Below are 72,089 nucleotides of genomic sequence, written 5' to 3' on the forward strand. Positions count from 1 at the left end.
TTCCTCTTCATCTCGACAATCACTCTCTGTAGAGACAGTAGCAGCATTGCCTGATCGGGTTCAGTCATTCTCTCCATGGTTCTGATTTAGACCGTCTACTTTCTTTCTTCAACTAATTTCTTTCGGCCCCACAGTGGGCGCCAATTGTTCCTGCTAGGGAGATGAGACCTAGAGAACTATTGAAGACTTCGTCTTCTTCCTTCCTTCGAGCAGGTTGCTAGAGCCTTACTGTGATCCTTCTAGCCTTCGCGCTATTTCTTCGGCTCTCGATCCTTCAGTCTCGGGTGAATGCCAAATAGGGCAGGTACCTGCAGAAGGCACTCCGACGCTCAAGTTAGTAAAGAAGGTATTCGTCACTCGGGTGTATACAGTAATAATGACGTACCTTTCTTCTTGGAATGTGCACTATTTATATTATTTTAATGGGCTTACCTAATTGAGCCCGATTAGTGGAATGAATCGCACTTATGGTTGTATTACCTAATTCTTAATGGTAGTTTAGCTTCACTGACCTTGGTTTGAGTGTTAATGGTTAAATGTGTCGGTCAGCCTGGCCGTCCGTGGGGGTGTCGGGCGGCTCGGTCTCGGTCCATACTAGTACAGATACATTCTACACCAACTGAATCCTCGCAATAATATCCAAAATTCAAGTATATATATATATATATATATATATATATATATAAAGTCATTGGTGACTCTTTTTTACGGCAAGTGTACCGAGTCAGAAGTAATAATTTGTCCCTAAGGACGAATATTGAACCCAAAAGAAACATTTGTTTAAAATCCTAATAGTAGCATTCACTAAGTATAAGAATAAGGACAATAATTTGATTGATTTGAAAGATATTGACTTAAGTTTGCATGAAAATTAAATGAAAACAAAATAAATAAGTAAAATAATTTAATTAAGAAAATTGGGAATGAGGTTAATCCTTCTCACTCATCTATAGTTTTAAACATATAACATTCCATCTAGATTGACATTGATGCACATATAAAAATCATTCGTATCGATTCCCCGCATACAAAATTATTAAAAGAGTATCCTAAATATCGATTCCTCTTATGTTTATAAAAGTTTTTATCATTACAAATAGATGTTATAAAGTAGTTAACATTTCAAATTTATTCTTAGCATTCAAATATGTTAAGCATTATCATTTATGTCAGATGCTTAAAAGTACTTTCCAGTCAAATCTAATTATCAAAATCATGAATAGTTTCAAGCTTTGAGAATAAAATGATAATACCAATCATCAACCAAGAACTTAATATTATAGATAAATATCACTTCAATACATAGGAGTTTGAACAAATTACTCCCAATCCTAAAGAAAAGAATTAGTCACTCATGATGGCTATTATAAGCATGGGCAACAAGAAAAGAAGATCCAGAGCGTTTTTTCTTGACGACTGTCTTCTTTAGGGTTTCCTTCCTTTGGTTCTTCCCAATGATGTCTAGGGTTATGCCTCACATCTTCTATTTAACCTAATTGGGCTTCTGTTAAGTGAATTTTTTTTTATAATATAATCTTTTGCTTAATCTCTCCTTAAATTCATGAAAATAACACAAAATTGGAAATAAATCATTCTTATTCATCTTATAATCCTAAAATATGTAAAAATGTTCAAATTCCTAAATTTGAAGTTGAATTATAATTATTTTATCAATTAAAGTTTATAAATGTCTATCTTTTTGTATAAAATATTTCTGAATTATGACATTTATTAGTCACATACACCAAAACATCAAGTGGTGAAAAGCCGAAGAGAGGTTTGTTGTACATTTAACATGTCTTGAGTTTTGGATTTTGGATACCTTAAACTTACGCTAAATCCATGGATCTCAAGTATGCTTGAATGGTAAAGATCTTGCTCTGGACTTGCTTAATGCATATCTTTTTGAAAGTATTTCTTTTTTATATTTTTTAATAAATATCTTTTATATATGGATTAATGTGTGATTCATATGTATAAGTTAAAATCAACTTATTCAAATTAATTTGTAAAAGCTTTTTTTATATATACTTTTTCAAAATTTATACTTTTTACTTGCACATAAATTCACTTTAATTTATAGAAAATTATAATTTTATTTTTAGTTAAATATTTATTTGAATAAATATTTATGTAAAATTTCTTTTATAATGGAAGAGAAAATAAAATTAAGGATATGTTTGGATGAGTTTCTCAAGTATTCCTAGAAAAAGAAAATTATTAAAAAAAAATTCTATATATTAAAATTAGTGTATATAAATTTAAAAATTTCCTATTTATTTTTTGTCGATAAAAAATAGTGTATTTAAGAGAGAAAAATAAATGTTTAGAAAAATTATATAAGAAAATCCATCAAATAAACTCTTATTTATATTATAAATTGACTTTTACACAAACATCATAAATATTATTCAATAAGTACTCAATTAAGTTATTTATCCGATTATTATTGGAGATCCCACATCGACTAGAGATTAGAGCCTTTCATTGTATATAAGTGGGTGCAAACCTCAACCCTATGAGCCGGTTTTATGGGGTTGAGTTAGGCTTAAAGTCCACTTCGTAATATGGTATCAGAGCTGCACCCACAACTCATCATCAACAAGCTGTCTCCCGTCTTTTGCCTTACCTCAAGGGCACCCCTGGTGAAGGACTATATTTTTCTCACACTAGTTCACTTCACCTTTGTAGTTTTAGTGACTCTGACTGGACAACATGCCCTACCACACGCACGAGCTTCATCTATCCGTCTCGGCGTGAGGGGGGTGTGTTGGGCTTATCAGGCCACCCGCTATCGGGCCGCTATCGGACCACCCAAAATATATAGTCCCACGCACGAGTTGGCAGTCTCGGCGTGAGGGGGGTGTGTTGGAGATCCCACATCGACTAGAGATTAGAGCCTTTCATTGTATATAAGTGGGTGCAAACCTCACTCCATTGAGGTCGCGTTTTGGTTTAAGTAAATGAGACGTCCAAGGAGTCTTCTGTATTGGGAAGTGGCATCAGCATCGAGAGGTGAGCCTTGGTCGGGAGAGAGACGGGAGGTGTGAGTCATAGGAGTGGCCACAGGTGCAGAGTCAAGCATGCCAGTTTCTTGAAGGAGATCAAGAGTATACTTGCGTTGACTTACTTGAAGACCAAGTCATCAACATAAACAAGAATAACAGTGATTTTATCATTATTATATTTAAGAAAAAGAGAGTGGTCAGCAACAGAGATAGAGTAATTATTTGATAAAAGAAAAGTAGAAAGTTTTGCGTACCATTGACGACCAGAAGAGAGAGACCAGGAGGGGGGGTCATGTATACCTCTTCATGGAGATCACCGTGAAGAAAGGCATTATTGACATCAAGTTGTTTTAAAACCCAATTTTTGGTAGTGGCAACAACAAGGAGAAGGCGGACGGTAGTGAGTTTAGCAACAGGTGCAAAAGTGTCTAAGAAATCAAGTCCTTCAAGTTGGGTGAACCCTTTGGCAACAACTCTAGCTTTGTGGCGCTCAACAGTGCCATCAGAATGATATTTAATTTTATATACCCATTTACAACCAATAGTTTTCTTTCCTGGAGGGAGAGGGGTAAGTTGCCAAGTATTGTTAGCAGCAAGAGCTTGAAGCTCAGCTTGCAAGGCAGATTGCCAAGAAGCATGTTTGGAGGCTTCGGTATAGGTGCGAGGTTCAGGATGAGAATTGATAGAGGAAATAATATTTCTAAAATTAGAAGATAAGGACATTTCATTGTATATAAGTGGGTGCAAACCTCACCCCATTGAGCTGGTTTTATGGGGTTGAGTTAGGCTTAAAGTCCACTTTCGTAATATGGTATCAGAGCCATTTCGAGCCTATCCTAGCGAGTATTTGTTGGGCCTATCGTGCCACCCGCTATCGGACCACCCATAATATATAGTCCCACGCACGAGTTGGTAGTCTCGGCGTGAGGGGGGTATATTGGAGATCCCACATCGACTAGAGATTAGAGCCTTTCATTGTATATAAGTGGGTGCAAACCTCAATCCTATGAACCGGTTTTATGGGGTTGAGTTAGACTTAAAGTCCACTTCGTAATAATTATAGAAGTTTAATTCACTTTGCCTCTCCAAATTAACTCTAAAACCCTTATTTTAATATATTTTTAGTATTGGTAACATCTACTGAAACTAAAATTTGCATTTTGTATGAAATTATAGTTTGTTATAATACGTGTCCTTATCTTAAAAACGAGTAGTTTAATCGTTTGTTAAAGATCCTGCAAATATATTTAAAAAAATATTTTTTTTTCTCAAGTTAATTATATTTTTTACTCTTAATTCATTCTAAGAAATATGTTTTCCATGAAGTTGTTAGATGATTACATATCACGAAAGCGATCTTACAATCATTTAACATATTGATATAAAAATTTCACATAATATTTTTATAAATTTAATTTATGTAGAAAATAGTTTAATAATATTGTAGAATTTTTTTAAGTTTTAATAAAGATTTTTCTCCAAATATATGCTAAATTATTAATGGTGGCAGAAAAATGGAACTGTAATGATTAGATTCGAAGCTGAATAAAAATAAATAGTGCTACACATTAAATAAGTTATTTGGAGTAGATTTTAGTCAACTAGTTTTTCTTCTTAAAAATTAAGTGACTTATTTTTTAAGAGTTTCTACGTTTGACCTAATTTTAAAGAGAAACATAATTTAAAAAGTTGGGTTTTTCGCATATATTTTTTTTCATCAGCAATAAAAAAATTAAATTAAAAGAAGTATTTATAGTCAATCAATATATAGGATATAAAATAATAAGAAAATTTGAAATATATACATACTATTTTTAATTAAAATTAGAATTTGATCCCACTAATTCGTACAAGAAATGATTTAAATATTAGCATAATGGGAATTGGAAAAGTGATGACAAAAGAAGTTAGTATCTGTCTCAAAGTTTGATTTTAAAAGAACATACTTAGGCATAAATTGTTGTTGGAAATCAGTTAATAGATGAAATGGTTGTTTGGTGGTGTGGTAATGGTAAATAGAAGGAGAAGGATGGGAAATGGTTGTGGATTTGAACTAAGGTAGCTGAGTAGATTTTGACTGTTTGTTTGTAGTAAGTGGGGAGTGATTGAAACAGGAAGAAAGAGAGAAACATAAATGAAGGGAAGGCAGGGTGGGTTGGGGGCATTTAACAGAAGAAAACTGTCTGTTGATAATGAAGAAGAAAGATGACCAAGAAAACACAGTTGTTTTAATTTGGTCGCTGTTGAAGTCTGCATTTAAGTGAATTCAAGGAGGTTTAATGAAGGCAGGTGAACTTACTTCAAATTGAACACTCCATCTATCTCTCAATGCCTTTAATGGCTTGGTAGTTGGCACCCTTTTCTCTTTCCATCTAGTACTACCTATGTCTTTATATCACAAATAACGCCAACCATTTTTCTTCTTAATTATCAGAACAAACTTTTAAGTACACTAATTAAGGATTCAATAACTATTTTTTCAACTTGGGATTTAATTCAAAATCATCACGGAATCCACTTCAATTCTAATGGAATTTCAACTATTTCACCTCCAAATTTTAGGTTAGTCTTTCATTTTTTGCATGGACATTATCCCTTGCTATTCAAAGCTAACAATTAAGTTATAATACATGTGTGGGGTGTGGTTTTTGCTTACCAAAAAATATTTTAACATTGTAATAACCTATCATGAAAGTATCAAATGGACCCAGTCCAACGACAAGTCTTACCACATCCATCAACATTTGATATAAATATGTGTTATGCAAATTATCGGGAAACTTCAATTCTAACGGAAATCAAGAATTGTAAATAAATTTTGTCCATTATTAAATGCAGATTCACTTGCAGTATGACAATCACTTTTTCACAACTCGAAAACTAAGTATATCTAATTGATTTGAGTTATACTAGCACGAACACTCATTAATTTTGATAGGTAGTTCATTTCATTCTTTAATAATGTTTGTTGTGTACTTATCATCTCAGTACACATTTTGTTGATCCAGTGTCTAAAAATCTCAACAAATAAGCGCTTGAGTATCTTCTATAGGGTAATGCACAGTTAAATTTGAGTTACCAATTCGTCTATTTTATATTTATATTTATTTATTGTTTCCTGATTTAAAAAAAAACAATTCGTCTATTTAGGGCACCACAGCAAATTTCGTTGTAATTAGTGACGTTAGCAAATGAACAGCCCTCGGAACCTAAGAGGTCAAGCCTATATTCTTCCGTGTTCCATGCAAAGAAATACAACCCAAAATCCCCTCAAAAGACAAACACATGTATTACAGATGTTTTGTCACACCTACATTTGCCTTTCTTGAATCAATAATTTGATTTTGTGATCTGAATCGAATCATTTATCAAAACAGCAGGAAAAGAAAATAGGAAAAAGTATGAAGATTTCAGGTTTTTAAGATGGTCCAATTACCTCAATGAATGGTCTCCGAGATAGTCTGAATCAAAGTATTCTGTCGTGATTTTTGTGTGGATAACGTACGTGAAGATAGACATGCATTACACAGAGTGAAGCCATCTTTGCGCTCTGTCATGTAACACGTTGACCCACCTAGCTATTTATCGGGTATGGACTAGAATATCATTTCAGGAATACAACAATTAAACCATGTTTAGTTACTTTCTTACAAACCCCATTCAACGTGTATGAAGAAAGAGATAGACATAAATAAGATTTGAAAAAATGTTTTATTAAATTAAATTTGATGAGGTATACGTAGTTTGAGTTGTATTGTAGCATCTGGTTGTGTGAAGTTCTTAGGAGGAAGAGGGAGCATATACAACTACATGGATGAGTGTGAAGAGTGGGGGAGAGGTTGTTTGGAAGATTTATTAAAGAGAGAGAGAGAAGGGAAAGAACATTAAATTGGGTATTATTTATTTGGTAACTCATAGGACTTGGTTGGTTTAATGGGGGAGGGTGTTGAGAGGCTTTAAAGCCTTGTTCTTGGGTGTTTAATAGCATAGGTCATCTAAGGTGTGGTTCGTTTTAATGGGTGAAGAGGGTGTTGAGAGCTTTAAAGATATTAGTTTTGTGAGTGACCCAATTGGGGAAGTTGGAGTTATTATTTACATTAAAGAACCATTGGTAATGGCAATGGCAATGGCAATGGCATTGAAGACCCTCCTTTCAACTGCACACACTAACAACATTAATGACCATGCCATACCTCTCCATCTATAGTGTTCCACTTCTCACCGCCTTTCATAACTGCCAAACCTTCCTCTCTCGCCTTTTCCCTCCCCTTTATAGTAGTACGTCATGTCAACATGCACCCCAATTAATTTTTTCGTATTTTATTCATACTACTTCGTATACCACTACTAAGTTATGGTTGTAACTAAATATAACCATTGCTTTCATTTTTAAAAATTAAAACATGTTTCTTCATCTCAAAACATTTTTCATTTACTCTAAATTAAATTAATATCAATATATATACCACACTTTGTCATACTTTTTTCATGCTAAAATTTTATATTCTCACTTTTTCTTTTAATTTGCCACAGTGTGTAAAAAAAATGCGAGAATAACATTCTCATTAGTATATTGAATTCATACAATATGACACATCAATTTAAGGATTTATTTCGTTCAGAATTAAAGATATCATTTAATTCTGTTGAAATTGAAGGTATCACATCTTATTATTAAAGTTTATTACTAGTAGTACTTTATATTTGCATGCATACTTCTTTGTAAGAAAAAAAAAATACATTAGATGAAATATATATAAAAAAAATTAACTATGGTTATCGGGATTTAATGATATTATTTTTAAAAAACCTGTTAATTGAGATTTTTTTTAATTAATTTTAATTTTAAAAATCAAACTTCAATGACTTTAGAAAAAAAAATATTTTTAAATGTAATTTACAGAATTAAATCTAAATAATTTTTTAATCATTGTAATTAGAGTGATTACTTTTTTTTATATTTGAGTCTAGAAAAAGCGGATATTAGTGTAAAATATTTTTATATGCACTTTTAGAAGAAAAAAAAGTAATCAATTTATATAGTATCTCGTCATAATTTCCGATAAAAAAAATCTCATTCATAATTAAATCATATTTGACCTACGTTGTTTATAAATTAAATGCTGTAAGGACTGATGTGATCACCTAAAATTTCTTCATAGACTTTTTAGAGTAATTATAAATGTTCATTTAAAAAGGAGAGGAAAGGGGAATAGAAAGAAAAGAGAAGTTTTAGGTAAAAAAAAATCATGAAATGGTAATTAGTATCTGATTAAAAGGACTTCTAATAATATTTTATGCGTAAAAATAAGTGTTTTTTTTTTCTAAATTTCTTTTATAAGAATTTTGGATGTGAAGTCCTTCAAATTTCCAAGTTTTCTCAAAAACGTGCTTACCAAGTTTTTTCTAAATTTCTTTTATAAGAAATGGTAAATAGAGTAAGTGAATGTTTGCAATTTTTCCTTTTCATTTTTTTACATAACATCAAAGACGTTACGCACAATTAGTTTGAAGGTTTGCATTTATTAAGAAGGCAACTTGGTAAGCACGTTTGCATAAGCAACGTCCTTCAAATTTTGACCCCTTTGCAGTTATAACCCGGAAGTCGAAAAGGCAACTCGTCCTATATAAAGACCTCAGTCGTATACTACATTTGATCACAAAAAAACCAACCATTTGAAGGTGAAACCACTCTTTGAAACTATGGTCTCCTTTCACAAAGCGCTGGCCGAGAGTCCAAGGCCTGAAATTCATGCAGAATTTGAAGCATCATCAAAGAAGAGAAAATGGGAAGAGCCATTTGCCGAAGATTTCTTCAAGGATCAAACAACTATAGAAAAAAAGAAATCTATCTTTGATATAGAGATTCACCCTGAGGCCCCTTTTTCTTCAGATAAATGGCGTCAATACCTCACTATCCAGGTATGTATATATTTAAGTATACTGTCAAAACATATGTTCCAAAGCCACAACTCTGGAATGATCTTCTTGTTGATCTTTGATCGTTTTTTGCATGTGTAGTCAGGGCAGATACAGTTGTGTAACACACGAACAACATCAGAGGACCACAAAAGAAGTCCCGAACCACCTCCTTCTCATCACATGAGTTTAGACCTTGAGCTGAATTTGACATGCGAATCACTGAGGAAAAGAGAAGACAGTTACTATATGAATGAGAAGCAGACTTCTGGTTCCCCAGGAGGTTTGAGTGAACGTGATCAGGATCTGTTCAATGAACCGAGCAAGTGTAAGAAAGATTCAGAAGGTATAAATATTCGTTCTCCCTCGTGGCTGTCATCAACTGAGGATGATAGCAATGAGATGGTTGCAACAGTTTGCATGCGGTGCCACATGTTGGTAATGCTATGCAAGTCATCTCCTTCCTGTCCTAACTGCAAATTCATGCACCCACCAGATCAGAACCCTTCAAAATTCTTGAAGAGAAGGTGCAGTCTTTTGTGCTAGTTATTTATTAGGAACGTCAAGAGATACGTATAAACTTTCAACTTTGACCTTACGTTTATCTTTTTATTTCTCCCTTTGAAAAGCCTAAGTTCCTATTTATATATATAGCTCAAGTGTATGTTCAGAAACAGTGCGGTGATGATAAACTCTAGCTCTGCTAATACGGTACTTAATCTGGTTGTGAGAACGAATGCCATTAAGTGAGTACCGTAGAAACTAACCTGGTATCATCATCATCATCATATTTCTATGTACAGACTATTCTCGAATATTGATTATCCATCTCGCCAGAACAATTCGGAAGATTCTTTACGGATTTGAAACCAAGCCCCATTTGCTATAGTGATTCTTAATTTGTGAATATGTTTTCTTCAGATTGCAACAAATGTTCAATTTGACTCTCTTTTTTTTCCAACAACTAATACTGAGTTTCCTAAGAGGTTCATCACTTTTAACATGTTGCTGGGTAACCAGTCTTCAAACAAGTAAACCTGGGTTGTTTTCTACGTGGGTTGTTAATTTGATGGTATAGTAATGTTCCTAATCAACACTAATATTTTTTACATCTTATCATCCCATTATATCATAACACATAAAATTTATATATTTTTCTCTAAATGTAATTAAGTGTCATTTTATTGTTTTGAGTTTACGCCTATATAATTTTTCTATAATAAATTAGTTCAACTATTTTTTTCATATTCAAAAGAAAGCACTTTTAAGATGTGATTTCATTCTTTTTGCTCCCTCAAAAGCCAAAAATCTACGACATGTAATAACTAACAACGCAAATTTGAACTCTAAAATTATCGAAGGATGTGCAGACTACAAATAAAACACGAAGATCTGTTTATCTACAACGATGGAACAGTAGGTTTGAAAAAGAAATATAACTTACAGCCAGAAGTTGGTTATCATAATTAATATTTTGATAGATAAGTAGTCCCCGAGCTATAACCTATCTAAAATTCACATAAATTTTAACAAATTCTATTCCATAATTTACTCAAATTATCTAGAAGCGTGGCATTTCAAAATACCCTAATCTTTAATAACCAGTATCCAAAATTGAATGGCTAAATAATAAACATTGAATAGTCCATGGAATTTTCTTTCTCTAAGGTTAGAAAATGCATAAAGTAGATATATAAGGATGCATTTATCTCTAGTTTAAAGCGATGAGTCAAGGTTCTTTAATTGAAATCAAGGGTGGTAGATGCACTCTTAGTTTGAGGAACCAATCCCATTGAATGCACATTAACGTTCCTGTAGTCTCATGCACATTTACGTTCTATGCTCATAAATGCAAAAGAAAAGAGACGGAGAGATAGATACATACATACATCATTAGTCCTTGCATAATCCACATGAAGAAAAAGAGAAAAAAACTGATATATATATAGAACACGAACTCCTGGATTTTGGAACTACCATGTCAGCTGCATTTATGAAATGTTTCATCGTAAGAGGCGATCTGCGAAGAGTAGAGATAAGTTTGGGGATGTGAAGTTAGGATATTCCTTTGACCTAAGGTAATTCGACACAAATGTGGCTTGGAACCAATGGTGGAATACGTGTCCTCCGGCTAACGCTATTCCTAAAGGTACTTAAATATTTATGTGTCGGTTATATATACCATATCTCTTACTTCGGGGACAGTTCTTATCTCGATTTACATTAATTATTTCTGTGCATGCTTTCAAACGATTCTATCCATTACTATCTTTGATATTCAACTGTTTTTTTTTTCTCTTTCCTTCTCATTTAATCTCTCAATTGTGATATATTTTCTGTTTGACCCTTACAAATATTACCGGTATGAAATTTGTTTGGATAAATATTACGCATTTCTCATTATGTTCTTTAAAACAAATCAAATGAAGAACTCGTAATATTTAGACGAAGTAAATAAAAAAAAATGAGAGAATTATTTTTGGCGACAAAAGATATTTTATGGAAGACTTATTAAAGAAAAAAAAGAAAAAGAAAAACTTCGTCATACCTTTTACTTGAGTTCAAATTAGCAAAGCATATGATGCAGTTATAGTAATTTTTGGTGCACCTCTTGAGCACAATGTCATTTTTACTTTATGTATATTCAAAGTAAAATTTATATATCAACTTTTTTTATCGCCAATAAATATATATTAATGAAAGCATACAGGATACTTAAACCTTTGTATTAGGGTGGCAATGCGGGCTCATCCGGTTTTGCATCGTTATGCGTTTGGTTCGCTAAATATGGATTGGGTTGGCCCGTCTCGCACAAGTAGTGCAAACTCATTTCATTTACCCGTCCTAAGAGGTAACCCACAGGCTTGTGAGACAGCCTGCATAAAAAAAATATTTTTTTAAATTAAAATTTCATTAATTATAAAAAGGATTTATTCCTATTACAGAAAAATTAAACTTTTATCCCTGTTTCAATCCATTTAATTAAAATATAAATATAAATTCGGCTTCATTAAAAATAATTAAAGTTTTGCTTTGCATTTATTTTCCATATATATATGTAATGTATAAGAATATCTTATCAAAGTTTTGCTACAACATATTTTAATAAAAATGACTAAATTTTTAACTATCATATTGAAATTTCTTCTTTATATTATTGTTTTTATTAATAAATTTTAAATATAAGACTTTACTTAAAATTAAATCCACTATTACTCTTCATACTAACTCCATGACTCAACTAAATGTTTGGTCCTGAGTAATCAACTAAATGTTTGGTCCTGAGTAACCTTTAAAGTCTTTTCTTCTTGTTTATTCTTTTCTGACTGGTGTCCGGATCCTCTAGTTTGTATGTATTCGATTAAACATAAGTGTTTTATTTAGGTTGATCAGACTGTATTTGTTCTAGTAGAAAGTTAGTGACAAACTTTTCGGAGGAAGGGTTGTTCGTTTTTGTGTGATTTTGTACATAGGTTGGATGACCCATAAAGTGGTTCTTATTTTTATTTTTTTTATTGTTGATAAAAAAACTAACTCTTTAAATGATTAAAACAAAAATTCTTTTTTTAGTACATTAAATTCATTTTTTAAATAAAATAAAATAAATGTCACAATACAATAATGGATGAATGGGGTATATTGTTTTTTACAAAATAAATAAATGATTTTTTTATTTATGCGAGTCAGCAGTTCACTGTTGGCCTGCACATGCTGCGAGTTATGCGGGGCGGGCCTAAGCGAGTTATCGGGCTAGATTAATGAGTCTGCCCCGCGTTTTTTGGTAGCGGGTTGCGAACCGACCCGCATTACTATCCCTACTTTATATAGAAGTAATCATTGTGGCACATGTATTTAAAGAATCATATACATCATCTTTAAGTGAGTAATTAATCTAAAAAGCATGAAGCCCAAAAATAAGTGACAACATAACAAAATAACTCATACTCATTAATTAAGTTCATATAATGTCAACACATAAGGTCATCTCAAATTTATGACATTGATCTTGAAACATATACAAGCCAAAAAAAGTATACCTTTGGTTCGTAAATTAGTATACATTTACTCTTCATTTGGAGGTGCAACAATATTACATATTTGTGCAAAAACTTTATAAAAGGCCTCAAAATCCAACAATGTGTTATAAACACTTTATTGGCTTCTACAACAATAGGTGATTGCAGCCAAAATATTTCCCTTTTGTACCCCATAAAGACACCACTGGCCCCCAACCTCTACACCCTTAACTTCATTCCTAAGTCTTCTCCATCTTAGCATGAAGTGAAAAAATCTTGAACACGAGTCCTCATGCTTGCTCCAGTTTTCTCTAGCCTTATAACAAATGAGAGATTCAATTTTTTTATTCATCACTGACAACAGACTAACCAGATCCATTCTTTTCAGCCTTGCTTCTCCTTCAAGGCCTCCATTAGCATCTTGGCAATCAAGTACCTCTATTTCCTTCGGGATCCTTTTTTTTGTTCGTGTCCAGATGACCAAACACTTCATGGTTCCATACTTTTAAGTCAACCTTGAGCATTTTAAACTTATCTTTGAGTTTCGAAATGTCATTCCCTTGTACCTCATACGTCATCCACTTATGTTTCACCAGCTCTTTAAAGCCCCTATCCATATACCAAGCATCGTTAGATCTGAAAGGCTTTGGATCCCAATCCTTCACCAGAGATTTCATCACTATAACACAATGGTCTGAAAACTCCCTAGCCTGGACATATTGTTTGCTCGTAGGCCACTTTTGTAGTCACTCCTCAGACACAAGTACTATGTCTAACCTGCATTTAGCTGAACCATTTGACTTCAACCACATATATTTCTTCCCTACAACCGACAATTCCATCAAGAAGTTATTGTCAATGAAGCTATTGAAACCATTTATTTCCCTTGATTGTTCTCCCATTTCTTTACGCCTCTCATTTCTTTTGCACTTCTTACATCATTAAAATCATCATAAAAGCACCAAGCAAGGTCTTGATGTGCTGACTTGATATTAGATAACTTCTCCCATAGAATAACCTTGACACTCATATTGCATGCAACATACACATTAACCACATTTAGCATTACATTTGTCATTTCCGCACCGTGACTAGCTCCTCTCCCTGCTTTCCCCACAAGTTGACGCTCCTCCCCTTCCCCTTGCCGAAGCTTTTCTACATAGTTACTCACAGACACCACAATTTTTTCCACAAAGGAATCTGAAGATGTGTCACTACCAGAAGAGGCATAATGGTTATAGGGGCAATTTCAATGACCTCTATTTGCACTTGGGTACTCCTCTTCAATGAAGATACTATACACTTGACCATTGATCATCATTCCCTTCGCCAGTCTAGAATTACGGTTCTTGAGAATTCAGAATTGCAATCTTGCATATTCAAGATTCTCCCAAGACACCGTAGACTTGTCGACAGTCACCAGTGTAGCCACTTCACCTATCACTTTGGAGAAGCAATCCTTGTTCCAAAGTGATACTCCAAAGTGATAAAGGGAGGTCATAGAACCTTACCCAAACCAATTTGTGGCCAACTACATATGATTCTGACCAAGGGTCAATAACATTAAACACACTCTCAAACTACTCTTTGTTAAGCTTGATTAATTCCTCCATGCACTCCCCTTCTTTTGGCGTTAGTAAAGCGAGATTATCCCCCATGTACCTCACTCTAATCATATTCATTCCCCCTTTAATAAATTTTTCACCCAGTTGTGTGAAGTCCAGCTCTGTTGAGAACTAGCCTTTAACGTTGTTCTGCATTCATGGCATAGAATGTTGCTTAGTCGTGATGATGGAGCCTTTCCATTTGTCTTGTGAAGAACCTCTTACGGAATCAACAAAATATTTTTTTCCCTTTCTTTTCCACCCATACCTCCTTGCCTCTCATCTTCCTATTCACTACATGTACATCCACGCACTGTTTTCTGGTCTTCCAAGACTCTTCCCAGCTCGTATTCCTCCATTCCCTTCTTCTATCTATGTTTACTTCATGTTTTGCTCTCCGATATCTGGGGATGTTAACATACAATTTTATATTACCTAAATAGATTTGATCAAGCTCCTTTCCCATATGTCCCACATTTTCCATTTCAAAGAACCTGACAAACCCGAATCTTCTCCCCCACTTATTCAACCTACATGAAATGAATACCTCTTTCACTCTTAGCCATTTTTGAAACACCTTGAATATGTCCATTTCCCCATAGTTTATCGGGAAATTCAAGAAGAAGAAATTGATGTGATTATTTATAGATTTTTGCAGTTTACGTCCATGGCTTTGGTGGACGTTTGATTACAATTTTACAATAAAAGATGGAGAAAAGCACATAAAGGATTATTATGGACATATTTAATAATATATGCAAAACAACGTTTGCTACTTTTACTTTTAGCATGAATATTCATTTTGTATATGGAGATGTAATAGTGTAAGAGGAAGCCATGGAGATTTTCTAAAAATTAGGTTCTCCTAAGCTATAATGTGTTGGAGAGGTGTTTTTGGTTTAAATCTTCGAAAGCTTGGTTTTTTTTGGGTTGAAATATCAAAATACTTTGTGTTTTATAGAAATTGTATATGATATATAATTTTTCATCTTTGTAATAAGGTTGCAACATTTCACTACAAGAAAAGTAACAATTAGCTTCCAAAATCTTGCGTGGGCCAGTAGCGGACGCTACTCTCGTCGGCCAAAATGGGTAAAAGCCCACACAAGAATCACATTGGACGCAAAATGAAGAATTAGCTTCCAAATTCTTGCGTGAGCCACTTGTAGACACTACTCTCATCGGCCAAAATGACTAAAAGCCCATGCAAGAATGACCTTGGACGCAAAAATGGATTTAATTTATTTTTTTAAGAAAAAATCAGTTTGCGTCGGCCGCGGCCCACGCATATGCGTCGGCCACAAAGCCCACGCATATGTGTCCGCAATGGCCCACGCATTTTTAGGATTTTAAAATTTAAATTTATTTAATGTATAATAAATATTTTAATATTTAATTCTTTATTATATTTATTTTAAAATTATTTCTTTAATATTATAATAAATTATTTAATTTATCAATTTTGAATATAAATTAGTTAAATTAAATTTATTAATTTAAATAAGTGTTTGATTTAAAATTAATTGAGTAAAAGAAAATATATATTTAAATTATTTAAATGTTATATAAAATATTTTATTATTTAAAAAATTATTTATTTTAAATTTATTTTATTTATATATTGTTATAACTATTTTATTTTTGAAATTATGATATAAATTAGTTAAATTACATTGAGGAAGTGTTTAATTTTGAAATTATTTAAATGAAGTTATCTTAAAAAGTTTATAAAGATTTGAAAACATGTAGAAAAATAATAATTAATTAAAAAATAGTAAAAGAAAAGTAAAAAAAAATGCGTATTTAAATTTTGTAAATATTATATAAAATATACATAAATTTAAGAATATAAATTCAAGATGAAGTAATTAATTAGTGCAAATGGTAATGGATGTATTTAAAAATAGAGAATAAATTTTATCTAAATTTTTTTTATTTGGTTTAAGAAAAAAAAAGTTAAATAAAACTTTTAATTAGTAACTTAAATAAATTTAAATGTTATATGTGTGCAATGGCTGAATGAACTAGGATTTTTGTTTTGATATCCATTATAATTTTAAAGATGTTATTTCTCACAAAAGAAGCATAAGATCATCTTAAAGAATTAGCGAAAATGTATATGATACAAACATATTAAGACTAAGTGTGTGAGTAAGTAACTTATTCTTAAATTAATACAATATCCAAAGAGTTTCAAAGTTGACTACATGCTCTATAGATGTCATAGTTATAGTTACTGAATATGATCTCTAAAAGAAATTAATGTTTTCCAACTGAAGCACATAATAATGTAGTAAGTTGTAAGTAACGAGATGACACATATGCAATATTCTTTATAAGTGTGTTAATATAGTTTTCCAATGTTTGCCTGATAGCGAGAGCCGAGGGAGAAACACGAAGACGAGAAGTACCCCAGTCAAGCACCCAACAACCTGCCCGACCGACGGAAAAAGACGAAAACTTCAATAGTTCTCAAGGTCCCATCTCCCCAGCAGGAACAAGTTAATAACCCTAGTCCATTGTCAAGGTAAGAGTTGAACTAAGAAGTGCATTGTAAAGGCTGAAAGAGAGTATCATAAGCAATTTGAGAAATATGAGTCATTTCGTGATAGTTATAGAATTAACTTAGAATCATGGAATATAGTTGATTATTAGATTTTGGATTATAAGTTAGAAGAGATTATAAGTTAGATTTAACCACTACATCAAACAAATTCTTTAGTATTATTATGATTTTAATTATACTTAACAATATTAATAATATTAACAATATTAATTTTAATAATACGAATATAATATTAATAATATTTATAATAATATTAATAGTAATGTTAATAATAATATTAATAGTAATGTTAATAATAATATTAATAATAATGTTAATAATAATATTAATAATAATGTTAATAATAATAATATTATTATTAATAATAATAGTAATAATATGAGTAATTTATTTTATTATTAATAATAATAATTATATTAATATTTATAAATTATATTAATAATAATAAGTATAATAAAAATGATATTATGATCAAAGAACTTGTATGATGTAGTGGATAATGTTTTCTTAGTCATTGAAAAGACTTGAGTTTGAATCTTGCCTGCTACATCAATTTCCTTGAAATATTAATTCTGAAAGCGTTAAAGTTTGTATGCAAGGGCGATTGAGGATTTTTGGGCCAAGAATACGATGGTGAGCCATTCAGAAAATGAAACGAATTGAGCCGAAACCCATTTGTTTTAATTTACCCACACAAAAATTATAATAAAAGCATGACATGAGTAATTTAATATAAAGGATAAGTTTAGGTATTTTTTTTCATTCTCTCTTTGACAACCATCGATGAAGGGTAAAAGGAATTAATATATTTTTTTATTTATTTTATTTATATTTTTGTTTTCGTACGAACTTCATGAATAGACAAATTTGTGTCATTTGCTCACAACTAAGAAGAAAAGCACAAGAGGTAAGTCTCCTTCTTATTTTTCTTTTTCCATTCTAGGGTTAAGTTAATAGGTTTTCTTAGTTTTAAATTTTGCTTTACTCCCTTATTCTTGTTTCCTACTCTACTATTTCTCTTTAGTAATTTCAATTCTTCTTGGAAGTACTTTGAGCTTTCTTTTACATCCTTGAACAATTACAAGACTCTTTTTTTTTTAAAGTAAGGAGAATCATCTCTCATAATCTAAACACTAATATGATTAATTTTCATGTTATGCTCTATTTTGTACGTATAGAGTTTGGAAATTTTGGATTAAAAAATGACTTTTTGGATATGAAAACCAAGGATTAAATTCAAAAATCACCTTAATCAAAGTTATAAATAATTTATTTGTTTTATTTTTAGTATAAAACTGATAGACAAGATTTTTGTTTCCTGTTATGTTGTTCTATTTTAACTTATTATTTTCTATTTTGTTTCTAATTTTATTATAATTTTTCTGATTTAACGATCACTCGTTTTTTTGTATTTAATTTTATAATATAAGGGTGATGAGTGTTCAAAATATAGGATAGGTAACTTACATTTGACAAATTATGCTTAATAAATGTTTGAATTTCAAGTGAGTTTGGGATTGGTCTATGAATGTATGTTGATTATATAATTTTTTGTGATAATTTGTTGGTTGTGTTTAATTCTGAAATACTAAATTTTTGTTGTGAAAAGTTGGTAAGTTGTATGATTGATATTATAATAACATTGATGTAGTTGAGATATGATTATATGCATGTGGATGTGGGTGTGATTTTTGTGACTATATATGCATGTGATTGAGATTGGGATGACACAAATAAAAGGTTTGGGCTCTATGTGGTGATTGTGGAGTATGAGTGAGTTATAGAATCTAGAGAAGGTTCAACTTAGAGAATAGAGAGTAAAATATTTGTAGGCATTATATATATGGGTGCATAGGCCAATTGACAACTATTCATTCTAGTGTAAGAACTTCACGATCCAGAGTCACATGTTGGTAATGTCCTAGATTTGTAAGGTAAGTAAAGTACTAAAATTGTTAAGAATATTTTTTATATAATGAAAATATTAATTATATTTCCTAATATATATATATATATATGCTGTAAAAAAATAATAAATAATGAAATTATTAATATTACAAAATTGTCTTTTGAAATATTTACCATAGTTATATATTTAGAACTCAAATTTTTAATCAAGTAAATAAAAAAATGGTTACGTGTTACTTTTATCTATAATTTTGATAGTATAAATATTTATTTTTATACTATTTAATATATTTAATAAAATTATATAAAATTATTAAAAAATAAGTAAATTTAAAATTACATAAAATATATTATCATATAATACGCGTCTTCTAACATAAAATTCATAATAAATTGTTAAATAATAATACTCTATATAGGGATTTATATATGGCTTTTTTATTTAAAAATGACAAAAAAGTTAAAAAAATAACTAAAGGCCACATTTTTTATGACGGGGTGAAACTAATTTATTATACAGAGAATTACTCAAATTTTACTAGTTTTAGTCAAAAATTGAACTTTTGTTTTAGTTTTGTGACAACTTTTTTTTATATAATATAGAACACTGTATATGAATATATCTTTATAAAAAAAATGTAAATCGGTCGCCACAAAATATTGTAAGAAAATTCAACTTTATTATTCTTTACTTCTTTGGTTTTCTAGTGTCTTGGAAGTTGCAATTAGTTAAATTGACAGATTCCCACACTCAACTAACTGAATATATACATTTAATGTGATTTGAATAACTATGCCCATTTATCTTGAAAACTGTATGCCCATTTATGTCACAATTTGCCAAATATTGATGGTAACTTACTTAAACAAATTTTTTTTTTCCTTTGCAGCAACTTAGTACAACAATTCAAATTTTATATAAATGAAATTAAGAAGAATCTATTTGGCAAAACTAAAATTTTTAATAAAATAAAATAAGATAAAACATTATTATATAATTATAATTTTATATTTAAGATAATAATAATAAAATAAATAAATAAGTTATTAGTTAAAAAATTAATAAAATAATTTATAAATTAGAAGTTTTTAAAATAAATTTAACAAATATTTTTATATTAATCATATTAACTTATAAACCAATTAAATAAATTTTTAATTTATTAACTTTATCAAACACTTTTATGAGAAAAAAAGAGGAAAATAAACTGATAAAGAGATAATGTTAGTTAGGAAGGAAGAGATAACTGTTGTATTGTAGTAGTATTTGAAACTCAGAGGGAAAAAGAAGGTAAAAAAAAAATAGTTGTTATTTGTTTTGGAACTGTATTCACTCTATCTTTCTCTGTGTGATTAATTTGAGATCTCTCATAAATAAGCAAATCATGATGTAAGAAAGGGCACACACCCTTCTTTCTGAGAATGACAAAGCAGGAAGGGGACCTCTGCCAGCAACAAAGTACACATTCTCCCCTCACTTTCTTCAATTCATTTTCCGATTATGGTTCCTTCACCGGAGGGTTGTTTCTTGAGCCCAAAATTCCCGATTCTTTTCTGCGTTCGGTTTCTTTAAAGATTCACGCCGCCACTTCTTCCGAATCCAACCCTCGCCGCCAACGGAGGAGGTTTCCGGCCGGGTGTTTCTTATCAGTGAGCTTGCCGACTGCAAAACTCGTCACCGAACCCAAACTGCCAAATGGCGAACAGGTGTCCCTCCAGGGCACCACCTCCAACGGCGTCGTCCAGCAAAGAAAGGTTAAGGTGCGTGGAGGCAATGCCGTCAACACCACCAAGCATCTCTGGGCTGGTGCTATTGCGGCTATGGTGTCTAGGTATATTTAATTTCACAGATTCACGTTACTGTTATTATTTTCCATAAAAGAAAAAAAGAAAAGAGAAAGATTTTGCATAATAATTAATATTTGTGTGACATTTATCTTTTCTTTTTGTTTTCTTTTATAAGAACTTGTGTTGCTCCACTTGAAAGACTGAAGTTGGAATACATAGTTCGGGGTGAGAAGAGGAATATATTCGAGCTTATTAGCAAAATTGCCGCTTCTCAAGGGTTGAGAGGCTTTTGGAAAGGGAACCTTGTAAATATTCTGCGAACAGCTCCATTCAAAGCGGTTAATTTTTGTGCCTACGATACTTATAGAAAGCAGTTGCTGAGGTTTTCTGGGAATGAGGAAACTACCAATTTTGAGAGGTTTATTGCTGGTGCTGCTGCTGGGATTACTGCTACCATTATTTGCCTTCCACTTGACACTGTATGTAGCATTTTGAATTATGATTTCGTAGTTTGCTTTCTCTGTTGCATCCCAACTGAATAAAATTGCATACATGTGAAAAGGAAGCATATACAGCTACAAAATTTATGCATTAACAATGATGAAGATGTCTTTGAATTATTAGTTTTGTATTTGCTCAACCTCTCCCAGTAAGCTTTCAACAACTACAATTAATATTGTGGTTTTTAACTGTTTATCATTTTCAAATGACTTAATAGCAACCTTCCTGTTATCTTATTTAACAACGGTTTGTCTTCAAGCAAACATTTTAAGCTCTTAACTTTTCTTTTTCAGTTCATTTAGTTCAGGAAATATTTGGACTGGATATGGCATCATTACGAATGAATTATATGGAGGGGAAAAAAATTATTTTAGTAATTTATTGCTATGCTGATGTAACCGTTGATCCCCAGCCCCCCACCATCAGTCAATTTTAGTCATTCAGAAAAGTCTGATTTTTTTTTCTTCCTGGTTAGCTAGTTGTGTGCCTGAATATTTTTCTGTTATGTGTGAAGTTAAATTAAAAGTAAGAGTTTTATTGGCATAAGATGTTTTCTTTTCGACATGGATCCTATCAGATTAACTCCAAAGTCATAACAGGGACATATCATTTGGGCATAATATAAATAATACAACGTGGGTTACTATCCCAAATACAAGGCCATGTTAGAAGCTGAAATGAAAGGATCAAATTAATCTCATGTCTCCTTCCAAGTAATTATATAATGCCCATGTTCTATTTCTAACTAGGACTTGTAGGAAAATGGTGCAACGTGTGGTAAATGTTGTGAATTTTGTGTATTACAAAAGGCATATAGTCCCACATTGCCAAGATTACACACTCTCAAAGCGTTTATAATTCCCTTTATAATGACCATGTTCTATTTCTAACTAGGACTTGTAGGAAAATGGTGCAACATGTGGTAAATTAGTCTATTTATTTAGCAATCAGTATGAATGAGCACCTGAAGCATATATTAAAGATAATTAGGTTTTGTAGTTAGTGAAAACTAAAGCATTACTATTTAGCTATTTTTCTAGTATTCACTGGGAAAAAATTACTATGGGGTTCCTTACAGATCCGAACCAAGTTGGTGGCACCTGGAGGAGAAGCTTTGGGTGGTGTAATTGATGCTTTCCAATACATGATTCGAACTGAAGGATTCTTTTCCCTGTACAAGGGTTTAGTACCATCAATTATAAGTATGGCTCCGTCTGGTGCAGTTTTTTATGGTGTATATGATATACTCAAATCAGCTTATCTGCATTCACCGGAAGGAAAGAAGAGAATAAAGAATATGCATAAACAGGGTAAGGAATTGAGTGCCTTTGATCAGCTTGAGTTGGGTCCAGTAAGAACATTGTTGAATGGGGCTATAGCTGGTGCATGTGCAGAAGCTGCTACGTACCCATTTGAAGTGGTGAGGAGGCGACTTCAATTGCAAGTCCAGGCTACCAAATTAAGTTCTTTTGCAACGTTGGTTAAAATAGTTGAACAGGGAGGCATTCCAGCTCTCTATGCAGGACTTGTTCCCAGCTTATTACAGGTATTAAATTCACAACCTCTTGGCCTGCACTACTTTGTATTTTACTGGACTTAGTGGATTTCTCTCCCTAGGAATCAGGAGTATTGTCCTCTGGTTGTGAATCCATTCATATTAATGATTCAGTAAATTAGAACTGCTTAAGGTTTCTAATGTACAGAAGATTGATTTACATTAAGGGACATAGAGGGTGATGTTTCTGTTTGCTCGCATAATCTAAATTCCATTTTTCATTGTACCATGTGATCGCAGTTGCTTGTATATCATCCTTATCTAATTCTTTTAACAAAGTAACGTCTTATTTATAAAATGTTTTGACCATTTGTCTTTACTCCTGTAACACTCCACTATATACCAAAAAACAAACGATTTTATCTGTTTATTGTGCAAGTTTAGATTAGGAACCATAATGAAAGCTGACCAAAATAGAAGAGACCGTAACAGAAAAATCTCTGTTGCTTTAAGATTGCTTTCTTTTGTTAAATTTATATATTTAATAGATGTTTGTTTTAATTATTATCATATAGTTTATAAATTAAAACGACTTTTCTGCCATTTTTTCCTTTTTATTCCCTTACTGCTTAAGGTTGTTTTTAATCTATCATACAAGTTGAATAAATTTCATATTTTAATTTCCCATTATCAGGTACTTCCTTCAGCTTCAATAAGTTTCTTTGTCTATGAGTTCATGAAGATTGTTCTGAAAGTGGAGTAGGTAACGAATAGACTCAAAGGTATATAAAATGATAAGAAGCTGTAGCATGACCACGGCGAGCGGCTAAAATAGTTGCAGAAGGGTAACGATACATTTTAATTGGCAATCGAATTTGATGTCTTCTTTTGAGGGTGAAAGCAAAGTTCAGGTTTGCCATCCTGTAGGACCGATCACTGTACCCTTGCCATGTTTATTAACAACAGAATTTTTGGATTAACTCTTTGGTCAATATACCCAGGCTTCAAGTCTGCAAAGTGCAAATAAATGTATCTAGTCACTCCCAGATATTGACCCGTATTCTCATTAGGTGTACACAATTTTGTTACCTTTTCTCTGTCAGGCACAAATTCTTTATCGTTATCAAGGGGTGTACAAGCAAAGTCCATTTACTTTAGGTTGTAACCTGAAACTTTGCTTATCTTATAAAGACAAACTCATTACCTTACTAGATCATCTACTTGTGAGTGCACCGGGTTTTGATCAAATAGAGAAAATGTTCAGTCAATTTAGGAAAAAAGAAATCTCCCACTTTGTGTGGACCATTGTGAAACTTTTTCACATGTGAGATTGATTGCAGGGTATATATGCTCCCATCAAGAAAGCTCAAAAATGCTGCTGTGGTGGTTTTTAGCCGGTTTGATGCCATCAAAATGCACTGCAATGTACAGGAGAGGAGGTGCTTAGAATTTAGATAAAATATTTGTCTTTCTTTATGCTCCACCGCCACCACCTGCTTCTTAACTTAGATTGAGTGAGTACATAAAGGACACTACCTTATAAGATCAGTGGGATTGTCAAAAATGAAAGTAACATCCCGAAATGGTGCCTGAAGAATTTGGAAACGACTGGATTACAAGGTGGTTTACAGCTGAGTATCTCTGATATTCCTTAGAGAGGAGCACCTAGCGAACGTATCTTCGAACTCCAATTATTACACCCCTGGAGTGGATGATTTATGGTTTCGCAATCTTCATATCCTGTGTGCGGTTGAGGCACATCATAGATATGATTCATTTGTAGTTTATCAAAGATGGGCTAGACCTTTTTAGAGAGACGTACACTCCTTGGGATCGGATTTGGATCCAATCCTTTGAACAATCATTAGGTAGTCTCATCATGCTCTGTGTTCATAGTCTTATTGTACTCTGCACTCGAGATTTGAGAGTTATCGACTCTCCTAGATGTGAGGTTTGGACCAAACCTTTTGAACAATATGTTTGTGGCTTTATTACACTTTGTGCTCAAAACTTGTATCATCATGGAGATCAGACCTAGATTTAACTGTTAGAGGGATTCCTCAATAGCCTCATCACACTCTACGCTTGAGGGTTGTGTACCCTCTTAAGTATGAGACATAGATCCGACTGTGAGTAATCCTTAGTAGTCTCATTGTGCTTGAGGGTTGTGTACCTTGTTGGGATTAGACCTGGATCCAATCTCTTGAGCAATCCTTCAGTAGCCTCATCGTGCTCTCTACATGAGGCTTGGGGCTATTTACTCTCTTGAGGATAGGACTTGGATTAGACCTATTAAACCAACACTTTCAAGATTTGGTAAGGAGTTCGATCCAGTAAACTTTAATTTGTCTAATCCAGCAAAGACAGAAAACTCCTAACCCTAAGGGATACGAGTTGTTATTCCTGAGATCTCAGAAAACTCACATTATCCTGTAGGTATAAGGTACACGAAACCAATCTCGAAAGATTGAGGTAGCACAACATGCCTTGATTGGAGATGATTAGGATCATTAACAAGCCCCACTGTACATAAATTGGGATTAAGGAGTCTAAGTGTAGGTTAGGGTTTTCTCGTATTCTCACGGGAAAATAACACACTTTGAATGCTGTCTGGATCACCTCTTGATCACGCCGATACTAGGGAATAGACGGTTTTTAGTTTTAACACTATTTCCAGCATAAAATTATCAAAATCAACCATGCTTCAAAGAGGAGAAAAAGAATATAAATTTGGTTTGTTATTAGTTTATAGTGGGCTATTTAAAAGTGAGCGGTCTCATTTGAATATTCATTTTGGTATTAGAAAGAGAAATTTAAATCTAATCTCACCACACATAAAATTGGCTTAGTAGGAAGGGGGTATACACCCATTATTTTTCAAAATCTAATCAAGATCCAAACTATATCTAATAAAATGGATTGGATTTAAAATTTATATCCATTTTAACTAGATCAAATTATATGGATTTTTTAAAATCTATTTAAAATGGATTAAATCTAAATTAAATATACTTTGTTAATTAGATTAAATCCACTTTTTCAATTAGATTAAATTCATTATGTTAATTAGATTAAATCTATCTAGATATGGGTCCTAACCGATTTAGCTTGAAAGTTTCGGGCCCAATTGGCTTAACATGTACTTTGACCCACTCGACTCGACATGGACTTTGGTCCACTCAATTATACATTGGCCCAACCCAAATAGACCTGAACCCAGACTGACTCAGCTTGGGTTGACTTGACTCTACATGGGTTCGGTGGCAAATCAACCTTGGCTCTAGGTGACTCACCTCGACATCGGCCCGGGCCAACTCCGATCGACATTTGCAAAGCCCGACTCCGATCAACAACGGTCCGGGCCGACTTTGCTCGACATCGAGTCGGGCTGACTTCGCTCGACATCGACCCAAGTCGACTCCCCTCAACATCGCCTCAGACCAACTCCACTCGACATCGCCTCGGGTCGACTTCGCTCCACATCCACCCGGATCGACTCCGCTCCACATCGACCAGGGTCGACTCCGCTCACCATTTACCCGGGCCGACTCCGCTTGACAACGATACAGGTCGACTCCGCCCGACATCGACCCAGGCTATCTTCGGATATCGGCCCGGGCCAACACTGGTCGACTTTGGCCCAAGTCGACTCCGATCGACATCGACCCGGGCCGACTCCACTCGATATCGGCCCAAGTCGACTACAGTCGAATCCTGGTCGACATCAACACGGGCCAACTCTGCTCGACATCGGCTTGGGCAGACTCAACTCGACATAGACCCGGGTCGACTCCGCTCGACAAAGACCCAAATTGAATACGCTCCACATCGACCTGACCCGACTTCGCTCGCCATGGACCTGGCCCGACTCCGCTCGACATCGTCCATGGACGACTTTGGAAATCGGCCTGGGTCGACTCCACTCGACATTGACCCGGGCTGACTCCACTCAAAATCAGCCCAGGTCGACATCGGCTCGGGTTGACTCTGGTCGACATCGACCCGGACAGACTCTGCTCGACATCTACACAGGCTGACTCCAAAAATCGGCCTGGGCCAAAACTGGTCGACTTCGGCCCGGGCCGACTACGCTCGGCATCGGCTCGTGTCGACTCTGGTCTTCATCGACCTGGGCCGGTTCCACTCAACATCAACCCAAGTAGACTTCGATCGACAACGACCCGGGTCAATTTGGAGTGGAGATCGATCCGGTAGACTCCACTCGACATCGACCCGGGCCGACTTCTTTCGTCATCAGCCCGAGCAGACTCCCCTCGACATCGACTCGGTCCGACTCCGCTCAACATCGCCCCAGGTCGACTCCAATCAACATAAACCCGGATTGAATTCGTTTGACATCGACCGAGACTGACTTTAAAAATCAGCCCAGGTCGACGAGGGTCGACTTTAGCCCGGGACGACACTGGTTGACTTCGGCCCTGGTTGACTCTGATCAACATCGGCCTGTGTCGACTCTGATCGAAACCAAACCAGACTGTTTCCACTCGACATCAACCAGTGTGACTCCACTCGACATCAACCCGTGCGACTCCACTCGAAATCAGCCTAGGTCGACTTTGGTTGACATCGAGTTGACTCTGGTCGACAATGCCCTGGGCCCACTCCACTCGACAATGACCCAAGCTGACTCAAAAAATCGGCCTGGGCCAACATAGGTCGACTTGGGCCCGGGCTGACTAAGCTCGACATTGGCTCATGTTGACAAAGCTCTACATCGGCCACAGCCAACTCTAGTCGACATTTGCCCGACCCGACTCTGCCCGACAACGGTTCAGGCCGACTCTGCTCGACATCAATTCAGACTGACTTCGCTCGACATTGACCCAAGTCGACTCCCAAGCTCGACTCCAATCGACATCGCCTCGGGCTGACTTCGCTCGATATAAACCCAGGTCGACTTCGCTCAATTTCGAACTAGGGAGACTCCGCACTAGGGATGGCAAAGCGGGACAGCCCGCCCCGCATTGGCCCGCCCCGCGCTTGGCCCGCAAAGATGCGGGACGGGTTGGCCCGCCCCGCAAAGTTATTGCGGGCTAGAATTCCCAACCCGCCCCGCATAAGAGCTGGCCCGCGGGTTTGCGGGCCAGTCCGCATTCTTTTTTTTTATAATTAAATATTTATTTTTTTTACATTTTGTTATTAAAAAATTGTCAAATTAATCCTATATATTTGTTATTATCCAACCTAATTTTTTTTTCTTCCTTTTCAAATATAGTCAAACATCAAAACATTAAGCATTAAGATAAATATCAAATATCACTATTCTTCCACTTCCAAAACATTAAAAATACCTAATTCCAAAACATTAAACATAAACATTAATTCAAAAACATTAAACATAAACATTATTGACATTCTTCCATTTCAATAACATTGGATGCCAGAACTTTCATCCATTTTTTCATAATTATAATCTTCCCCATCATCTGCATATATTAAAAGAATGACAATTAATTAATTCATTTTTCATAAAAATAATACAATAAAAATAAGATAACTTTTGGCTCAATTGAATAAAATTGCTTCTCCTTTTCTGACTGGTGTCTTGCTCCTTTATCCTGTTTGAAATCGATTTCATTGGCATGACCTAGTTTAGGGTGATAGGTATCTCTATTTCGATGGTTGTTGGTTTTTGTGGGATGTTGGGTTGGTGGATAAGAGTTGTTGTTCTTTTTGCCCCTTGTTATGGTTGCAGTGAGTTTGTATTGGGTTTGTTTTGAGTTTTTACGGGTTTGTACGGGTTTTTTAGTGGTAGATTTTTTTGTGCGTTGCCCTGCTGCTACTAAGTGCCAATTTTTTTTCTTGCGGGTTAGCGGGCCAGCCCGCCCCGCCCCGCTACTGGCCCACGCGGGTTGCGGGCTAATGCGGGTTAGCGGGTTGAAAAGGTCAGCCCGCCCCGCGTTTTTTACCAGCGGGCCGCGGGCCAGCCCGCACGGCCCGCCCCGCTTTGCCATCCCTACTCCGCACCATATCGACCCGGGCCGACTCCACTCACCATTGACCCAAGCCGACTCTGTTTGACAACGATACAAGTCGACTACGGTCGACATCAACCCAGACTAACTTCGGATAACGACCCGGGCCAACACTGGTCGACTTCGACACAACGCGATTCCGGTCGACATCGACCCGTGCAGACTCCACTCGATATCGGCCAAAGTTGACTTCGGTCGACTCTGGGGCGACATCAACCTGGGCCAAGTCTGCTCGACATCGGCTTGGGCAGATTCAACTTGACATCGACACGGGCTGACTCTGCTTGACATAGACCCGAGTCGAATGCGCTGCATATCGACCTCGCCCAACTCCGCTCGCCATCGACTTGGCCCGACTCCACTCGCCATCGACTTGGCCCGACTCTGCTTGGCATCCACTCGGGATGACTTCGCTCGACATCGACCATGGCCGACTCTAGAAATTGACATAGGCCAATACTAGTCGACTTCAGCCCAGACCATCTTCGCTTGACATCCGCCTGTGCCGACACTGGTTGACTTCAACCCGGGTCGACTCCACTCGACATTGACCCGGGCCGACTCCACTCGAAATCGGCCAAGGTCAACTCCGGTCGTCTTTGACACAGGATGACTTCCGAAATGAACCTAGGCCAACATCGGTCTACTTCGGCCCGGGCCGACTATGCTCGACATCGGCTCGTGCCGACATCGGTCAACATTGATCTAGGCCAACTCCACTCGACATCAGCCCGGGTCGACTCTGGTTGACTTCGGACCGGGTTGACTCTACTCGACATCGGTCAATATGATTTAGCCGGGGCCGACACTGGTTGACTTCGGCCCGGGTCGACTCTACTCGACATCGACCTATGCCAACTCCGATCGAAACTGAACCGGGCTGACACCACTCAACATCGACTCGGGCCGACTCCACTCGACAATGACCCAAGCTAACTCAAAAAATCGGCCTAGGCCAACATAGGTCGACTTCGGCTCGGGCCGACTAAGCTCGACATCAGCTCGTGCTAACTCTGGTCGACTTCGGCTTGGGCCGACTAAGCTCGACATCAGCTCGTGCTGACTTTGGCGACATCCACTCAGGTCATTTCCACTCGAAATGGGCCCAAGTTGATTTCAATCGACAATGGCCCGGGTCGACCTCGGGTCGAAACAGAACTGGGCTGACTTCAATCAACATCGGCCCCAGGTTGACAACGGTCATCTGACCAGGACGACTCCGGTCGATATCGGCAAGGGTCGACTCCGCTCGACATCAGGTAGGGCCGACTTTGCTCGACATCAACCCTGACCGACTCTAAAAAATGGCCCGAGCTGACACTGGTCCACTTCAACCTGGGTTGACCTTGATTGACTTGGCCCAGGCCGTCTCTAATAGACATCAGTTTCTGCCAACTCCGGTCGACATCAACCTGGGTTGACGCTGGTCGCCTTCAACTCGAGCTGACCCTGGTCGACTTCAACCTAGGCATACGTTGGTTGTCTTTGGCTCGGGTTTACTTCGTCAACATCGACTTGTGTCGACTCAGATCGAAACCGAACCGGGCTGACTCCACTAGACATCAACTCCGGTCGACTCCACTCAAAATCAGCCCAAGTCGACCCAAGTCGACATTGACCTAGGCTGACTTTAGAAATCGACCTAGGCTAACACTGATTGACTTCAGCCCGGGCCGACAACGCTCGACATCGACTTGTGCCGACTTTGATCGACAGGCTCGTGCTGACTTTGATCGACATCGACCCGAGCCGGCTCCACTCGACATCAGACTAAGTCGACATCGGCCGATATAAACCCGGATCAAATTCGCTCAACTTCAGCCCCTTCTGACTCTGCTCGACATCGGCCTGGGCCAAGACTGGTTGACTTTGGCCCGGGCTGACTCGCTCGACATCGGCACGGGCCGACTCCGATCGAAATCAAATACGACTGGCTCCAATCGACATCGACTCAGGTTGTCTACAGTCAACATCTGACCAAGCTGACTCTGCTCGATATCGGTCAGGGTCGACTCTGCTCGACATCAACCAGAGCCAACTTCGCTCGACAACGACCCTGGCCGACTCCAAAAATCGGCTCGAACCGTCTCTAGACGACATTGGCCTGTGTCGACTCCGGTCGACCTCGACCCGGGCCGACTCTGGTCAACATCAACCCAAGCCAACTCCAAAAATCAGCCCGAGTCGACACTGGTCGGCTTCAGCCCGGGCTAACCCTGGTTGACTTCGGCTCGAGCCCTCTGCAGTCGACATCAGCCTGTGCAGACTCCACTCGACATCGACCCAAGCCGACTCCCCTCGACATTGATCCGGGTTGTCCACTCGACATCGACCCGGGATGAGTCCGCTCAACATCGACCCGGGCCGAGTTCACTCGACATCATCCCGGGATGAGTCCGCTCGACATTGACTCGAGTTGACTTCGCTCGACATCGGCCCGACCCTACTTCGCTCGACATCGGCCCAAATCAATTTCGTTCGACATTGGTCGATTCGGGCCGACTCCGCTCGACATTGGCCCAGTCCGATCTCGCTCAACATCGGCTCGGGCCGACCCCATTCGACATTGGTCCGGGCTGACTCTACTCTACATTGTTCCGGGTCGATGTCGAACCGAGTCGGTTGGGGCTAACGTGGCTCTACATGGGCTCTGACTGGTTGAATCGACATTTCAAAGTCCACTAAGTGTAAAGCAACTGGTTGAATTGACATTTCAACAAATTGAATTTTCACTTTCTTTAAAAAAACATACCTTTCTTCAAAAAGATTAAGATTCATTTAACCTTGGATCATGACAAGGAGTGACAAGGAGTGGATTAACAAATTGAACTACTTATAGACACACACAACCAGCAATAAGGATCTTCATGCATTCCATTTGGATTTGGATACATCTAAGCACCTTGTTCAACATATTGGTCCGCTATATTCTCATCATTCCTGATTCGATTGTTACAGTTAATGATATCACTATCAATAATAGCATTAGAGCTTAAACTCAACTTGGATGACGAGTTGTTTCCGTAGTGAAGGGACCCTACTCCCGCTTTGGACCTCCATGACTGCACACTTGATTCCCCAAATCTCCCATAGAACTCGTAGCCTACGAATCCGCATAGGTGTATTGTAATTATCCCCCACAATTGCTCATTCTTCCCCATTCAGATTGGAACACCTCACCGGCCCTACAACGCCCCTAATTCCCTCTACGTTACTATTGCCACGGTTAACGAGGTTGGTTTGGGGGGGGCTCTTTTATAGGCTATGAGCCTGTAACACCTTGGAAGCTACCGGAGTTGAGTTGTGTCGCTTTCATGTTCCCCATCTCCGATTTTTGCGTTGTGGCTTTAGTTTACCCTTTCTTACCCTCCTTAAAATTACTTGCGCATATACTACGAGCTTCGTGCCCCCCACTCCAACATGCTCTGGACCCACTAACTCACCCCAATGCCTCCCACTTTGATTTGGGCTCCGCTACAACATGAGTGGGCCTCACTTGTTTTGGGCCTAGTATTGTTTGCATTGGACGCCTCAACAGCTTCAATTAGGTTATTCAGGGCAGTTTGAATATGTAGACATGCAGAATTGATCTTTAATGAAACAGAGAAAGTTGCTCCACCATTAGAATTCATATGCATACATATTGCCTTATTAATGTAAGAAGGGCCACCTTTCTGCTGATGAACCTTTCCATGCACAGCTAATTCCTCCAAATGCTCCCTTCTTTTCTCAACGTTGAACATTCCTTTTCTCCCCCTTGGACTCCCCTGGTCGTCGTAGCGCCCCTCCACCGTTCCCACCCCCGTCGTCACTACTTCTCGCCAAGAATACAATTTCTTCGACAAAGGAATCAATCGATGATACACTATCGGATGATGCATAGTGATTATAGCTGCACCTACACGCACCTCCACCTTGATTGGATATCTCTTCATCAATGCTAATATTATACTTGCTCATTGATCTGTATACCTTTCTACAACTGTGTTTTGCAAGAGTTAAGCAGGTGCACTTGGATTCGTGCATACTCGAGACTATCCCATGATCCCGTAGCTTCATCAATAGATACCAGAGTGACCCCTTCTCCAGCCACTTTTGATAAGCAATCCTTATTCCACAATGAAATGGGTAGACCATAGCATCTAACCCATACAATTTTATGGCTTGGTACATAGGATTTTGACATGGATCAATAACCTCAAAAACACTTTCAAACCATTCTTTGTTTAACTTGATTAGGTCTTCCATTTGTTCTCCTTCCTTTGGAGTTAATAGAACCAAGTTATCTTCCATATACTTCACTCTAATCATACTCATCCCTCATGTTGCCAATATAGATTTGATCAAGTTCCTTCTCCAATCTAACCGCATTTTCCACCTCAAAAAACCTCACAAATCCAAATCTTCTTTCCCACCTATTAAGTTTACGAGATATGGAGACTTCTTTCAGCCTTGCCCACCTTTAGAAAATCTTAATCCTGTCATATTCCCCATGATTGTCCAGGAAGTTTGAAAAAAATAACGTGGTGTAATTGTAAAAAGAGTGTTGTGGTTTACGTCCCTCATGTCTCCTTCAACGCTCCTCCCTCACCGTCATTCTCGCTAAGTTTACAAACTATTAACTCTATGGAGGTTAAAAGAAAAGGGTAAAACGAGAAACTGATAGAGGTGAGAAGAAAAGAGGAGAAAGATAGAAATAAAAGAAGGTGAAAATGAAGATCTAACAAGAAGTTAAATAAGGGATTGGGACGATATTGTACAGATCAAGAATCTATGGTGATATTCTTAATAAGAAGGCTGAATGGAACAAAGATATATAATCTATGGTGATCTTTCTTATCATGAAGGTTGAATGGGACAAAGGTTATATGGTCATCACGTTTGAGCAAAACAAGGAAGAGACTCAAGGGTGGGCCAACAGGGATACATACACTTTGGAAAAGCTGAGCAAGAGCACTCATAATTTATAATTGAACTTTCACTGGAAGTGGAAGTGATGGAAACTAGAGAACTATATTACGGAGTTACTCCAAGTCATATGAAGAAGTTATGTAAATTATTAGATCTTGGCAACAGACTCTAGGAGTTGGGATGCTATGATAAATTTACTTAGTTGGGGTTATGAAGGACAATATTTTTTTGAATTTAGCCAAAATAGTGGTGTTCTTAGTGAAGGAACTAGTTGCAGGATGTTTCTGGAACAATGTACCAAGCATTCCCACTGTCATACACAATTGAGAAGATCGTAGTAATATATTTGAATCTTATGCTAAAACTAATGAACGTCTTATGGTATGATGGTCACATACATGTTAAGGAATGATTGATGGATGTTAGTAGCAGCTTCTTTATTCATCAGTTTTCTGAGTTAAATTCTTTCCTGCTTTTTTTTTTTATCAGCAAAGAATGAATAAATATAAAGTGGGACACTTCAGGGGTGTCCCAACCCGTGTACAACAGATAGGTGCTCCTAAACAAGATAAATTGTTATTCGGGAGTTCAACTAACACATTCAGAGCACCCAGAACCTACAAAACAAACAAACCGAAAAAGCTAGTAGAAGCAGAAATAAAAGCAACAGAGCACTTTCCAAAACAATGCCAATTACCAAAACGTGGCCCCAACCAGTAGCATGGCACATTCTGATTGCCCCACAAATGGATGGAGTAAAAGTAGTTCACCGTACACAAATTCCAGGTTCCAGCATCATAACCTGTTGGTATTATGGCTGCATCAAGAAGGTTGTTACCTCTCCTATGCTTCACCTAAATCAGTCCTACCTCCAGACCATCCACCACCTGATAGCACTCCTTTAGGCATGATAAGCTTGACATTTGTGTTCCGTGGTTGCCTCAGAACATTTCAAAGAATCAGCCCAACATTCCATCTAAGTTATAACTTGCCACTAAACCTTATAGCACCTACAATAGATTCATGAAACCTGCACCGAAGAATGGTCGAAGCTGCACTTTACAGTTTGACATTAGCAACTCCAGAGATACTCCTTTGCAGGACCCGTCAAAGAACTCTAGGATTTCGTATATTCCAGCAAAGCAGGAAAATCTACTCTCCGGTCCATAAACCATCAAAGTTGATATGTTGGGAGCCTTCATCCGTCTACCCCTTCTACTCCACTTCACCTTAGCTCAAACCAAACTCCACGTTAAACAGCACCTACTCCCACGAAAGTTTAGTTACTGTGATTGTCCATACTACTAAGACCTTCTCCTCAACTTCCCCTAAATACAATCCAGAGTCCCCATTAACCACCCACTCTCTCTTACCTTCCAGCCATAGCAACCTCTCTTCCGTGGGGGCATAACAACACCATTCATACATCCCTCATTTAAGTACGGAGTTGTCATGATAGAGCTATCATGTATGCCATCCATAAGTAGCATGTTAATAACCCATCAGCACGTGTCATCTATGGTGCCATTCTTCTTTTGATCACCTCCAAAATTCAGGATTCCTTTTTATCATCTATACTTCTTTTGACTTATGTTCCACTCACCACTCTCTGCCTCCACTCATCATATATATTGCATCGCAGCCTACCAGACCCAAAAATAGAGGATTGTGTTGATAACAGGGACCTCTCCTCAAGACATTTCTCAACTCTTACAATCTGTATTTGTTGCTTTCGTACCTGAATCTTTGTGCTAAGATCATGCCAGCTCCTCCAGGGACGACACCGATGCACTCCTCAATAGAAAAGAAATCACTTACTACCTAAAGATAGAATTTGATATTGACTTTCCATCCTCTTCTTCCAAGAAATACCTTGACCAAAACAACAAAGTGGGATCATCTATTTTGGACCCCAAAGGATCCTCTAGTCCTGCTCTTCATTGGTACACATACCTTTTACACTCCATCACACTTAACCACCCCACCAGCTACTGCACCACCTATAACCTCCCACCCATAGTAACACCCAACAACCGTGCAGCCAGTCCACATAACAATAGAAACCCACCCAGCACCAGCACACCAGCCCTTTTATTTAAAACTACTAATACATACCATTGGATTCAGAACCCAATCTGCAAAACAGTAATTAAAATTATGCACTTTGTGCTTCATCCATAACCACGACTTAAGTTGTGCGTTCTGGAACACCTCTTCCGCATCTACTACACCTTGGTTGAACACAACAAGGTTCCTATACTCCCATATACACCGGACTATATTTGCCCACACCCCTTTCCACACCAGGTTTTGTTTATTACTGCATTGGATTAAGTGAAAACTCTCAAAGTGAGTTAAGCAGTCATTGTGTTGGACAGACAAAATTCCAATCCATCTATAACACAAGGCCCACACACTCCGGGCATGTTTACAGTCCAAGAAGAGGTGCTGACACGACTCTTCCTCGGACTGACACATAGAACATACCACAAAGTCCATCGTCACCCCTCTTTTCCTCAAACACTCTCTAGTGGGTACTCTACCCAACATCACCCTCCATGCTGTGATCACCACATTAGGGAACGTTTTAGTCTTCCATAGGTACTTGAAAGCGTCAATCTGTGGGCCCCTATCAGCTTTGACAAGGCATTCATATGCCGACCTCACCGTAAAACTTCCAGATTCATCGCTTTTCCACACCCGGACATCTTTTCTATCCCTTTTTACAAAAGCATTAGATATAAGTATACCAAGTGCATTTTCTAAAGGAGTCTCCCATTCAAATCTTACTCGCCTCCACCTTAGATTCCAGCACCACCCCAAGTCTTCCCACCCCCTACCTCTTCCACCTTTTGACCCTGGTTCATTGATATTGAGTACAATCTAGGGAATAGTGTCTTGAGATTTGTATTACCAACCCACACATCCTTCCAAAATCTTGCTTTATCCGACCTCCTCTTGAAACCACCCATTTGTTCCTTCCTCCCCCCCACATACCTTTCGTAGATCTCTCCACCACCATGACTGTAATTTCAAAGGAATTCGAGTAATATTATATTCCAGGTCATACTTTGAGTCCAGACATTCCTTCCACCTCCCTTTCTCTTCCGATATATAACGCCACCTCCATTTAGCCAAGAGCGCAGTATTAAAGTTACGTATGTCTCTGATACCTAGTCCCCCTTCTTCCTTTGGTTTACATATGTTTTTCCAACTAACCCAAGCCACCGGTCTTTTCTCCTTTCCCCAACCCCAGAGAAACCTTCCCTGGATGCTGATAATACTTTTACATACCGACTTTGGAGCTTTGAAAAGAGAGAGATAATACAACAGTATGGCCGTGATGACAGACTTGATAAGACATATTCTACCAGCCATTGACAGGAATCTCCCTTTCCACACATTAAGCCGTGATTTAAGCTTACATAACACCGGCTCCCAGAACTTTTTCTTCCTTGGGTTTCGCCTACCTCTAGGCCCAAGTAGTTGAACTTGTTTCCCATCTGAGAGCAATTTAGAGTCCATGTGTAGCAGTCAATATCACTGCTAAGAACATTAAAGTCTATTAGCTTTGATTTATGGAAATTAATCTTAAGACCTGAGGCTACCTCAAAACCCCTTAAGAAAGCCTTCAAAGTCACCACATTGGAAAAAGAGTTTTCACAGAGGAACAAGGTATCATTTGCATACTGGAGGAGGCTCATATCGACCTCTTTTCTTCCAATCTTAAGGCCAGAGAGCATGTTTGTCTTCACAGCTTGCCTTACCAACCCAGCCAAGCCTTCAGCTACTACAAGATAGAGGAAGGGTGCTAAGGGGTCACCCTGCCTTAGCCCTCTGGAGGGTTTAAATTGTAGGACTCCCATTAACTAAAACTGATATAGTAGCACTTTCCAAGCACCCTCGAATCCATATGATCCCTCTGTGATGGAACCCCATCCTCTGAAGAATGTCATAGAGGAACTCCCATCTGACTGAGTCGTATGCCTTTTCGAAATCTACCTTTAGACACAGTCCACTTCTCCCTCTTCTTCTTATGTCTTCTACCACCTCATTAGCCATTAACACACTATCAAGGATTCCTCTATCCTTCAGGAACGCTGATTGGCTTTCGTCCACAACAGAGGGTAGGACTTTCTTTATCCTTTCCGCCAACAACTTTGCTATAATTTTGTATATAGCACCTACTGACGAAATAGGTTTGTATTGCTCAAGCCTGGAAGGGTCCCTGACCTTGGGTACCAAAGCAACAAAAGAGGCATTACAGCCTTTTGGGATAATCCCATTTTCGTGAAACTGCTCCACCGCTTCCACAACCTCCACTTTTATGACTTCCCAACACTTCTTCAGAAAGTTAAAATTGAAACCATCAGGGTCTGGACTTTTTGCGCCTTCACACTGCCACACAGCATCTCTAATTTCCTTCTTAGTAAACCCAACTATAAGACCCAGATTATCTTCACCAGTGAGAGTTTTAAAGTCAACTGCATCCAGTCTTACTCCCAAATCCTTTGTCGCTATAAATCTCTTCTCAAAAAGCATCTTTGCTTCTCTTTACACCGTACTAGGTTCCTCAGACCACTGATCTCCAATCTCCACACCCTTAACTTCATTTCTTAGTCTCCTCCATTTAAGGGTCGAGTGATAGAACTTTGTGCAAGAGTCCCCATTCTTGAGCCAACTTGCTCTCGCTTTCTAGCATGTAAACGAGTCAAGTTTTTTATCAATTTCCTTGAGACGGCTTAACAGCTCACACCTTTTAAGCCTGGCATCTTCCATGATATTTTCATTGCAGTCTTGACAATCAATGTCCTCAATATCTTGCAGAATTCTCTTCTTACTTGTGTTAATGTTCCTAAACACATCTCTATTCCATAGTTTTAGATCCCTTTTCAAACACTTCAACTTTTCTTTTATCTTCATAAACCCGCTCCCCCTACTTGAATAAGAGTTCCACTTAGTCTTCACCATCTCACCAAAACCTTTTTCTAACAACCACGCATCAATGGTTCGGAAAGGTTTTGGTCCCCAATCTTTTTCCATTGACTTCACCACTATGGCACAGTGATGGAATACTTCCCTTCGTTGTACATACTGTTTGCTCATAGGCCACTTTTCCATCCATTCCTCCGTAACCAGCACTCTATCTATTCTACTCTTTTCCAACCCATTTGAGTTGAACCACGTATATTTTTTCCCCACAATAGGAATGTCCAACAACAAATTATCATCAATAGAACCTCTAATCTCACTTATGTAATCCACTCTATTCGTGCTTCCTTTCCTTTCAGCTCGACTTCTGATAGCAATAAAATCACCACATAGACACCAATACGCCTCTTGTGAGCTAGATTTGATATTAGATAACTCCATCCATAAGGTCTTCTTATCTCTCAAGTTACAGGCAACGTAGATGTTAACCACAACACATCTCAGATTATCTTTAACATAATTGTCGTAGACCGCAATGTACCCCTTTCCCATAAGATGAGTTTCATATATAAAGGCTTCTTGATGCCACATTGACAACATTCCTCCACTTCCATTCTCCCCTTCATAGTGTATCCAACCCACTTTATTGACCCCCCACAAAGAGTAACATTTAGCATCAGATAGAGTCTTCACTTTTGTTTCTTGTAAACACACGAAATCAGCACCCTCATTTGCTATAATGTGTCTCAAGTACCTAGTTTTAGTACCTCCCCCCAATCCTCTTATATTAAAGGTCACAATAATCATAAGACACTATTATCATTCCCTTCTTTATGTCCTGACGCCATCTCCGAGTCTCTTACTTCCATACCATCGTAATTTTTAATAACCTCCTGTTCATCTTCTCGACACCACACCCCAATTTTCTTTCCAATTTCCCATAGCTCCGGTGATTCCACTATATTACTACGAGCAACCATGCGAGAATTGCAGTTCATAATATCTCTATCTGAAAGTGAGGCTACAGATAATCCAGCTGTAATACAAGGATAGGTACTCGCCTGGGAGCGTCTTTCGCTAATCCTTGCCGACCGCCTCGAATGTGATCGTGATTCTCCCACAACGCCAAGGCCTTTCTTCTTTCTCACACAGTGCGGGGAGTTTGACTTGCACTTCTCTACTACTCCCCCATCTCCAGAAGGGGGCTCTGACGGTTCTCCCACCATTGCTCTTCCAAACGCAACTTGTTCCCCCATGCTTACCTCCTTCTTAGATGGTGACTCACTTTCCAACACAAGACTTGCTGCTTTTGGTTCGTGTAGGAGAGCCCATCGTTTTACTCCACTATGACTCACCTCTGGGTCCCCTAACGGATTTATGCGGTCCAAAAAACTCTCAATTTTATGGTTTTCCTTTATGGTTTCTTAATTTTTTGTAACCATTGAATGCAGGGTGTATGACTTTTTAATAAGTTTGCTGACTTTTTAATTAGTTTGCTGGCTTTTTAATTGGTTTGCTATCTTTTGTTTGTTTGTTGAACTGTTGGAGATCTTACATCGACTAAAGATTAGAGTTTTTCATTGTATATAAGTGGGTTGTAAACCTCAACCTTGTGAGTCGGTTTTATGGGGTTGAGTTAGGCTTAAAGTCAACTTTCTAATATGGTATCAAAGTCATTTCGAGCCTATCCTAGCGAGTATTTGTTGGGCTTATCAGGTCACCCGCTATCGGACTACCCATAATATATAGTCTCACGCACGAGTTTGCAATCTCGGCATGAGAGGGTGTGTTGGAGATCCTACATCGACTAAAAATTAGAGTCTTTCATTGTATATAAGTGGGTTGTAAACCTCAACTTCATGAACCAATTTTATGGGGTTGAATTAGGCTTAAAGTCTACTTTCTAATATGAACAATTGTAGTTCTTGTACCATATTTATTTTATTATCTTTACTATATTTATTTTATTATCTTTACTGATAAAAAAAATATTGGCCTCAATACTAACATTTTAAACCTAGAATGTGAGTCTCTAAAATTATTGAAGAAGTTTAGTACTTTGGTTGCCTTAGATTATGGACCAAACCAACTCTCCCATCAAAAGCCATGACCTTCTTGATACTTTACATAACAGGGAAAACAAATTATAAGTCATACTGTTCATATATTCATTATATGAATAGGGAAGATAACATGGTGCCAATTATGTTTTGATCTACATTGAGTTTCATTTGAATCGATAAAATTTCCAAATAGTCACATTATTTTATAAATTTAATTTACTTAAATATATTAAAATAAAGTATACATGAATTTATAATTATGTTTTGATTCAACCAATGTATAAAATAATAAATAATAAATTAATTTAAATTATATTGTTAGTTCCATATGTAATTTTAAGTTTGTTACTAAATTATTGCAATAAACTTTTGTAAAATGTGTCAAGTACTCGAAACCCAATTAAAGTAGTTATTCTTTGTAAAAGTAGGACAAGTTCGGGTAAATTTATTAGATTAATGTTCTTCGCATGCCTCCATGTGAATGACTATATGAAAATCCTTATTTTAGCTATTCACATGCAAATCCAACAAAAATTAAAACAATAAATATATTAAAAAATAGAGGTTAAAAGAATTAAAACATTTTTTAAAATAAGTGTAAATTATCATTAATACTGGAAATCATTTTAGAAAAAAAAATACCTTTAAGGTCAATTTATGACAGCTAATTTAAATTAATTATCTTAATTTTAGTAAATTATATTTAGAAGGATTATGGATATTTTCATCGAGTGTGAAAATGTGACAGAAGATATTTCAGTGCAGAACAAAATTCACAATACATTGTAGTTAGCCTGAGACACCACAAATAATATAGGACCATTTATATTACACGTCAACCAATTATATAAATCAGGCAACAAAGATCGTGTAATACTTAAATTTTATATTTTTAAATTTAACAATGATATTTGATTATTAATATAAGAGATATTATCTTATATAATGTTTAACTTTAGTTAATATTGTTCGTATTAAGAAAAATATCTTTCTATTAAATAAATTATTTGCTTTAAAACTCAAAAAATACTTTTTAAATAAATTAATTGTATTTGAAATTAATTCAAATATAAATATATTAGAAACAGTTTAAAACTAATATATTATGAAATGCATAATTTAGAAATACAATTTAAAAAAATAAAAATAAATTTTCAGATTACATAAAGTAGAGTTAAATTTTATGGGTTGCAAAATGCAGATGTACTATAAGAATGGTAGGGTCCTTAAGATATAAAAGCAATTAAAAGTCAAACTTTACTTTTAAATGCCAATCAATGAAAACTAGTATTTAAGAGGTTCAGTTGGGAAAGTATCATAAAATCATTAATTTCTTTGTTCATGTTCCTAATGGTTATAAAAGTTTTGCTATAGTTTTGATCCATGTCATTGAATCACTGACAGATGTATAAATTTGTGTAAGACATGAGTTCATAATGGTCCCTTGAAACGTGTACATCGACCCGTAGTTAATGTGTCAATATATTTTATTTTTAAAATTTTAATTATTATTTAATTTTTTTTAATTATTATATATATTATGATAATTATAATTAAAGTTAGAATTAAATTTCACTAGTACTCGATTTGAAGTATTTTATAAATGTTTAAAAAAAAATTAATCATTACATAGTCAAATTTTATTGTTATTATAATTAGTATTATACTTATTAGTATAATTATTAATATTAATATAATTAATAAAATAAAAGATTAATAGTATTATTTATATATTTAATATTAATATTATTATTTATTATTAAAAAACAATACATCGCAGTGATAAAATTGATTTGAAATCACGTTTTTTTTTTAATTCAAATCAACGTAGAAAAGATAGGATTTTGCAAATGGAATGGTATAGGTTATACTTTACCAAATGTAACTTTTAAAAAAAATTGCTTTATTGCACTTTAAACTATAATATCAACATTAATCATATAAAAATATTCAAACATAATTCCTTTTAGGTTAAAAAAATTAAGTTTCTTAAGCTTGAATTCTTTAAGTACTTAATAAAGAAATTAAATTTAAGTTTTATGTCTAAAATATCACTAAACTAAAATTCATTTTTAGACACAGTTTATCCTTTAAGACAATTAGAATGCAATCATACCCTAAAGTAGTTGGAAGATTTTATAAATTTTGTTTCGGTTGAACAAGATAAACATTAGGATTTTAGGTGTTGAATATTTTCTCACACAATCTAAAACTTTTGACCTTATTTTACATGTTAAGTTTGAAGGTCTAGAAATGCATGCTGAGTCTGAAATTTTTGGATTTGCATATAAGAGTAAAAATTTTTAGTAGGAAATTAAAGAAGATCCAATGCAATACATTTGCATATGATATTCTTTTATAAGATGTGAGACTAAAGAACATTGATCACATTTACATCTAATGTTCTCTAGTTGCATGTAGAACTAAAGAACATCTTTTACATCTGTATGTGATGTTACATAAAGATTGAGTTATAATTATATGTGTCTAGCATTTCTCATATATAATTATGCTATATCCAAAACCTCACATTTTTCCTTATAGAGAGTCTTATATTAGTTAAAATAACTAATATAATAATCAAGATAAAATGTAAATAATTATTTTTTAGGAAGTTAAATCAAAATTCTATAATTTATTAAATATCTAATTTAAAGAAAACAACTATTAAGTAATTTTATGAAAAATTAATCATATATTAATAAGATTAATATTATTTAAATTAAAACTAAAAATATATAATTGAAAGTTTAGAAAAACATCTAAAGCACACATAACTTGATTAGAAAAATTCAAGTATTTAGAATATAGTGATTTAGGTATCTGACAAAGACATGTCCAGTGGAAGAAGCCTCTGTTCCATTCCATATCCATATCAGATACGAACTCTCACTTTGCCTGTATATCTCAGTACAGTGCATCTTCATCGTTTAATTATCACATGAAAATGTTTCACAAAAGACAAAATAACACCACCAAAACCTGACCTTCTTTAAAATTACTAATTAATTCCTTTCGATTTTCTATTTTCGCATAAAAACGAAGAAGCTCTTCAACAATCACTGGTGCGGTTTATGGATACCACCAAAACTAAAAAAATTAAATCAAGAAAAAGGCAAACCTTACAGCTAAAAATGGGATTCAGATGAATCAGCAGCTTCTGCTGCTAAACAAACTTGTTAATCATTAGCTTGATACATACTCCCACCATTTGTACATAGCACATCCATAAACCACACTATAAACAATCACCCTTAGAGGAGAATGGGCAAACCTGTATCAGACAACACATTTCTAATCACAAATTATTGAATCAACATTCATCTATACACACTGTTCAAATAATGAATACATTGTTGAATTTAATACCCTCTATTCCAATCCAATGACCATAAATAGTACTATTTTCTTTGTGATATCACTACTGTTCCACCTCAAGTCGGTAGGTACAACTACTAATTAACCTTTGAAAAGTGAAGCAAAATTATATAGTTTGAATTTGGAGAGATTAATCGAAATCCAAAGATAAAGAAGAGAAAAAGTGGGCACCTTAGAAATCCAGATCCTTGGGCATGTGGAGAATTTGCCCTTTCCTCAGCAGTGATAGGGTAAGGCCAACGAGAGAAATCACGGTTGAAGTAATCCCAATCAGGAAGGAGAAGCGCGGCAATCCCAAGAACTCCAAACACATAGGTCACCATCATCTTCTTGAAAGAGTGGGTGAATACGGAAACCGCTAAGATAAGTGCTGCCAGCCAGAGAAGAGAGGTTCTGAGAACGGCGTCGTTTGACATGATGTGGTGCAGGTTGAGTTTGAGAGAGGGTGTGGGAAGAAGTTGGGATTAAAGTTTGTTAGGCGCAGGAGCTTTAAATGCTACCCCAACGCTCCTCCAACGCTTTACCCCTTTCTCTTTAATGTCCTTTCCTCCCTCCATGCTTCCACTTTCTTCTCTTCGTGCTTACATTTATCACAACATTCACTATCTACATTATTCAAAGGAATCATCCATTTTGTAAAACTAAAATACAAAATTATTCTCCTTCGATATCAAACATGTTTTCTTCCTTGCTCCTATAAAACTCAACTATCTAAACTTTGGTCAATATTTGGCTCTATGGAAGACAATGACTCCACCATTTATCCTCGCAAGCATCTTTCGTTGCTTTGGTTGTGCTTCTTGGAAATCTTTGGTCGTGGATTTCCACAAAGTTCCATTGTGTTTTTTTTGGGTATTTTAATTGGGTTTTAAACCCAGTGAATTTTATGAGGATGGTAATTTAATGTTTTTTTTTTGTTAATTTGGTTGTTTCTTAGATAATCAGGTAGACGTTTCATGGTAGGAGTTTGGTAAGGTGTTTTGCTCGGTCGTGGATTTACGAAGTCTCATTGTGCTTCCTTCGGGTACTCTAATTGGGTTTTGAACCCAGTGGATTGTATGAGGATGATAATTTAATGTTTTCCTGGTTAGTTTGGTTGTTCCTTAGATAATGAGGTAGGCGTTTCGTGGTAGAAGTTTGGTAAGGTATTTTGCTCTTTATGTATAAGTGTTCAATTATCCCTGAAGTGGTTCCCATTTATTTATTTTTTATTGTCTAAAATAAAAAAAACGCTACCTCTCATAGATTCGCTTACCATCCTTTATACTTCTTTTGGATCCACTTGAATACTTATCATCATCCAAATAAATGAAAAAACGAATACTATTCATATTTAGATTGAGGAGAGTGTCTTCATTTGATACCGTAGATTTCAAGAATAGAGCTTTTCTATTAACTACCAAGAAAAACCAAAAAACATAATTCATAGTGGGGTAAAAATCTCGTTTACCCACACTTTATTACACTATTTTCTTTCGGTGTGCTTTTACTTTGCTTCATTTCCAAATATATAACAGTCATAACTTCAAAGAATATATAATCGATTATCTGTAGTATATTTAATTTATTATAGGTGTTTTCATAATTGATTATTCGTAGACCATATGAATGATTTTTACAAAAATAATCAATTATGCAAATACTTCACCACAAATTTTAAAATAATATTTAAATATAATAATTTTCTTTTTAAAAATATATTTAGTATATATTAATTGATTTGTTATTATAATAATAATTATATATTATAATTATTTGTATTATATATAATCCATTATAATATAATATAATAAAAATAAAATAATATTAAAAATATTAAATATTAAATAAAATTTTATTAAACATATTTAATAAATATAAATATAGTTATTTACAATAAATAAAATAAAATTATATAATAATAATATCAATTATAAAATTAAATATAATTACTAATATTATTTAAATTTAATATAAAACTATTTTTAATTAAATTTTATATAATTATAAATATTTAAATATAATTATTTTATTTAATAATTTTTAACTAATTTTTATGATAAAGATCAAATTGTAATCTTACATTTTTATGAATTAATTTTTTTAATTGAAAAACATTAACAATTTTTCGTGTTCCATAATTTTATATAGTTCATATTTTTCAAGTCAATTCTCATGCGATACTAAAAATAATATTTTAATTACAAACAACTAAAATGTACAAATAAATAAAAAAATATTTTTTTCAATTACTTTTAAACGTAAGGACAATTTGTAATCTTAATTTTTATCAATTAAAATAATTAAAATTGTATTGGCACTCATCACATCACTCATCAATTTTTATAAATTTCTCTTTTATTTCTCTCCACTTTCCATTCTATTTACCTTAATATAAACAACTTTACTTTCTTCTCAAATTAATCATTTTCACTCCTCAATTCAAACAAAGCATTAAATGTCCTGTAGAAAGACAAAAAAAAATGGTAAGAAAACAATTAAAATCATACACACTACCAGAAAATTTAGTATTATTTATTGACAATTACCTACAACTTTGGATTCATAGATAAGTTAAGACTTACATACCATTTTATATATGAATTGTTATCCATGCGTAAGATTAAGTTACCTATGGATTTTCCATATCTAATAGTAAAGTAGTTTGGCAACAATATCTCGTAGATAAAATTCATACATAATTTTAACATGTTTGGAGTGGAAATTTGTAAGTATAATTATAATAAAGTATTAGGAAAATAAAGTGATGTGTTACCTACTGATATTACAAAAGAATCATAATACATAACTTGTTAAAAATTTAAAATTGATAACTTTTAACATTAAAATAATAATAACATCAATAATAATATTAATAGTAATAGTAATAACAATATTATTATTAATAATATCAATATTAATAATAATAATAATAATAATAATAACATTAATGTTAAAAATATTAATATTTGTAAAAGAAATATTAATAACAAATTAATAATAGCACATGGACCATTATTTCTTTATCTCATAGTAAAACTGTCGTAGATGAGTATATAAGATTAAACATAAGGCTGGTGAAACTGTGAATAAATATACTTAACTGGAAGAATTGATTTTCTTGATACATTTTAACTTGTGGCTAAGTTGATCACTGTAAGAACACTACTCTCAATTTTTGCTATTAACAAATGGCATTTTAAATAATTAGATGTCAAAAATATTTTTCTTCATGGAGAGTTACACTAGAAAGTATACATGCATGTTCCTCTTGGTACCTCTTGGTACCTCTTGGTACGCAAAGAACTTCATCAAATCAAGTATGTAAGTTACACAACCCTTTATATACACTCTTCGTCAAACTAATAGATAGTGGTATGAGAAAATGTTGGGTTTTCCCCTTTCACATGAGTATCATTACTCTACTGTAAATCAATCTTTGTGTTTAAGCTTTATAGGTAATGGTAACACCATCATACTTGTGTACGGGGATGACATTATACTCATCAAGAATGATATTACTAAAATTGATAAAATAATTGGCCTTCTCAATAAAAATGAAAAACCTGAGTGACCTAACATATTTTATTGGTTTGGAAGTCTAAAAAAATAACAATGGTATTCAGTGAAAAAACACTATAACAAATGTAGCGTAAGAATCCTAATCCATACGTAAGATATTTAAAATTTAATTCAAAAAACATAAATTACATATAGATATAATTCGTAAGATATTTTAAAATTTAATTAAAAAAATACATTATATACAAATATAATTTGTATGTAATTTATTTCAAATTTAATTAAAAAATATTACATACAAATTAAAAAAATGTCATTAAAAATTTGTATGTATCTTATTTCAAATTTAATTAAAAAAAATACAAAAAAGTGTTACATACAAATTATATTCGTAAATAATATAAATTAAAAATAACAAATAATAATCTAATAATATTAATAATTTAAATAATATTAATAATATTATTACTATTATTAATATCATTTATATTTTTAATATTACTAATATCATTTATATTTTTAATATTATTAATATAATTTATATTAATAATAATAATAAATATAGTAAAAATCATAATATAATAAAAGAATATAAATAGATTAATATTTAGTTTAGTCACTTAAGCTTTCTTTTCTGCTTTATATAAGTTCCTTAAGACACTCTTACAGCAATGTGTATTTGTTTTTGTTTCGGTAATACATCTATGATATGTGTTGTTTCTGTTCTCGTGTGCTTCTTCTATTTAATACATCAATTGTTCTTACGCTTTAATAAAATTGGGATTCTTTTGTATCAATATGAATCACAGTGGAAGTACTGAGTAACATTTATTGGAACAATCTGATATAGTTATAAAATAAAAGCTGTCCTTACCTTAATATTTGTGTTATTAAACTTCACCTATCAACATTTCCCATTGACTAGACGTTGACATCATTAAACTGGTAAAAAAATGAGTTAAATTTATTATTTACTGATCAGTTTCACCAATGACCCATTAATATATTCTTTTTATCGAGTCATTCATCGACCCAAGTTCTACAGCATTGTAAATATTGTACTAAACTTAATATTGGACTTGCGTAGCAGAAAAATCTCTGGATGAGAGCCAAGTCTATGTTACAGTGCATACAGAAAGATTTCAAATATCAGATCTCTGGGAGGATATAAGTAACATTAAGATTTCAAAACAGAACACTCCTGGGTGTATTCTGGGAGATTTCAATGCGGTCAGGAATGTGAATGAAAGGAAAGGGATTAATGTTAGGAACTCCCAAGAGAATGAAATTAAAAACTTCAATCTTTTCATTGAAAATAATCTTTTGTTGGAATTACCATCAGTTGGAAGGAAGTACACATGGTATAGAGCGAATGGATCAGCTAAAAGCAGATTAGACAGGGTACTTGTATCTAAAGAATGGCCATTGAGTAAACAGTATATCCAACCAAGGGAAATATCAGATCACTGTGCTATTGTGGTGAAATCTGTGGTTAAGGATTGGGGTCCTAAACCATTTCGGTCTATTGATGCGTGGCTGCTGGATGGTGATTTTAAGAATCTGGTGAAAGAAAAATGAAACTCCTATAATGTGCAAAGTGATGATATAAGAAGATTTAAAGAGAAGCTGAAACTCCTAAAGGCTGATCTTAAAATCTGGAATAAGGAAGTATTTGGGCATCTGGAAACATCAAAGAGTAGAATTTTGAAGGACATAGTGGATCTTGACAATAAAGATGATGACAATATGCTGGAAGACATGACTAGGTTAGAAAGATTGAATCTTATGAGACAACTGAGGGTGATTGACAATAAGTTAGAATCTCTGTATCGCCAAAAGGCTAGAGTAAATTGGATGAAGAATAACAATTCTAACTCAAAGTATTACCATTCGATTATTAGATGGAGGAGACTTAGAAATGGAATTAAAGGTGTAGAAGTGGGGGGTATATGGACGGAGGAGCCGCAAGTGGTGCAAATGGAAGCAAAAAAATTATTCGAGGATAGATTATCGGCTACAAAGGATTTTGGGGTCAGACTGGGGGGAGTGAAATTTCGCGCAATATCCTCGGATGACAATGTAAGTTTAATCTCGGATTTTACAAAAGAGGAAGTAAAAGAAGCAGTGTGGCAATGTGATGGCTCGAAAAGCCCGGGACCAGATGGATTCAATTTTAAATTTATACAACATAATTGGGAAGTGATGGAAGATGATATCTTTAAGGCTCTTAGACTCTTCCAAGTTACTGGAGGATACCTAAAGGTTGTAATGCATCTTTCATTACTCTTGTACCTAAAGTTAAGGATCCATTAAAGATTGAACAGTATAGACCTATAGCCTTAGTTGGGGTATTATACAAGATTATTGCGAAGCTGCTAGCGTGTAGAATAAAGAAGGTTCTTCCATCGGTGATTGATGAAAGTCAGTCTGCTTTCTTGAAGGAAAGAGGAATGTTAGATAGTGTACTATTAGCAAATGAAGTATTAGAAGACCTTAAGAGAAAGGGAAAGAGAGGTGTATGCTTGAAAGTGGATTATGAAAAGGCCTATGACTCAGTCAGGTGGGACTTTCTATATGATATGCTAAGTGCACTAGGTTTTCATGACAAATGGGTGAACTGGATAAGAGGGTGCTTAGAATCTGCTTCGGTGTCAGTGTTGGTAAATGGGAGCCCCACAACGGAATTTAAACCGACTAGAGGGCTGAGACAAGGTGATCCACTTGCACCGTTCCTGTTTATTATTGTAGCTGAGGGCCTCACAGGACTTGTGAAGCAAGCTATGAAGAGGAATATGCTTAAAGGTGTGAAAGTCGGTAGACTTGAGGTTGAGCTGGGTATTTTGCAGTTTGCAGATGACACTCTTCTTATGTGTGAAGATAATGTTCAAAATGTGCTTACAATCAAAGTTATTCTTAGATGTTATGAACTTGCATCTGGATTAAAAATCAATTTTCACAAATATAATCTAGCAGTTATAAACATTGAAAAAACATCTTTTGATTGTTATGCAAGGATTTTGAACTGCTCTCAAATGACTTTACCTTTTAATACTTGGGTATGGTTATTGGTGGTAACCCAAGGAAAGGCCAGTTTTGGGAACATGTAGTGAACAAGATAAGGATCAAATTAAGTTCCTGGAAAGGGAAACTGTTATCTTTGGCAGGAAGAGTATGTCTTATAAAGTCGGTTTTATCAGCTATCCCTTTGTGTTTATTTCTCTGTATTCAAAGCCCCTGAATCGATATATAAAAAGTTGATTAGTATTTAAAGAAGATTTCTCTGGGGATGGGGAAGGGACAAGCGAACAATTCCATGGATTAGCTGGGAAAATATCTGCAAAACAAGAGAAGAAGGTGGGCTTGGAATTAAAGACATTCGTTGTTTTAACTATGCGTTGTTGGCCAAGTGGAAATGGAGAATTCAAGGAGAAGAAAGAGGGAAATGGAAGGAGATAATTGAGTCGAAGTATGGAAGTGGAACAGATCAGTCACCTATCCCTATTAAATACCAATCGTGGTGGTGGAGAGATCTCATCAAGGTGTGTGGAGAGGAGAGTTCGATGGGGTGGTTCCGTAAAGAAATCAAGTGGAAGATTGGTGTTGGGGATAAAATAAGATTTTGGGAGGAATCTTGGGTCAATAATAATAGTTTAAAGTCAATTTATCCTAGACTATATGCTTTATCAGTTGATCAGGGGTTAAAAGTGAAAGAAGTTGGTAGTTGGGTGGACTCGGTATGGATCTGGAATCTAAGATGGAGACGTCCTAGATTTGAATGGGAAGTTGCATTACAGGAAGAATTATCAAGAACTTTGGCTGGATTTAAACTAGATAGAGAGATGAAGGATTGTATGACATGGAAAGGCGAAGACTTCTCTGTTAAATCTGCATATGAATGTGTTACAAAAAGTGATTCATGTAATAAGAGTATAATTTTCGAACATCTCTGGATGTCTAGAGCATTTCCAAATGTCCAAATTACAGCATGGAGGGTCTTATTGGATAGGTTACCAACAAGGATAAACCTTTCCAGGAGAGGTGTATGGGTAAATACATCTCTTTGTGCTCTGTGTCAGAAGTGGCCTGAATCGGCTCAACACCTGTTCCTAGAGCGTGAATTTGCAATACAGGTATGGAACTGGTGTTTTAGATGGATTGGAATTATGTCTGTACAACAAAAAATCCTCAAAGACCATTTTGAGAGCATCTATTTGATGCAGATGAATTATAAACAAAATTTTGTGTGGAAAGGTGTATGGACAACTATAGTATGGAGCATTTGGGATCAAAGGAACAGAACTATCTTTAAACAAGATAGTGTTGATACGGAGGAAATATTCCATATGGCTCAACTTAAAACTTGGTTATGGTTGAGGTATAGAATGAAGTCCTTTAACTATTCTTTCTCTAATTGGCTTTTAAACCCTATCTTGTGCATTAAAAGTTGCTAGTAGATGGAAGGAGTATAGGGAAGGAGCCGCTACTTGCAATAGAGATGAAAGGAAGATAGGTTAATGGTGGAAGGGTATGAGGGGTTATGTGGGAGGGATGGGTGATGTGTAATATAAAATTATTTCTAAGATTGTTATAACTGTTCTTTATCAATTTGTATTACTTATATCCTAGCTGAAAGCTAGGAAAGGTTTTCTGGTTTCTGGTTGGAACAGGATACCATGGTTTGCGTGGACAGAATGTTACAAGATGGGGAACTTATGGTTAATTGTTGTGCTGGAAGGTGTGTACTAATACAAGGAACAGCTTGTGGAGATCCTGTAGCCACAAAGGACTAATGCATTGTTGCTGTCTTTATTCTTGGTGTGGTCTGGTATGGGGGAATGGTGCTGTCAAAGGTTATTCTGCTGCACAGAATTCTAAGTAGCCAAATACAATTTGTGTTTTTTTTTCTCTTAGTGCAGACTTTGAGCTACTATTATTTTGTTTTAATGCTGATGTTGGTAATAGTATTAGGAAAAACTGGTGCAGAATTTACACCTGTGTACACCAGTTTTGGATCAATTAGTTGTAGGTTTTTGACATCTAAAGTTTCAGAACTTTTGGGTAATTGATTTTGCTCTATATCACAAGGAATGTAACTTTGTGATTGTGTATATGAGTTGGGTTACCCTGAAGTAACCCTCTAATTTAATTTATTCATTGTTGATAAAAAAAAAAAAGTGCATACAGAAAAGTCGGGACTATAATTTAATATTATGCAGTTTGAGCCATTAAGTACTGTTTTTTTTTTTTTTCAGAAGAAGTTGGTGTTCTTGTAGTGGTAATTGAGATATTTAAATAGCTTAAGCTTATTAATTTTTGTGCTTTAATTGTAGTTTAAACTTGTTAATAGACTTTAAACTTGCTAATAGACTTTGTAAGTGGATCTTGTAAAAGGTTGTAAGACTTTAAAGTGTTCCTTTAATTTAATTATTATTCGTCTATAAAAAAGTTGTCAGTAACAAAATATATATTATCTTTAACTAAATATTTCGGTTATGATTAAATTATTATAAATCCAATATTTTTTCTAAACAAAAATTTAAAAATAGGTCTTGGATATATAATAAAAACATCTTTGTTGTATAGTTGAAAAAAAAAGTTGGAATGTTTGTAGCTTGCAGTGACTAGATGAAATGGTGTGCAACGACGACAAGCTTTCGAACAGAAATTGAAAGCAGGAATATACTGCTATTCTTTAGAGAAAGAGAAGACAATGGACTGGACAACATAGAAATGAGGGGAAAAAAAAGAAAAAAAAAAGGGGTCAAGGTAGTTTAATTACGATTTCTTTTTAAAAGAAAGTGAAGATGCACTTGGAAACAAGGGGTGTGGAACAGCAAAACCCTTCACAAGGTAAAGGTCTTGAGCTAGCATATTGAGCTCTTGTCCAATAGGGAAAATTCCTCCTGCACCCCCAAAGTTTCTTCTGACGCTCCCTTTCAAAAATACCAAAATTGCCTCTTCTAGATTCTACAATATAGAATGTAAAGTTGTATTCCAAATAATCTATAATGTAAATTTTGGTTCGTAGAATCCATAATACTTGTAAAATTCAAAATACATTAAATTTATTTATTTATATTTTGGATTTTACAATTCGAAATACAAATTTAGTATTTCAGATTCTACTATACATAATACATTAAATCTATTAATTTATATTTTGAATTCTACAATTTAAAATTTCTTATTCTACAATTTAGAATACATTAAATTCATTGATTTATATCTAAAATAGTAAAATTTATTTATATTTTAAATTGTGCCATTTAGAATACTAAAAAAATTATATTTTAAATTATACAATTCAAAATATAAAAATAAACATTTCATATTGCTGAATCCAAAATACAATTTTTTTTACTTAAACAACGATGGTGAGAAGCTACATCATTGTGATGGTAACATTAGATGTGGAAGGTGCTATGGTGGTGATACTGAAGCTGACGACTACTGCAACAATGATGTTGGAGGTATAAAACAACTGCGAGCGATGATGGAAGTTGAAAGTGAAGTTATTACGACTAAGAAGAAGAAAAGGAGTGCTCAATGAAAAAGATAAACATAAGTTAAAATTATCATTTCAGATGGATATGTAGGAAGAAGATTGGAGGAAGAATTGCCTCTGCAGTAGTCATGTCGTGATTGACAAATTTTGTGTGCCCTGACCAATTTTACGTTGCCACAGGAATGTAAATTAACATTGATTTTTTTTTATTAGCAATGGTAAATTAATATTGATGCAGAGAAAAATATTTTTGAGTTGCATCTTTCCGATTCAATATCACTTATAATATAAAATTTCTCTCACTAAATATTATGTCATTTTAGCATTGGAGGCATCATCTAGAATTTTCCTACATATAAATGGTGATTTTAATTTCTTGAAGAGTGATACTCATCACTTCGCTGCATCTTTCATCACTTTTCTTTCGTTCCCTTTCTCTCCAGGTAAGAGTAGATTGTCCATCACACAAAACCTTTCTTGAAAAGGGTTTTTAGTGACTTGGAAAGTGGTTAGCTTGACTAAATTTGCAAGACCTCGGTTAGTACCCCTCGGGACAAAGCATGATAAGATAATTTTTCTTTTGGTGATAAGTAGGTGATCATCAATGAAGCGTCACAGAAGTTACTAAGGTAGATCTTATAATTTGTCAATGTCCCCCTTCTGTTTTCTTCATTGCTTCTCCTAACTTAACTATGCACTTAATTACTCATATATTGAATTGTTCTGAATTTAGGGGCACGCATTATCGTTAGAAATTATGCTTTAGAACCCGTAATTAAATTTCAGCCTTTCCATATATGTGTTAGGTTTGGTACATAATGTATTTTTGCTATAATTGAATGGTGTCTCTTTTTCAGCATATTTGTATTGATTAGGAACTTTCCAAGGCGCGTCTCTGACCAAAATTAACCAACCATAGCCTTTGCAAGGCATTAGAAGCAAAAAGTTTGGGATGATTCAGTTGGAAGAGTGTCCTTGAAGCGAGTTGAGAATGGCCTTTGTAGGGGACAAAGACACAGAAGTTCGTAGCAAATGTGGTAGTAGAAGCTAAGTGGGTGAACTCGAAGTTGTTTTTAACGTTTTATGGAAGTATTGGTTGGAAACCCATTGCAGCAAGCAAATCAGTTGTTTAGCTGACACTGAAATAAAGGATGATATTATAATGAAACTATAAAGTTGATCTTACATCACTGGTCCCTTAATTCTATTCTCATCGGAACACACAATGCTCCCGACAAGATCCTTTGCCTCAAAGATCCATGTCTTTGTGTGTATGATTCGTTTACTAAAATTGCAAGATTAAAGACAATGAGCTAGGTTTGCGACACATGAACAAGAAACTCAGAAGAAAAGGGTTAAAGAAGAAAAAAATTACTCTTTCTAACTAACTCCTTTGTTCTTCATATAGACGTCGACACTTAACAATTAAATTGAATAGATTTTTAGGTTTGAAAATGAATGGCTTATCTCTGAAGCAACATATGGGTCACCAGTTGACAGTCGCACAAATATGGAAAATTTATTTTTAATTTTTATATTTTCCACTAAATATATATGATCGAGGGGCTTTGTGTTGATCTCTAAACTTTAGAAAAACTAATTTAATTTCTTCCAACTTTAAAAATATGACGAATTCACAAAGCACGTTTTTTAATAAATTATTTAATTAAATTAAATTCTTTGATTTGATGTTATTAAATAAGGAACCAATTATATTAAGCCACTGGTCTAAAACCCAAGGTAAATAAATGCGTATCATTATAGAAGCATCGTGAGAGTTGGTTGATTCGAATAAGATGTTTCATTTTGCAGATTTAGCCAAGTTTTAAAACACTAGTGTGTACTAAGCGATAACCTTTTACTTTGTATTGGGTTTAAAATGGAAGATGGTGCCATGATGAAGAAAATGTGCAACAGAACAAGGTGCATGGAGACAAATCTCCAACAAACGCCATTGAAGGTTTCTCAACCGTGCAAAGAATGTTTTAAGGGTTAAAAGTAAATTGGGGTCGACTTGGGCGTCTGCTGCACCAGATTCTCCTTCACGTCTCCAACTGCACCACCCTCTGAGTCAAAGCAGTCACATCCTTCATGTCCTTTTCAGGCATTCAGCTATTACTGGTACATTTGATTTGTCCTGACTTTTTAACCTCCAGGCTTTCACTCATATACTTTATTTATCCATAATCAATCCATGTAGCTATAACTATTTTCAACAACTTGCCTAGATTTTTTTGTTTACCGGTTTAGATATTCAGATAAATTAATCATGTGCCTATATTTTACGTGCCAATTTGACCTACACACACATGCATATATGTGGTTTGGTGTAAGTTTGAGTGTCTGAATGCTGACGAATTACATTAATATAATTATAATAAAGAAATTAAACTATCAAGAAATATCGATCTTGTATATTTCAAAGTACTTCCCTACAACAAAATAGAATAATTTTGTTCTTGAATTTAATTCAATTAGTTTTAATACAAGACACAAATTATATTAGTGTGCAACTTTAAATTTTTCTACTTGAAGATATAGGAGCATATTTAACGTAGAACAGTAATACACTACAAGAAAATTATCAAATAGAAACCAATTTTTAGATACCAAAATAATTAGTTACAATAGTGACTAAATTAGACACCATCTTAGAAATTAAAAAAAAATTGGTTTCTAAATTAGTTTCTATTATTGTTAAATAGTTTCTAAATTAGTATCTAATTAGCTACCAAGGTTTTAACTACCAATTATTTAGTTTCTAAATTTGGTAGCAAAAACCTTGTTTCTAAATTTTAGAAACAAAAAATTTATTTAGTCCCTAAAATGGTGTCTAATTTAGTCACTATAACAACTAATTATTTTTTTTTATCTAAAATTAGTTTCTATTTCATTATTTTTTTTTGTAGTGATACTTAACGTAGACAAATTCAAAAGTGAATACAAATCTAATTATCTAATCGAAAATAAACCGTTCAAAAGCCAAATTCAAATTGTCAATTAAATAAATTTGTCCTTTATAAATATATATATATATATATATATATGTGTGTGTAAAAAACTAATGAAGAAAAATTAATTTTGAATTGTATGGTTATTAAAGGGTTAAAATATGTTTTTCATCCCTATAACATTAAATTGTTTATTCCTCTAGTCTAAACTTTAGACCTCTTGAATAATTGTAGTTAAGAAACTATTGGAATAAGTATTTTACCAGTGTTTTCCTACGAAACAAACAAATGTTTTCAACGTGAACTGTATTATAATATATTATAACATTGAAATATTTTAACATCCTAATCCACATTGAAAATCCGTTTGTCACGTACAAAAAATCTGACAAATATGCATTCCAATAGTTTTCTTAATACAATTATTCAGGAGGTTTAAGTTCAAGCTAAGAACAAAAATCAATTTCACATATAAGTACATGGATGAAAACATATTTAAGCCTTTATTAAATGGTATACTAAGAAATGATGGACGTCCATTTGTGGGAAGGTAGTTGCCCCACAAGGAATTTATTTATTTTTCTTAATTAGGATTTATTTCTTATAAAAAAGAAGTGTGAGTCTCCTAAAGTGAAAAAAGTGATATTTCTAAGAAGTTGAATTTATATTTTCAAAGATTAATAGTCAAATTGTTGATGAAGTTCGAGCGAATATATCTACCTACAAGAGATTTTTCGTTACTTAAGTTAGTAAGAGGTGTAAAAATTACATAATATACAAGTATAAAAATGAATAAATGAATTGAATAAGTACTCCCTATGGAATGCTAAATGATTTTGATTCAACTCAAGGTGTTTCTCAAGTGTTCATCAAATTATTTGATCCAATGATATTTTATTTTTTATGAGTCAGATTACTTTAGATGATAGTTTATCTTCAAACAAATTGTCGAATCGTGTTGATTTGATATGATGTTTGCTACCAAATTTTGAATCTAAATAATTGATAGTTAAAACTTTGGTATCTAATTATATACCAATTTAAAAATTATTAATCAATAATAGAAACTAAGTTAGAAACCAAATTTTTTTTAGTCTCTATAATGATTTCTAATTTAGTTAATGTAACAACTAATTATTTTAATCTCTAAAATTGGTTTTTATTTAATAATTTTTCTTTGAGTATATATATATATATATATATATATATATATATATATATATATTATTGCGAGGGTATCTTGTACTCGTGAATTAGTTTATATGGTGTTACCCTCAATCCTCAATCTAAATAAGTTTAACCAGGGTTCCTAATAAATAGATAAGTGGTTGGAAAACATCCCTCTAATGCATAAATTTCCTAGATTATATTTAATCTCCTTGGATACTGGTTGTACTCTGTCACAAGTTGGGAGTTGGAGTAATAATGGTTGGTCCTGGAAACTGCGGTGGAGAAGAAATCTTTTTGTGTGGGAATCCAGTCTACTTGATCTTCTAATGCGAAAGTTGGATACCAAAAGGTTAACAAGAGAAGGTGGAGTTAAACCTGATAAATGACTATGGAGGGATGTGGATCATACGGATTTCTCTGTGAAGGTAGCATATAAGTGCCTCATGGGGGAGGAGTCTGTAGTGGGGGAGGATTTGTTCGCGAAGTTCTGGACTTTAAAGACCTTACCTTCGGCACATTTTTTGGCTTGGAGGGTGTTACGTAATGCTATTCCTACTAAGGACAATCTTTCGAGACGCGGTATACCTTTGATGTGCGATCGGTGCCCTCTGTGTGGTGTGGAAGAAGAGTCGGTAAGACATTTATTTTTTGAGTGTAAGATTTCTTGGAGAATTTGGGGTATGTGTCTCACGTGGTTGGGTTTCCCGTTGGTGCTACATTGTGATGCACAAATGCACTTTAGGATGTTCAAACCTCTTGGTCTGAACCACGCAGTTACCAAGTGTTGGGGGGGTATTTGGGTAGGTTTTGTGAATGAAATTTGGAATCACAGGAATAGGGTTGTGTTTGAGAATGGGCGGGTGGATCTAGTGGAGGTTTTTACCGTGGCACAAAGGAAGACTTGGTCTTGGGTCACAGTAAAAGAAAAATCGGCTGCGTTCTCTTACTCAGACTGGTGTTTGGATCCTATGTGTTGTATGAGGTATTTGAAAGTCTGATTTTTTTTGTGTTTTTAACTAACGTTCTTTCCTAGTTTTGGTAGTTGTGGTGTGGTTTGCGCAGGTTCCTTCGGTAACTCCTATATGAAAGGCTAGACTGAGGCTTGGAAAGCTTTAAGTGGTTGTGCAGGTTGTTTTGGTATTTCCTATCTGGCAGGGTCAGACTGATGATTCTGCTCTGTATTGCGGTTGTCTTGGACATTTTGTTTGGCAGGGCCGGACTGAGTTCTTTGCCAAGAACTGCGATTGGAAGCTGTTACGTTTTTCTTGCAGGCAATATCTGGTTTATGTATTATCCTCGAAGGATCGGTTTGTTGATGTTAGCTTTTGGTTTTTTGGTACAGTTTGCCTGTTACAAAGATTTGGCTTAGTTGTTGGGTGATGTGTCTTTTATTGTCGAGTTTGACTCTTGGTTATGGTAATTCAGCCTGATGGCAAAAATCTCTTGTTTGTCTTTGTTTGAGGGTGTGACCTTTTTGGTGGGTTGATGTAACTGTGTTTGTTGGGTTCTTATATTTTGTACTGGGATTGTGTATTGTTTTTTTTTTTTTTTTTTTTGATCGGCAATAACAAATAAATAAATTTTGAACCACTTCAGGGGTGGTTCAACCCTTATACAAGACTGTCATAATGTACTGACCAACCCTCGCCCTTACTTAACCTAGAAAGAGAAAAAAAAAACTTCAAGAAACTAACCTCAAGCACTCCAAAGGTTCCAAACACCAATCAGAAAAGGAGAAAGAAGCTAACCTGGAATTTGTAGAGACCCAGGACCAAACCTTTACTTGTACCAGCGCAAAAACTTCAGACACATCGACCACTCCTCCTTTGAAAATTATTGTGTTCCTATGACTCCAAATTTCACTAACCACCCCTATCCAAATTGTGTTCCAAACAGAAGAACCCGTCTTAGAAGGAAGAATCAACCTGAACTGATCGAAGTTAAACCTTGGCTCAATATGAGCCACAAACAGAGCCCCAAGCCACCTGTAACACAAACACCAAACACGCCAAGCAAAAGTACAGCCAAAGAACAAGTGGCTGCACGACTCTTCCTCCTTCCCGCACAGAACGCACCTCAAGCTTTCTAACTGCACCCCTCTTCTGCTAAGATTAACCCTAGTGGCAAGCTTGTTTTCCAACACCCTCCAAGCCAAAAGAGCTGCAGAAGGCACAGCCTTACTCCTCCAAAGTTTACGAAAAACCGGCACAGAGTCCGCCTGAGTCTCCTTCCTGATGAATTTGTAAGCAGAACTTACTGAAAAAGATTGTGGAGCCCCAGCCTTCCAGACCCAACTATCAGCCTCTCCTGGGACCACCCCGACCCCAACCAGGAGCTGACCCAGCTGCTCCTCCATCTGACTCTCCCACTCAAAGAAAGACCTTCTCCAAGCTAGTTTCCAAACCCATCTCCCGTTAGACCAATTCCCACACTCCAACAGTTTTGCCTCTTTGTTAGAACTAATAGAGAACAATCTTGGAAAAACATTTTTCAACGCCTCGCCTTTCAACCATCTGTCCTTCCAGAAATAAATATCCTTTCCCACGCCTACTTTCCAGTCAAAACTGTCTTCGAAACTTCTCCCCCACCCCTCCGCAGACCACACTTCCTTCAAGTCTTTCCACCAAAGAGAGCAACTCCTAATTGTACCCTCCGCTCCTAGAGATCTCCACCCACCGTACTTAGATAAAAGGACTTCCTTCCAAAGACCGACCTCAACCGAACCCAACCTCCATATCCACTTCCCCAACAAAGCCAGGTTAAACAGCTTTGGATCTATGATTCCGAGACCCCCAAACTCACGAGGCTTGCACGCCAAGTTCCATGATACCCAAGCTATCTTCCTTCCGTCTGCACCCCAACCCCAAAGAAAATCCCTTTGTAACCTGATCAACTTCCGTGCCACCCCAGCAGGCAATTTGAATAACGACATAAAGAATAGTGGGATGGAAGAAAGCACTGACCTAATCAGACAAATCCTCCCAGCCATCGACAAACTTCTTCCCTTCCACCTGCTTAATCTTGCCGGCACTTTCTCAAGCACCCCGTTCCAGAACGCACCGCGTTTATGACTCCCTCTAACTGGCATTCCTAGGTAAATGAAAGGGGATACCATCGTATCGCAATTAAGAATCGCTGCGAAACTCTGAAGTGTGACCTGGTCCATCCCCGTTCCTCCGATCCTGCTTTTCGCAAAATTAACCCTTAACCCCGAAGCGAGCTCAAAGCATTGCAGAATCGCCTTTAGGTTGAAAATGCTTTTAGTATTCGCTTCGCTGAAGAACAAAGTGTCATCCGCATATTGCAGCATATTCACCTTTACTTTATCCTTTCCAACCTCCAAACTATCAATCAACTTCTTTTCTTCTGCCTCCCTAGTCACCCCAGCTAACCCTTCCGCCACAATGAGAAAGAGAAAAGGGGCAAGCGGGTCGCCCTGACGAAGGCCCTTTCTGGGAAGGAACTCCCTAGTTGGACTTCCGTTCACCAAAACTGACACCGAAGCAGACTCCAAACATCCCTTTATCCACCGAATCCACCGGTCGCAGAGGGATTGTGTATTGTTGGATCAGTAGTTGGTAGGGTACTAGAATACTTGTATTTGAGGTTTTGTATAAGGGTTGAGACACCCCTGAAATGTGTCTTTTTATTTTATTTATTCTTTGTTAATAAAAAAAAAATGCTGACACATAGAGCTGAATAACAGGAGAAAAACTTATACACGATTTTATATGAATATAGAAGATTGTTTATTAGTTAATTAATAAAGTACATAACTTCAAAAATTAAGAGTAACTTTGTACGAGTATTTGGATATGTATATAAGTTGAAAACATATTTTATTGTGAAAAAGAAAATTATAAATGTAAATCATTTTTATTTAAACTATACACTAATATTAAGAAAAAGAAAAGCACAACTGCTGGGATTCAATCTTCAATCTAAATAAAACTGATCTTCATCAGTTATGTAAAATAAGATAAGTTTTTAATGTCTACGTATAGAACTAGTCATAGACATATATATTATGTAGAGTATACACAATTGGATTTATTGTAATATATATTATTCGGAGATTGTTTTTCATGGTACTGTTGTTGAGTAGATGATTTGTTTAAGGGGGCATGAAATCCAAGAAGAGAGGACGTGAGTCTTTGGGTGCCATGCAAACGATGACGAAAGAGGGAAACAGCCTCCTCTTTGCGTGCATGGGAGGGGTTCCTCCGACAAGCACTCATTCGCCACGTGTTACGTAATCTAATTTGGAACTTCATCTTTTTAAGGACACTTTAGTGCCACATTAATAATCAGTTAATTCAAACTACAAAAAGTTTACTCCATAATTACCAAATTCTCCTCATTGCTTCGTTTGAATATCATATTTTATTCATTTTCCAAATTTATTCTAATGGAACCGTGCTGAAGGAAACATGTATCTGATTAACAAGAAAGAAAATATTTTTTACTCCATAGCGTCTGAAGAAATTGATTGAATTCTTGAGCATGTCTAAAATAACCTCAATCATTTGCCATGCACGTATGCGTAAAAAACTAAATAAAAATTACTTGTAAAATGAAGTTTGCAAATAGTATAGTTTTACTGATAAATAATATCATTGGATTAGTTAATAGTTCATTTAATTAAGTAAAATACAAAAAAATACCATCACTTAGAAAGAGTGATTATATATAAGAGAAAATATTATATACTAAGAGTGCATATAGTTTTTATACGATTACTTAATCACCTTATATTATATCATAAATTTCTTAAATATTATAGTATCTATTTTAAAAGTGTTAATCTAGTTTTTGATTGATTACCAATATAAGGGCAAATTTGTCAATGCATGAGACATTTTGTTGTTTACACATTAACGAGATGGAAGTGTCAAATCTTTCATCGGCCTAATAAAGATTGTGAAATGTTATTTAATATTACAGATAATTAAGGAGGAGAAGAAAGTAATAAGAATATAATGGTTATATAAATAGTATGCAGCAGTCCCAGTTTAATTTGGTGGTAAAGAGGAGTAAAGGATAATCATAGTTTTTGGTCAATCCAGAGTATAGCACACAATATGGGAAGATCTCCATGCTGCGATGAGAATGGCCTTAAGAAAGGTCCCTGGACTCCCGAAGAAGATCAAAAGCTGGTTCAGCACATTGAGAAACATGGCCATGGAAGTTGGAGAGCTCTCCCTAAGCTAGCCGGTGTGTAAATTTCTAGCTTGATATTAATTATGGCTGAAACTATATACCTAGTTCTGTTCTCTCTTTTTAATGTTATAGATTCCTCATTCATTTTTGTTTCTTGCAATTATGGCAGGTCTCAACAGATGTGGAAAAAGTTGTAGGCTAAGGTGGACTAACTATTTAAGGCCTGATATCAAGAGGGGCAAATTTTCTCAAGAAGAGGAGCAAACAATTCTGCATCTCCATTCTATCCTTGGAAACAAGTACTTTCCTTGCCACAGTTCTTTTTTCTAGTTTTCCACGCAAATTTAACCTATTCAAGCCTAATCTCCTCGTTATTTGCGCTGTTATGACTTCCTTCTTTTGTTTTTTGGATTCATAATGTTTTTTTATTTTGTTTTTTAGATGGTCAGCAATTGCGACCCACCTTCCTGGAAGGACGGATAATGAGATCAAGAATTTCTGGAATACTCATTTAAAGAAAAAGTTGATTCAGATGGGTTTTGATCCAATGACTCACCAACCTAGAACTGACCTTGTTTCCAGCTTGCCATATCTGCTAGCTTTGGCCAACATGACAGACCTTGTGGATCATCAATCATTGGATGAACATGCTATGATGTTGCAAGCAGAGGCAGTCCAGCTGGCAAAGCTTCAATACCTTCATCATCTAATCCAATCCTCAAACTCCTTAAGCTCCAACTACTATGACCAAAATGCCACCACAAACAACATGAACAACATGGAACCTTTCACTTTGTTAAACTCAGTCTCCAATGTGAAAGAGAATACAGTCATATCGCAACCGGATGCTCCTGCCTCATTTTCTCATGGCATTGCTAGTTCTCAACCACTCCACCACCAAAACGTGCTACCTCACCTTTTAGACCCACAAGTCTCTTTCAGTTCTCAATCATGTTTGAATAGTGAGATGAGTCAAGGTACTAACTTTGCAATGATAAGTCAAGGGGATCACACGGTTGATCATCACTCTTCATGGATTATTCCATCTATTCCTCCGAATGCAATAGGTACATCAGCTAGCAATCCAGGAGATGCCAGCAGCAGCACTTCTAGCTATGGAGGAGGACCCCCATCTTATTGGCCTGAACTATTTTTTGAGGACCCCATCATGCCTGAGCTATCTTAGTATTTAATTTGCACCAGGTTCAAGTATTGTGTTTTACGCCGTGTTTGCTTCTTGTAACTTAATTAGACCATATATATACATATACATATGTATGCCCATTTACATACATTCGTATTTATATATGAATACATGTTTTGTACATAACCCCGGGACAGTTTCATCGAACTAGTTTGATTGTCGGTATGACAGTATCGTTTTCAACAGTTATGTTTTCTTTGCTCAAACAAAATTTGGCTTTTACTGTTGTTTCTTTATTTTTTGTTTCATTTGTTAGTTTATTGTATATCGAACTTCTTGGTTTATGTTATGTATATTTTTTTCTTCGAGAAAATGGGGTAGGAAGAACATGAAAGGCGAACATCTTGAGTTAACAATAAGTTACTTGCAGAAAAGAACCATGAATTTGGTTTATGATTTATGTATACCTATACACTGATTAATTTCTTCTCAACTTTATCACTATACCAAGGCTCCAGGCCTAGAGCAAAAGCTAATTATTTTCCTACTAAATTATAAACATGTTACGAATTGTTTTCTCCAACTTACGGACATAAATTCAAGAATGTACTCAGACCATAATACACAAAACCGGACTTATCAGGGTTGAATCTCTTGGAAATCAGTAAAAGATGTGCATATTACTATTATTCATAAAAACCAATTTTTAGATACCAAAATAATTAGTTGCAATAGTACTAAATTAGAGAACATTTTAGAAACTAAAACAAAAACTGGTTTCTAAGTTATTTTATATTATTATTAAATAATTTTTAAATTAGTATTTAATTAGCAACCAAGGTTTTAGAGACCAAATTTAAAAACTAAATAATTGGTAGTTAAAACTTGGTTGCTAATTAGATACCAATTTAGAAATTATTTAACAATAATATAAACTAATTTAGAAACCAATTTTTGTTTTAGTTTATAAAATGGTCTCTAATTTAATTATTATTGTAACTAATTATTTTGATCTCTAAAAATTAATTTCTATTTAATGATTTTATAAATATGTTCTATTATGAGATAATTCAAGACAGATAGTCCCCATCTAATTTGTTGGCTCATTTTTAATTTATTTCAGTTGTTCTCCTTATGTAGAAAGGTACAGTAGCATTACGAATGGGATTTTATAGAAAGACATTCCTCAGTAAGTTTTTGTAAAATGTTTTTCTATTCGAGGTCTCATAAAATGGCATTCCCATTGCTTTGTAAAATGTGTTGATCCTAAAGAGTACGAGAAAACAAAAAACCTTGAGCAGATCTACAACAATGATCTAAACACTGAAATATTATTTTGTGAGCACTACTATAACTTTCCACAGAGCAAGTGGGAGGAGGTTTTATTTGAGAAGAAATTTAAACATTAATCAGTAAATTAATAATGGCTTATCTAAGACACATTAGAAAGTGTTTGAAATATGCAGCAAATCCTAAACCATCATAAAAGGAAATGGCTGCTTATAAGTTAAAACAAGTCGTCTATTTCCATCGTGAGTAGTTAGATTTGATTCCTTTTCCATTAAGAAGTTGACTGCTAAGCCTTGAGGAACAGAAATAAAAAATATAGCTAAGAGTACAAAGTCTTCGCAATGAAACTAATGTCTAACACATGTCAATGCACCACTAGTGGCCCTGTGATTAATCTAATCGTACCTTTTTGGAGTATGCCTTGTCAAAGGCACTCGAATAATTCGATTGGTTGAGGTCAAGTTTGGCATGATTGTCAAAGTAACAACGAAAATCACAATGTGGTTAGGTTTGTTCTCCTCCATACTCTCCTAATTTTTAAGTGTAAGGAAAATTTTCACCACCTAATCCTACCCCATGCGTTGTGTGCCACTTAAAGATTCTTATGTCATTGCAATTATGTTAGTTTAAATAAGATTTTTAACGTCTAAACTAAGCATGCTAGACCCCTGCTGCTGTTTGATTGATGGGGATAATGCATATACAAACATAGGCAATTATTGCATAATAAAATAGTGGTAACGCCTTGGAAGCTATGTCTGTCTTGCGAGTGGCAACATCAATGAAGAAAATGATGTAAAGAAGGTAGTTAGAACAATCATATTCATATATAAGCACACTAATTCTCGTAGTTATGTATTAGTATACATTCATACCGACATATATACAGGTGTGTTTTTTAGTCATTGGTCTTCATAGGAATTTGTCATGGAAATTTCTGAATTGTTTCTCTTGTAAGTGAATAAGAAATACCTTAGTTCGAAGACTTCTTCTGGATTAGAATATACACACACAAAAATATGTTGGTAACGTTTAATTTTCTTTTTAAAAAATGAAATCAATTTTTTAAATTACTTTTCACTCTTTTTTATCAGACAAAATAAATAAATAAATAAAAATATTTAAGATACCTCAACTTTTATAAAAAAAATATACTCACAATAAAATCAGAATATCCTAATTAGAACTCTTTCAACAGTGATAATAAAAATTACTCTTCACATAATTGATTGACTAATGACATGATTTTTTATTAATTACTCACTAAATAAAGTCTGCTTCAAAACAACTCAGTGCCATTTTGTTTTGTTACATAGGGTTGAAATAACCCGTTATTTTCATTTATTATATATATATTTTTTATTATCGATAAAAAAAATTAAATCTCAAAACATAATATACAAATATTGAACATATATCTTTGAATAGTGCACAGGTAATTTCATATAGGGGAATGTAATAATCTCTACCTTCGTGTTTTCTCTTTTATCTAAATTAATTAGCTTTCATTTTATCTAAAGATTGGGAGTTCTCTTTCCTATATTAAAAAAAACAAAATAAAAATAATATAAATCAAGAACAATTAGGCAACTTACCAAAAAAAACATGCTAAATCTTCCATAAAATATGAAAAGAAGGAATTAGAAATTTAGATGACCCAGCCACTCAAAGTCTAATGTTATATACCTATTTCATCTTTTTGAAGAGTACTATTAGGTTGTTTTGAAGGAATCAAGAAATATAATATTATTTATAAGATTTTCTAATTTATTCTTTCAATTATAAAAATTAGTTAAAAATTAGCTGAAAGGTAAAAGTATAAAATTATGTTCAAGGTTTTTCGCTGATAATAAAAAGAGTCATATGTTCAAGTTTGAGAATAACAGTTAAAGAGAAATAAAAATCTTTAAAACATGCTACACTAAAAAAGGAGTATTTAATAAAGATTTTGCTTACTAGATCCTAATTAAGTTGAAAATGATGGTGAGCAAAGTCTTAGGTAGAAGCAGGGAAGATTAAACAATTCATCTAAATAGTTTAAACGGGTACCTACTACCCATGGGTGCAGGGTTTTTCCAGCCCAATTTTAACAAGTACAAAGGTATTATATTACCCTTTCATCTATATATATCAAATAAGTAGAATGGGGTGTTGGAAAGAAAAAATTTTGGAAGAAAGATTTTATGCATTAATGCAGAAAAAAAAGTAAACTATCAAACTTTATTGCCAAATAATAATGAATTAAATAAAAACATTATTTATGGATATCTCAACTTTTTATAAAAAAATTATTTAATATAGTCATGCATTATACATGTTAAAGAAAAGGATGTTAGGTCAAAAGTTGTTTTGTTTTTTAAACTAAACTCTAAACCCTAAACTTTATTGTCAAATGTGTTATGTTTGAAATGAGTTATGTGGTTAAGTTATTCATATATTTTTATATAAAAGTTGAATTACTTCTAAAATATTCTTGTGTATGTATATTCTTAAAATCTTTTTAACTTTAATTCAGAAACGCGTCATTTACGTTTTGATACTCTCATTTTTCTCGCGCTTCGTTTTTCTTATGTGTTTTCTCCATTAACTGTGTTTCCTCTTTTCTTCCTCTCTTCTTTGCATTGTCTTCCTGTAATCGGTAAGCATTGTCTTCCTGTAATCGGTAAGCATTGTCTTCCTCTTTTCTTCTTCACCATTGATTTTTGTATGTTTTGCGTTTCTCTTATATTTTGTTTTATGTCATTGCTAAGGTCATGCTTGAGAAAGTTTTTGTTTGCGCTTACTGTTGTGCCTTCCTCGCCGATGTTGCCACCTTGTTCCGTCATATATTTGCGATGCATAGGAGAATTTTTATTTGCGTTTTCTGGACTTCCATTGGGATGAAATACGAAGATGTATAATATGGATGCACTAAGAGATCAAAAGAAATGCTAAAATAATAACCATGTTCTTCGAAAAAGATCAAAGTTTGAGAACATTGATTAGAAACTCAATCAACAACGAAAAAGAAACGAAACTCTAAACGTCTCTCGTAAATATGATTTATAAATGCGGCTATGTAAATAGTCACATTTATAAATCGAATTTACAAATGCGGCTATATATATAGCCGCCTTCTTATCTTTTCCATTTATAAATGCATGCTCATCAAATGCGATTATATAGCCTCCTTTATAAATGTAAAATAGCCGCATTCGTTTTGTTTTTTTTTTTGCACCAGTGTATAAATAAAAATTGGATCCTTTTCTGCACTACTCGTTTATGTTACAACCAAAAATAAGAAAACTTTGTTTTGATTAAGAATGACTAAATGGGTTGAGTTTCCGCTGATCCACCATTGTTTAGGTAGGGTGGGTTAACTTTTTGAATCCATCAATCCGTATTGGCCCAGCTTACCTTTTTTTTTTTTTTGATCGGCAATAACAAATAAATAAATTTGAACCACTTCAGGGGTGGTTCAACCCTTATACAAATTGCTCACCACCAAATACAACAGCAGACCGTCAAAACAAACAAACCAACGCCTTGCCCTTACTTAACCTAGAAAGAGAAAAAACTTCAAGAAACTAACCTCAAGCACTCCAATGGTTCCAAACACCAATCAGAGAAGGAGAAAGAAACTAACCTGAAATTTGTAGAGACCCAGGACCAAACCTTTACTTGTATCAGCGCAAAAACTTCAGACGCATCAACCACTCCTCTTTTGAAAATTATTGTGTTCCTGTGACTCCAAATTTCACTAACCACCCCTATCCAAATTGTGTTCCAAACAAAAGAACCCGTCTTAGAAGGAAGAATCAACCTGAACTGATCGAAGTTAAACCTTGGCTCATTATGAGCCACAAACAGAACTCCAAGCCACCTGTAGCATAAACACCAAACACACCAAGCGAAAGTACAACCAAAGAACAAATGACTACACGACTCTTCCTCCTTCCCGCACAGAACACACCTCAAGCTTTCTAACTGCACCCCTCTTCTACTAAGATTAACCCTAGTAGCAAGCTTGTTTTCCAACACCCTCCAAGCCAAAAGCGCCGCAGAAGGCACAACCTTACTCCTCCATATCTTACTAAAAACCGACAAAGAATTCGCCTCATTATCCTTCCTGATAAGTTTGTAAGCTGAACTTACTGTAAAAGATTGTAGATCCCCAACCTTCCAAACCCAACTATCAGCCTCTCCTGGGGCCACCCCAACCCCAACCAGGAGCTGACCCAACTGCTCCGCCATCGGATTCTCCCACTCAAAGAAAGACCTTCTCCAAGCTAGTTTCCAAACCCATCTTCCATTAGACCAATACCCACACTCCAACAATTTTGCGTCATTGTTAGAGCTAATAGAGAACAATCTTGGGAATACATTTTTCAACGCCTCGCCCTTCAACCATCTATCCTTCCAGAAATAATTATCCTTCCCATCACCTACTTTCCACTCAAAATTGTCTTCAAAACTTCTCCCCCACCCCTCCGTCGACCACACTTCCTTCAAATCTTTCCACCAAAGAGAGCAACTCCTATCTTTACCCTCCACTCCCAGAGATCTCCACCCACCATACTTAGACAAAAGAACTTCCTTCCAAAGACCGACCTCAACCGAACCCAACCTCCAAATCCACTTCCCCAGCAAAGCCAAGTTAAACAGCTTTGGGTCTATGATTCTTAGACCCCCAAACTCACGAGGCTAACACGCTAAGTTCCATGAAACCCAAGCAATCTTCCTTCCGTCTGCACCTCAACCCCATAGAAAATCCCTTTGTAGCCTGATCAACTTCCGTGCCACCCCAGCAGGCAATTTGAATAGCGACATAAAGAATAATGGGATGGAAGAAAGCACTGACCTTATCAGACAAATCTTCCCAGCCATCGACAAACTTCTTCCCTTCCACCTGCTTAATCTCTCCTGCACTTTCTCTAGCACCCCGTTCCAAAACGCGCCGCGTTTATGACTCCCTCCAACTGGCATTCCCAGGTAAATGAAAGGAGATACCATCGTATCGCAATTAAGAATCGCTGCGAAACGCTGAAGTGTGACCTGGTCCATCCCCGTCCCTCCGATCCTGCTTTTCGCAAAATTAACCCTTAACCCCAAAGCGAGCTCAAAACATTGCAGGATCGCCTTTAAGTTGAAAACACTTTTGGTATTCGCTTCACAGAAGAACAAGGTGTCATCCGCATATTGTAACATATTTACCTTTACTTTATCCTTTCCAACCTCCAAACTGTCAATCAACTTCTTTTCTTCTGCCACCCTTGTCACCCCAGCTAACCCTTCCGCCACAATGAGAAAGAGAAAAGGGCAAGCGGGTCACCCTGTCGAAGACCCTTTTTGGGAAAGAACTCCCTAGTTGAACTTCCATTCACCAAGACAGACACCGAAGCTGACTCCAAGCATCCCTTTATCCACCGAATCCACCGGTCGCAGAAAACCAACCTCCTTAGCATATAGTAAATAAAGTCCCATTTCACCGAATCATAAGCCTTCTCATAGTCGACTTTAAAAAAGATACAGCGCTTTCTCTTCCTCTTGTACTCCTCTAACACCTCATTTGCAATGAGCACGCTATCCAATAGACCTCTCCCTTCAATAAACGCTGACTGTCTTATATCAATAATTTTTCCAATCACCTTTTTCAGACGCAAGGAGAGTACCTTAAAGATGATTTTGTACAAGCAACCTACTAGAGAAATAGGTCTAAACTCCCCCAGCTGTTGAGGGTTTTCAACTTTTGGTATCAAACAGAGAAATGACGCATTTGAACCTCTTGGCCAACAACCAAACCCAGCAAAGTCTTTTACTGCTGACATCACATCCTTCTTTAAAATTTCCCAACAGGATTTTATAAAGCCAAAGTTGAACCCGTCAGGGTCAGGACTTTTTGAACTATCACACCCCAGATCGCTGCCCTGACTTCTTCTTCAGAAAAATCACTGACTAACGAAACGTTGTCAGCTTCCGAGATAGAATTGAATCTAACCTTGTCAAGTCTGACCTGACACAAATCGTTCCTGGCGAACCTTTCTTCAAAGAACTCACACACCTTATTTTTTACCTCCTCCTTACTATCGCACCATTTGTTATTATCAAAGACTCCGTGTAAAGGATTCCTTGCCCTCCTCCATTTTACCGCAGAATGAAAGAACTTTGTATTAAGATCCCCCTGCTTTATCCAACTCTGTCTTGCTTTCTGAAAAAGAATCGCCTCTTGTTTAGCTTTAGCCTCGGTAAGTTTAGCAAAGAGAGACTTTCTTTCATCCCTTTCTGACTCTACTAACCCATCTTC

General features: G+C 35.2%; 6 protein-coding genes across 6 annotated transcripts in view; 3 read left to right on the forward strand and 3 right to left on the reverse strand.

The window, feature by feature from the left end:
* Positions 1 to 8,561: 8,561 nt before the first annotated feature.
* On the forward strand, positions 8,562 to 9,796 carry LOC137822063 (uncharacterized). The gene is made up of 2 exons (XM_068626958.2): positions 8,562 to 8,930; positions 9,030 to 9,796. The coding sequence occupies exons 1-2, from the start codon at positions 8,712 to 8,714 to the stop codon at positions 9,471 to 9,473; spliced, it is 663 nt and encodes a 220-aa protein (XP_068483059.2). The 5' UTR covers positions 8,562 to 8,711; the 3' UTR covers positions 9,474 to 9,796.
* A 10,465-nt stretch (positions 9,797 to 20,261) lies between these two features.
* LOC137821613 (putative mitochondrial adenine nucleotide transporter BTL3) lies at positions 20,262 to 24,016 on the forward strand. The gene is made up of 4 exons (XM_068626294.2): positions 20,262 to 20,853; positions 20,985 to 21,288; positions 22,389 to 22,856; positions 23,500 to 24,016. The coding sequence occupies exons 1-4, from the start codon at positions 20,444 to 20,446 to the stop codon at positions 23,566 to 23,568; spliced, it is 1,251 nt and encodes a 416-aa protein (XP_068482395.1). The 5' UTR covers positions 20,262 to 20,443; the 3' UTR covers positions 23,569 to 24,016.
* A 14,391-nt stretch (positions 24,017 to 38,407) lies between these two features.
* On the reverse strand, positions 38,408 to 39,451 carry LOC137822175 (uncharacterized). The gene has a single exon (XM_068627077.1). It carries the CDS (start codon positions 39,449 to 39,451, stop codon positions 38,408 to 38,410), a length of 1,044 nt encoding a protein of 347 aa, XP_068483178.1.
* A 4,223-nt stretch (positions 39,452 to 43,674) lies between these two features.
* On the reverse strand, positions 43,675 to 44,644 carry LOC137822624 (peptidase). Its single transcript, XM_068627538.2, has 2 exons — positions 44,257 to 44,644; positions 43,675 to 43,981 (listed from the first exon to the last, which is right to left on the reverse strand). Exons 1-2 carry the CDS (start codon positions 44,499 to 44,501, stop codon positions 43,894 to 43,896), a joined length of 333 nt encoding a protein of 110 aa, XP_068483639.1. The 5' UTR covers positions 44,502 to 44,644; the 3' UTR covers positions 43,675 to 43,893.
* Positions 44,645 to 63,214: 18,570 nt separating this feature from the next.
* On the forward strand, positions 63,215 to 64,759 carry MYB93 (myb domain protein 93). Its single transcript, XM_068627895.2, has 3 exons — positions 63,215 to 63,426; positions 63,542 to 63,671; positions 63,814 to 64,759. The coding sequence occupies exons 1-3, from the start codon at positions 63,294 to 63,296 to the stop codon at positions 64,556 to 64,558; spliced, it is 1,008 nt and encodes a 335-aa protein (XP_068483996.2). The 5' UTR covers positions 63,215 to 63,293; the 3' UTR covers positions 64,559 to 64,759.
* Positions 64,760 to 71,645: 6,886 nt separating this feature from the next.
* The window catches only part of LOC137822176 (uncharacterized), a 1,314-nt gene continuing 870 nt past the window's right edge, over positions 71,646 to 72,089 (reverse strand). Inside the window, exon 1 of the mRNA XM_068627078.2 lies at positions 71,646 to 72,089. This exon is cut by the window's right edge and continues 870 nt beyond it. Coding sequence (XP_068483179.2) covers positions 71,646 to 72,089 — 444 coding nt within the window.

Source organism: Phaseolus vulgaris, chromosome 9 (genome assembly GCF_051622355.1).
Source record: "Phaseolus vulgaris cultivar YP4 chromosome 9, ASM5162235v1, whole genome shotgun sequence".
NCBI lineage: Eukaryota > Viridiplantae > Streptophyta > Magnoliopsida > Fabales > Fabaceae > Phaseolus > Phaseolus vulgaris.

What these genes read in the sequence shown, in the direction of transcription:
- LOC137822175 (XM_068627077.1), bottom strand. Translation starts at nt 39,451, where the DNA reads ATGATTATTGTGACCTTTAATATAAGAGGATTGGGGGGAGGTACTAAA.
- LOC137821613 (XM_068626294.2), top strand. Translation starts at nt 20,444, where the DNA reads ATGACAAAGCAGGAAGGGGACCTCTGCCAGCAACAAAGTACACATTCT. An exon ending in ATTGCGGCTATGGTGTCTAG is followed by an intron (nt 20,854 to 20,984) that starts GTATATTTAATT and finishes TTCTTTTATAAG; the next exon opens with AACTTGTGTTGCTCCACTTG. An exon ending in TTGTTCCCAGCTTATTACAG is followed by an intron (nt 22,857 to 23,499) that starts GTATTAAATTCA and finishes TCCCATTATCAG; the next exon opens with GTACTTCCTTCAGCTTCAAT.
- LOC137822063 (XM_068626958.2), top strand. Translation starts at nt 8,712, where the DNA reads ATGGTCTCCTTTCACAAAGCGCTGGCCGAGAGTCCAAGGCCTGAAATT. An exon ending in GTCAATACCTCACTATCCAG is followed by an intron (nt 8,931 to 9,029) that starts GTATGTATATAT and finishes TTGCATGTGTAG; the next exon opens with TCAGGGCAGATACAGTTGTG.
- MYB93 (XM_068627895.2), top strand. Translation starts at nt 63,294, where the DNA reads ATGGGAAGATCTCCATGCTGCGATGAGAATGGCCTTAAGAAAGGTCCC. An exon ending in AGCTCTCCCTAAGCTAGCCG is followed by an intron (nt 63,427 to 63,541) that starts GTGTGTAAATTT and finishes CAATTATGGCAG; the next exon opens with GTCTCAACAGATGTGGAAAA. An exon ending in CATTCTATCCTTGGAAACAA is followed by an intron (nt 63,672 to 63,813) that starts GTACTTTCCTTG and finishes TTTGTTTTTTAG; the next exon opens with ATGGTCAGCAATTGCGACCC.
- LOC137822624 (XM_068627538.2), bottom strand. Translation starts at nt 44,501, where the DNA reads ATGTCAAACGACGCCGTTCTCAGAACCTCTCTTCTCTGGCTGGCAGCA. An exon ending in CAAGGATCTGGATTTCTAAG is followed by an intron (nt 43,982 to 44,256) that starts GTGCCCACTTTT and finishes TGTCTGATACAG; the next exon opens with GTTTGCCCATTCTCCTCTAA.